At 32.3% G+C, this 72089-nt stretch overlaps 6 protein-coding genes across 6 annotated transcripts; 3 read left to right on the top strand and 3 right to left on the bottom strand.

Moving 5' to 3' along the window:
* The first annotated feature begins 4282 nt into the window (after positions 1 to 4282).
* LOC123921476 (fructose-bisphosphate aldolase, cytoplasmic isozyme) lies at positions 4283 to 7169 on the top strand. The gene is made up of 3 exons (XM_045974035.1): positions 4283 to 4564; positions 5223 to 5450; positions 6133 to 7169. The coding sequence occupies exons 1-3, from the start codon at positions 4537 to 4539 to the stop codon at positions 6951 to 6953; spliced, it is 1077 nt and encodes a 358-aa protein (XP_045829991.1). The 5' UTR covers positions 4283 to 4536; the 3' UTR covers positions 6954 to 7169.
* Positions 7170 to 11101: 3932 nt separating this feature from the next.
* Positions 11102 to 15684, bottom strand: LOC123921475 (protein NTM1-like 9). The gene is made up of 5 exons (XM_045974034.1): positions 15201 to 15684; positions 14301 to 14578; positions 13353 to 13661; positions 12901 to 13209; positions 11102 to 12026 (listed from the first exon to the last, which is right to left on the bottom strand). Exons 1-5 carry the CDS (start codon positions 15409 to 15411, stop codon positions 11364 to 11366), a joined length of 1770 nt encoding a protein of 589 aa, XP_045829990.1. The 5' UTR covers positions 15412 to 15684; the 3' UTR covers positions 11102 to 11363.
* Positions 15685 to 20266: 4582 nt separating this feature from the next.
* Positions 20267 to 21790, bottom strand: LOC123922423 (histone H3.v1-like). The gene is made up of 3 exons (XM_045975140.1): positions 21359 to 21790; positions 20999 to 21238; positions 20267 to 20407 (listed from the first exon to the last, which is right to left on the bottom strand). Exons 1-3 carry the CDS (start codon positions 21788 to 21790, stop codon positions 20267 to 20269), a joined length of 813 nt encoding a protein of 270 aa, XP_045831096.1.
* A 1905-nt stretch (positions 21791 to 23695) lies between these two features.
* LOC123921474 (transcription termination factor MTERF4, chloroplastic) lies at positions 23696 to 26118 on the top strand. Its single transcript, XM_045974033.1, has 2 exons — positions 23696 to 23850; positions 24141 to 26118. The coding sequence occupies exon 2, from the start codon at positions 24178 to 24180 to the stop codon at positions 25756 to 25758; it is 1581 nt and encodes a 526-aa protein (XP_045829989.1). The 5' UTR covers positions 23696 to 23850; positions 24141 to 24177; the 3' UTR covers positions 25759 to 26118.
* Positions 26119 to 34335: 8217 nt separating this feature from the next.
* LOC123921473 (dihydrofolate reductase-like) lies at positions 34336 to 38210 on the top strand. The gene is made up of 7 exons (XM_045974031.1): positions 34336 to 34794; positions 34879 to 34977; positions 35085 to 35126; positions 36720 to 36849; positions 37574 to 37675; positions 37779 to 37952; positions 38142 to 38210. The coding sequence occupies exons 1-6, from the start codon at positions 34552 to 34554 to the stop codon at positions 37838 to 37840; spliced, it is 678 nt and encodes a 225-aa protein (XP_045829987.1). The 5' UTR covers positions 34336 to 34551; the 3' UTR covers positions 37841 to 37952; positions 38142 to 38210.
* Positions 38211 to 38665: 455 nt separating this feature from the next.
* On the bottom strand, positions 38666 to 42616 carry LOC123921472 (uncharacterized calcium-binding protein At1g02270-like). The gene is made up of 10 exons (XM_045974030.1): positions 42331 to 42616; positions 42087 to 42191; positions 41601 to 41706; positions 40886 to 41106; positions 40684 to 40760; positions 40354 to 40462; positions 39995 to 40120; positions 39789 to 39896; positions 39597 to 39704; positions 38666 to 39272 (listed from the first exon to the last, which is right to left on the bottom strand). The coding sequence occupies exons 1-10, from the start codon at positions 42445 to 42447 to the stop codon at positions 39027 to 39029; spliced, it is 1323 nt and encodes a 440-aa protein (XP_045829986.1). The 5' UTR covers positions 42448 to 42616; the 3' UTR covers positions 38666 to 39026.
* Positions 42617 to 72089: the final 29473 nt, after the last annotated feature.

The raw sequence follows: 72089 nt of genomic DNA, 5'->3' as shown, positions 1-72089 counted from the left end.
AGCAAGAGAGCATTAAAGACTCGATAGATGAAAATTCGGAAGAAGGAATTGGTGGATTAATACAACAAATGGTGTCGGTGTCCGCTTTAAAGGTAGTATTGGTGGAGGGAGAGACAAATCAAATTCGTGATAGGGATAATGTCAACTATAGAATAGAAACGGGGATGTTGAATTTTAACAAACACATTCATTCATTCGTTCATTGATTCATTCAAGTTTGAGTTTCAAGTTTTAACAATACCATAACAAAATCAAAATTTTAACAACAACAGTAACGAAATCAGAATTTTAACAACATTCATTCATTCAACCAGGTTTCAAGTTTCCGGTTTTAACAACAACAACAACAAACACCACTCAAAATAGGGAGAGTAAACAAACCTCATTCACATTAACATACAAGTAGTCTCGATACAACTGAAATTTCTCTAAAGCAGACATTAGAGCTTCATCATCAACAGTCTAAAAAAGAAGGCGAAACATAATTATTTTCCGGCGAACGCGATGAGCTACATTTTAAGAAAAAAGAATGGTACTTGAGGAAATCGATTCTTAATCACTTTTTTCAAATCAGCCAGCTTGCTTTGGATATGGATACGATTAAGAACGGTGAAGTTTGCAACTATAGCTACACCAGCAAGATCACCAATAATAACTAGTTTACTTGATTTCATCCTTCATATTGATTCATTTATTCATTCAAGTTTGAGTTTCAAGTTTTAACAACAACAATACCATAACAAAATCAAAATTTTAACAACACATTCATTCAAGTTTCAGTTTCAAGTTTTAACAACAACAACCGTAACAAAATCAGAATTTTAACAAAATTCATTCATTTAATCAGGTTTCAAGTTTTAACAACAACAACAACAAACACCACTCAAAATAGGGAGAGTAAACAAACTTCATTCACATTAACATTCAAGTAATCTCGGTACAGCTGAAATTTCTTTAAAGCAGACTTTAGAGCTTCATCGTCAACCGTCTAAAAAATAAGGCGAAACATAATTATTTTCCGGCGAACACAATGAGTTACATTTTAAGAAAAAAAGAATGGTACCTGAGGAAATCGATTCGTAATCACTTTTTCCAAATCATCCAGCTTGCTTTGGATATGGATACTATTAAGAACGGTGAAGTTTGCAACTATAGCTACACCAGCAAGACCACCAATAATAACTAGTTTACTTGATTTCATCCTCCAGATTGATTCATTCAAGTTTGAGCTTCAAGTTTTAACAACAACAACAACAATACCATAACAAAATCATAATTTTAACAACACATTCATTCAAGTTTCAGTTTCAAGTTTTAACAACAATAACAGTAACGAAATCAGAATTTTAACAACATTTATTCATTCAATTAGGTTTCAAGTTTCAAGTTTTAACAACAACAACAAACACCACTAAAAATAGGGAGAGTAAACAAACCTCATTCACATTAACATCCAAGTAGTCTCGGTGCAGCTGGAATTTCTCTAAAGCAGACTTTAGAGCTTCATCATCAACACTCTAAAAAAGAAGCGAAACATAATTATTTTCCAGCGATCACAATGAGCTACATTTTAAGAAAAAAAAATGGTATCTGAGGAAATCGATTCGTAATCACTTTTTCAAATCAACCAGCTTGCTTTGGATACGATTAAGAACGGTGAAGTTTGCAACTATAGCTATACCAACAAGACCACCAATAATAACTAATTTACTTGATTCCATCATTCAGATTTATTTCTGGGTAAACAATGATGATGAAAAAATGGGTCGAAAAAATGGTATTTTTTGGTCTCGTTTTTAATGGAGAGTAGTGAAGATGAGCTGACTAAGGAGGAAGTTTTTGCATTTCACAAAAGTTAAAATTGATAAAGAGGTTCATAGTAATAGAAAACTACATGAACATTTCTTTTCATTATAATAAGACAAATTTGATACTAGTGAGGACGGACGTCGTACACTAGTCTAGTATAGTCAATGTTTTAAAAACCGGACCGGACCGGCCAGTTGGACTGGTCCGGCTGAGAACCGGCAGTGTACACGGTCTGGTCCAGGTACAGGACCGGTTTTGCATTTGGCCCGCTGAAAACCGGCATGAACCGGCCGGGTCTCTGGTTGAACCACGAACCGGATAAACCCATGCTGAACCGGACCAGACGGTTTAAGGTTGAATAATTATTTCAAAAAACTCAAAACGTGGCCAACAGGTGTTGAACACAAGACCTTTTGATAAAACAAAGAAACACTTACCACTTGCCCAATTGAGTTATTATAATTATGTTACTTCTAATTAATATATAATTACTATCGTATAGGGAACATAAAAAATCATCATCATAGTGATGAGACTTATGTTAACATTTTTTTACGAATACCTGTTAATTAATAAAAAAGACATTGTTAAGTTTTTTCATACTTATTATATATTTCATTTTGAAAAATAGTTAATTTAAAACTATATATATATATATATATATATATATATATATATATATATATATATATATATATATATATAAACCGTTAATCTTCATCGGTCTCAATAATATATCAAACGATTTTAGATTTTTGTAAAATTCAACATGGATGATCTATACGATATAAGCTTTCAATCCAACGGTGGATTTTGTAAAATTTGTATTCGTTAAAGCGTTATTGAGCGGTGTAACATTACTCAAATGTTACACCGGTGTAATTTGATCCCTCCCCTATATATATATATATATATATATATATATATATATATATTAGAAAGTATGATGCAATATATATGTTAGTCAAAATATAAATAATGATGGAATGAGAAGTTTTTGAGCATATGAATTTTTATATTTGATCAAATATTTTAGTATAATTATATTATTTTTTAAATAAATATCGGGTCAACAGTCATGCGGTCTGACCAGTGACCCACCGGTCCAACCAGTAACCCAGTGACCCAGAGCTTCGATCGGATCGATCACCGGTCCGAGTTTTAAAACTATGAGTGTAGTGGACGTTTTGAAGAAAAAATGGTTTCTTTGTTTGTCGTTTTCAAATTAATTAATTTCATTCAAACATATTACTAGTATAATTAACACTTCGTTTTTTTTTTTTGTAATAATCAACATTTTTAAGCAGGTGAGCAAGATTATGAAGGGACGAAATTTGGTCTCAAACTATAGTTTGACACCAAAAAATATCCGTTGATTTATTTTAATCCAAAGACTTGGATTTAATCACTTAAAGTATCACGTGGCAATCTCACCAACTTCATATTTCACATTACACTGTCTTCCTCTCTCAACCACCACCACCAAGGGTGCCTCCCTCTCAATTGTCCACCATTGAAACTTCTTAGTGTTTGTTGTCTTCCTGTCTCAACCACCATCACAACTAAGGTGTCAAACTTTTTATATGACACCTCCGATAATTCTTTACAAGATAATCATATTATAAAATTGACAGTTGGATTGAAATATACTATAACATATATCACATATATAAAATATAACATTAATCGGAAATTATTTGATACGTCAATAAGATACATCAAAATTAACGTCTTACGAACATTAAAAAAATTAGTTAATTTTAATGTATCTCATTGACGTATCAAATAATTCACTAATTTTATAGGAATGAAAAACATATTTAAACCTTATAAGATACAAGATAAACCATTTAAGCCAAACCATCATTTTCATAATTTAACCACATTTGATGTGCTACACTAATTTTTATAACCCCACCCTACTAATAAATAACATTTTCATGTGTTCTTATTATCATGTGTACATCAAAACATATTATAGGATAAATATTTAATATTTCACTATGGTGTCATGCATATCTTTATCCAACTTCATATGTATTTTTGGTCTCTATCCTATTATGCACATCAATTGGACTCTTCGTTAGATTGAAACAAAATATGTTAGTTTGTCTAGTCATGTTTCTCTTATCGTGTCCTATATATATATATATATATATATATATATATAAAATCTTTTAATCGGACACAATTAAGCAAATCATTAAGTTAACATTATTTAACAAACAATTTTTTACAATTGTCTGGTTTTTAATTTGTGCAAAGTTATGATTTCGAATGGTTTAGCATGAGAATTAAGTTGCCTCAGAAAGAATCGGTTATGCAATATTTTTTTTTTTTGGGAAGCAAATCAATAAAAAATATATATTATCAAAAAATAAATATTACTAACTAGAATAGACAAAGAAACGACTTTGAAAGTGGACATTGATGGGCTTTATTTATTTTGACTAAACAGTGACGAAACCATAAGCAGCCTTTTTAGCCCAACAAAACCGGCTTTGTATCTACCACCAATTCCAATCCAACGGCAATCCACCCATCGTAAGAAAGCACGCCTCTACCTGTTTTTTTTCTTGTCTTGTTTCCCAATCCATCATCATCACTATATAAATTCACCAAACCCCACTTTATTTTTCCACACTCACACCTTATTCTTAACCTACCCTTCTTTTCGTTCTCTTCCAAACAAAAAAAACTACTAACCCTTTTTCTTCTTCCTCGATTATGTCGAACTTCAAGAGCAAGTACCATGGTATATTCCTATTTTCCTTTTCTTAGATCTATTGTTTTTATGGTAGTAGCTTTTTGGATCTTGCTGATTTTTTTATTTTGTTTTGGTTACGATTAAGTTTTTATTTTCTATGGATCGGTAGTTATTCATTTTACTTTATTATGCTTATTGTTTTGTTAATTTCAGATCTAACTTTTCATGAATTTTAATTTATTTAGTAGTACTTGATTATTTGTTTGTATGTTGTGATGTGACATCAGATCCTTAAAGGATTTTGTATTTTTTCTTGTAGAATTTTGCATCATGATTTTTCTTTTTTTATTTTGTTCTTCAATTGTTTTATTTTGGTTTTTATTGAATTTAGTTCAATTGTTTTAGTTTCAAAACATATATACTATCAAATTTAAGTTTCAGTTTCGATATATATATATTTTTTAAATTTTGAAATTGAAAATAATGTAAATTTGTATAGAATATCTAAATCAGTAGTTAGTTTTGTAGATCTATTTAGGTTGTAAATTTTTTACTCTATAAATCTGAGATCACGGTTGGTGTTTTATGTAGTACATAATTTGGGTTTGTGTGTGTCTAATCATGTTTAGTTGTGGTTATTTATTCAATAAATTGTTGTGTGAGGTTTATATTTTGTGTTGGTACTAATTTGTGAGTAAATTTGCAGATGAGCTTATTGCCAATGCTGCCTACATCGGCACACCCGGAAAGGGTATTCTTGCTGCTGATGAGTCAACTGGAACTATCGGAAAGCGTCTATCCAGCATCAGTGTTGAGAACGTTGAATCCAACAGGCGTGCTCTTCGTGAACTCCTTTTCACTGCCCCTGGAGTCCTTCAGTACCTTAGTGGAGTGATCCTCTTTGAGGAAACCCTCTACCAAAGCACCGCTGCAGGTAGACACTGCCAAGTCCAAACAATATTTACATACCTTATTTTTTATCTTAAAAGTTTGATCCTTGAATTGTTCATAGATTGATTTTAACATGTTTTCTTATCATGTGAATTGCTTTTTAAATTACAGTACTATCATGTCTATTGTTGTATTGAAAATAAAAGTTTGGTACATGATATGTCATCAATTGCTTTCAACATGCTTTTTTTATCATGTCAATGGCTTTGAATATTCATCATTATTGTGTCTATTGCTTTGTATTATAAAAGATTGGTACATAATTGTTTAACATACTTTCTTATCATGTCAATGTCTTTGAACATGCATTGTTGTTAATATTTATGTAGCTTTGTATGCACTTATTTCCATTTGTATAGATTTGAACATGCATTGGTATATTATGCTTGATTAGTGTTGTCAATATGAGATTATGGATCATAGCAGTTAGTTCAAACTCTACCACCACGGGATGACCTTTTATACTGAATGGCGTATTGTGAACATTTTATTCTTTCATTTTGGTATGCAGTTTTTTTTTTGTTTAAATCTATATTTGAATGTGTTGGGTTTGTCGGTTTCCTTTTGGCGCGACTGTTCTAGTTTGCTTTTATGTGTGGTGTGTGAATAAAGATTGATGATATTGCTATTGTTCTTATACACTGACTTGAATGTATTTTCTTTAGGCAAGCCTTTTGTTGATGTCTTGAACGAAGCTGGTGTGCTTCCTGGTATCAAGGTTGACAAGGGTACCGTTGAGCTTGCTGGAACTGACGGAGAAACCACCACTCAGGGTCTTGATGGTCTTGGTGCTCGCTGTGCTAAGTACTACGAAGCTGGTGCACGTTTCGCTAAATGGCGTGCTGTTCTTAAAATCGGCCCCAATGAACCATCTGAGCACTCTATCCATGAGAATGCCTATGGTTTGGCCCGATATGCCGTCATATGCCAAGAGAATGGACTTGTACCAATTGTTGAACCTGAGATCCTTGTTGATGGACCTCATGACATTCAAAAGTGTGCTGCTGTTACCGAGCGTGTCCTTGCAGCATGCTACAAGGCCTTGAGCGATCACCATGTCCTCCTCGAAGGAACTCTCTTGAAGCCCAACATGGTCACCCCTGGATCTGATTCACCAAAGGTTGCACCCGAGGTAGTTGCTGAGCACACCGTTAGAGCTTTGCAGAGAACCGTACCAGCAGCAGTCCCTGCCGTTGTTTTCTTGTCTGGTGGACAGAGTGAGGAAGAGGCCTCTGTTAACCTCAATGCCATTAACCAAGTTAAGGGTAAGAAGCCATGGACTCTTTCTTTCTCCTTTGGAAGGGCACTTCAACAGAGTACCCTTAAGGCATGGTCTGGAAAAGAAGAGAATGTTAAGGCTGCCCAAGATGCTTTGTTGACAAGGGCCAAGGCTAACTCTGAGGCTACTCTTGGAACTTACAAGGGTACCTCTAAACTTGGTGATGGTGCCTCTGAGAGTCTCCATGTTAAGGACTACAAGTACTGATCAAATTTGGTGTTGTCTCCCTTTAAGCTTTAGAAAGAGGGTTGAATTTCTTGTTATTGAGTATTATGGTTTGACTTGCGACAGAATAATTGTTTGGAGTTTTGTTTTTCTTTTTGTTCCTTTGATAATTTCAGGTTCTGTTTATTTGGTCAAACCCGAGCAAATGGGTTATTATGAGACACTATTCTAAGTGAAGATCTTTGTTTACTTTTGCAATTATGTGGCTTTGTTACCGTAGATCATAGTTTATTTATATTCCTAATACGAAATAAATCCAAAGTCAAATGTTGTTTTAACATGTGCAAACAAGTGTATGGTTCAAACTAATGTTTTGGAAAATTTGCTTCATATGAGACTATTTTTTTAGTTTCCAAAATATTTCTTTTTACAGTAAGTGATTCTACTTTGGTTCCTTATGTTGTTGAGTGACTCAAACTTTTGTTGTTGGTTCTTATGAGACTATTTAAATGTGTTTCTTTGTTGTATTTTGCAATTATCTGGTTCTGTTTCCGTAGTTGGTTATTATGTTGTTTATACTTTAGAGTATGTCTTGCGGTTGATAGATGATTATGATCTGGTAATGAGAACTAATGAAATAAGGGACCACATTCTTTCTTTCTTTCTTTCATTGGGTCGCAGTCTTCGCATGATAGATTTGTGAAGCTTAATATGCATTGCATTGTGCTTGCAAAGAGAATGAGTTCTGGTTATGTTGTTTTTATTCAAGGGAGTAGGGGGATGTTACATGATGGTTTTGTCCAGCTTGTAGATTCAATTGATCTTGCAGGGTTTGAAGGTCTGTTTTGAGATTTTGACGGATGTTGGTTGAAGGACCAACTACATCAGAAAAATTAGAACTTGTGATGCTCTCTATGTTGAGATGTGGGACATGTAATGCGGGAATGGAAATGGTTTGGAGGTAGATTTTTTTACAACTTATTGTGGAGAGGTGATTTCAAGATGCTCGTTCACATGGTTTTAAGGAGATGCAAATTAGCCGAGCATCCCCTATTTTGATTTGTTGGATTTTTGGTCTTATGAATTTGCAAATGTGCAACTTTTCTAGGGAATCTCATCTCAAATCTTACGATGTGTACCATTCATGCTTATATTACAATGACTCCTCTTAGTGACATTCGATACTTGCATGCCTAGGAGTATTCATTTATATATGTAGTTTCTTTTTCCTTCAACTTTGCCCTCTTTTATTACAAAAAAAATATATATTCAATTGCGGTAATGAAAGTGGTTAATTTTATTATATTACATAGTCCAACTGGTCGTTCTATGATTAAGAAAATTTGTCGTTTGTTGGAGATGCATTTGATGCAGTTTTTTTTTTGTTACCGATATTTTGGTATGAAGTTTCCAGTGGTACCGATGATTAATCTTCGTCGGATAACTTGTGGGACATACAAAGTGAGTTCTTCTCTCCCAAACAAATTTGAAAGTGCAAATTTTTCATACTTATTGGAAAATAAACAAGTGTATAAATGCTTTGATAAATATTGGATGTTCTTTGAATTATCGGTTGACATTTTTGCAAGTTACAATTACAAATTGGGAATTACTACCTCTAAAATGATTCTAGTGTAATTTCTTTTTTTTACTTTGGCCCTCATCTTTATAAAAAGAATTGATCCAAAAATCAAAGTTTTTATCAGGTTTTTTGTGTTTTTCATTCTCATAATAATAAATATGTGAATGGATACATTTGAGAGGTTATATATTACTGGGAAATAATACCGAACTATCGTTTGATTGATTGATACATCTCAATTGTTCATATTCTGTTTCTACCTTTCGCCCATGGTTTTGTTGTGATGTTTTCTTTTAGTCCTTTTCATTAAATTGTCCATTTGTGATTATTTTCATAGTATTTGGTATGTGAATTGGACACGTTTTTTATTGAAGCAAATATCTCAGTGGAAAAGAAATAACACAAAACTTACAATGATACGTTTCTCTCACGCTTACCGTAAAAAACGTTTCTCATATTTGTCATGAAATTAATCTAAAACAAAAGCAATATCATAGATAAAGAAGAGAAGAAAAATAAAATATATGTTACATTAATGATACAGAAATTTTACACAAAGGGCAAACCGCAAATGTAATCAGCCAATTACATAGATTTTTTTTTTTTTACTAAAGCTAATTACATAGATCTATATAGATCTCTCCTAACAATATTTAATATTTATAATACTTGTCCATCAAATACATGTCTCGTTAAAATCGTATTAGAAAACTCAATCGTTAGTGGTGATTGGTGCTAAACTTGGTAGGAAGGACCACGGTTCAATTCCCTACAATTGCGACCGGGAGGGGGCTAGAACCACTTGATGCAAGAACCTCTGAACCAGATTAAACTGGTTATGAAAGCCAAAAAAAAAATTGTATTAGAAAAAATCAATCGAAAAAAATTCTAGTGAAGAAAAAAGAGAGTACAACATCATTTGTGTTTGAGCTATCTCATTAAAAACTTTACTAGGAAAATTCATCGGAATAAAACTATTGTGAAGGAAAAAAATGCAAGATACATTTGTTTTTCCGTCTCGTAAAAACAATTATATCTGAGAAGAAGGAGGTCAATTATTCTTCTATATTAGTTGATCGGAAGCTTTACTTGACAACAGTTTTGTAGAAATATCCGTTTTATCTCCTTTACTTTATCATTCTCTAAAATAGCCGTGAATGCAATATTCTCCAAATTTCTTGTATGTATAGAATCACAAACCTCAGCAAAAACACATTTTCAACTTCCTTGATGTAGTGCTAAAACTTTCACATAATTGAATGCCATTATGTTTTTGTAAGGTACAAATTATATGTTTTGCTTTGTTCCAATATCTTTGAGTTTATTGATATTGACAAAAATAAAATACCACGACTAACCTAATTAGTAAAATACAATAGTGTCCTCAATTGAACTAAAATATACTACTTCAAAACCAATTCAAGTAACTCATCTTTTTTTTAAGACATGGAATGATCTTTCACGTTAAGTGACATTACAATCATTCTAGTACACAACAAATTATATTTGTCCGTATCAAAATATTTTAGTACCTCATCGAAATACTAAGCTTACAATTTCAAACAAACTTTGGCTATCCAACATATTTAACCGTTCTTCAAGAGTTTTGATCAAATTTTTATTATCAATATCATCATAAAAATCAATTATAATAATGTAATGTCTTTTAGGTCTCTAGACTAGATGTATACCATTTGCATTTGAAACTTTTGGTTTTCTAGCACCAAAGATCCTACTTCGTTGACATCCTTTTAGAGAAATACCGACATGTCAAAAAGCGTGAAAGTGGAGAAATACGTTAACTTCCAATTGTTGGTATACCAAGGTCCATATGATTATTCGTCAAAAAAAAAGAAGGTCCATATGATTAGTCACAATACATTTCAAGTTTTTTAACCGTAAAAAAATAGATGTATATGTAAAGTAATTTTGACTACTTTAATTTTTAAATTAATTATATTTTAGATATTATATTTTATGAATTTACATCCGATAAAATTGTTCACATCTTCTTCACTTTATTTTACCACTTTCGTCGCCCTCTTTCTCAAACAACTTGATTCTTCTTTTCTTTAAAGTTTTCACCTCCAAGCTCATTAAAAGCTTCTGAAAATTCAATCTCCGTCGCAGTCTCTTTCTCAAACAACTTGGTTCTTCTTTTCTTTAAAGCTTTCACCTCCAAGCTCCATTAAAAGCTTCTGAAAATTCAATCTCCGCCGCAGTCCTGTAGCCTCCACCAAAGCTGCTTCACTTGTGATTGAAAGTATCATGTCATTCATATGATACCTAAAATATAATTAATTGAAAATAAAAATAGTCAAAATAACTTTGTGGTAAAAAATTGATTACATGTTTGACTTTAATTGACTCCATGTGAATGAATTTGATTGGTGACATGTCAACTATGGACAACTACTCTCAATTTATGTAAAGGAAGAAAAGTAGTCACCTTAACTTATACTTCTAAATAACAATGTATGCCATCATTGCAATTTTAAATAATTATGTAAAGGTGTTCCATATTAAAATTTAGCATGAATTAAATCCTATATTTTCAATTTAAGAATATCTATTATCCTATGAAATTCAAGAACCTCAACAAAGAACGGAACCAGTGAATATGTATATGTGAATCTGACCGTGGTGTACACTAAGTTAACTGATAACTAAAAATTTATACTCTGCAAGACTGCATATGATTGCACATATATGTTACATAATTGTTCTTTTTTTTTTTAACAAGGTTATATAATTGTTCTTATCGACAAATATAATAAAGCCAACTCAACATTCCTCCTTAACTGGCTGAAAAAAGCAATTGAGGTAAATTCTACACAAGGAATCATTGTGGCTAATAACCAGTTTCAAATCTAAGTATATCCCCAAATATTAACAAGCAATACAAGTGAGACCAGTACAGTGGCAGAAACTGCAAGAACAGAAAACCACATGGAACGATTGGAGGATCTCTTTGATGTGTAACGGACCCTTCTGCCCAATACTGTGGGAATTATGGTTTCTGAGTTAGGGTTTTCTGGTGCAGAACTCTCATTTTTTGTTGTCTCCTCGGAAACAATCGAACGCGTAACAAATCCTCCCAATCGTAATCTTCTCGGTGCACTACCTTGTGCTTGCATCACTGGGTTCATGTTTGGCTGTTCGTTTCTTCCTTGTCGAGTCCTTACCCTGATTCCAGTGCCACCCTGGACAACAGTATCCCTTGATTGCTCATATTCAGGTGCACAACTTTCATCTTTTATCGTCTCCTCAGAAGCAAGGGAATGTGTAACAAATCCTTCCAACTGTATTCTTCTCGGTGCACTACCTTGTGGGTTCATATTTGGCTGTTCACTCTGTCCATGTTGAGTCCTTGACATGATTCCAGTGTCACCTCGTGCTGTCAAATTCGTTGATTGCTCATATTCATTGACCACAGCGGGCGTTTGGCCGATATTAAAATCAGTTGAAAAAGTCATCTGGGAGTTGTTCTGGAACAATCCTACATCACTATTTCCTGAATCTGCTTGCAGATGCTGCAGCATACAAGCAGATTAACAATCAGCTTAAGAGATTATCAAAAAAAAAAATCAGCTTAAGAACATTAACAGAAAAAAGGGTTAGAACTACCACTTAGGTGTTTTTTAAAACTAACAAATGTCATTCTGATCATGGTTGTCAGGATCGAGATCCCACTAAAGATCGTTTGGGTAAAGAAAGATCGTAGATCGTAGGATCGTAAGATCCCACAAATTTTGTTAAACATAAAAACTTCATTAATATTAAACATAATCTTAAACATAAAAACTTCAATACTCTTTAACATAACCAAAATACTCTTTAACATAACTCTTTAAACAACATAACTTCAATACTCCTAGGGAATACGATTGAATAATTAGCAACCATTAATGAAATTAGTGATACGGTTGATGAATAGAGATAGGGATGCAAGGCTCGATGCAAAATTCCCAGTTCCATATGATATTTTTGATACGCAATCATGTTTATAGGTGAAACTGTTCCTTTTCCCCACATAATCAGGGTTAGATGCACAACGAGCAGCTTTTTAGGTGAAGCGGTTCGTTTTCGGGTCGGGTCGGTGTAATTTGAACCGGGTAAAAACATATCAAATGGGTCGGGGCGAAACAGGTTGAATTGAATCTTTATAAACCCATAACTAAAACAACGCGTGGAAGATCTCTGCTTTCACGATCTTACGATGTTTCTCTGCGCTTTCACGCGTTCCTCCATTCTTGCGATCTTCTCTGCGCTCCAGCACGGTGGCTCACCCTCAACACGTAAGATCGTGGGATCTCACGGTTTAACTATAGATCTTAACAACCATGATTCTGATGGTAGAAACATAGAGCGACCAGGAGAAAAAAAAAGGTCAGAAGTGTTACTAACCATCGTCGTTTTGGCCATTTCCGCATCTGAGCCACTGCACGAACCATTGTCCTTATGACTAAGGAAGCATGAACTAGACGCCTCATAGGAGAACTCATCCCAATTAACAGCCGAGTTGAAAAAGTGTGAAACATCTGTTTCATTTGTGCCATACTGAAATTCATTTGTACCATACTGAAATTCGAATTCGGTGTTGGGTTGATAATTAAACTCTCGTGGAAAATGTGCGTGGACCGGGGAGAATAATTTATCATCAAATGGCTCAAATTGTGGGTCCTCAAATATGTCCAAATTCAACAGTTGATCATCCTGAAGTAGTAAACATCAAGTATAGTTACTAAATCAACAAATTCAGTGTCTTCAAATCAATAGACGGATGGAGACAAATAAAAAAGTAAAGGAAATGGAAAAAAATAATTGACTAAAACCCAGTTACAGTAAACCCATCTAACCTCTGCAGCTGGTACTTCTACAATTTGATATTGTGCATCAGAAGCATTGCATGCATCGCTATAGCAATCAGCTGGGGTTATAACGTTGGATATTGCCTCCTCAGAATTCTCAGGAATAGCTGCTAGGTGCCTATAATCTTCTGTGGCTGGTGAGGAAGATACAGGAACCATATTTAGATCAGACTGTATATCTTCTGGAGAGTACTCTGCAGACGTAGGATTTGAAGTAGTCTGCTCCACTTCACCACAATTTGAACTTTCGAGACTCTCATCTAGCTTCTTAAACAAGCGACAAATGACATATGGGTTCTGGCATAAGTCAAATCAACCAAATTGAAAAGTTAGCAACATATAATTATCATCATTGACATCAAATTGCTTAGCTAGTCAAAAAACACAGTAGCTTTACGTTCGCCAGAACAATATAAAGGTTAAGAGGAGTTGCAGTAGATGTAATCCGGTGCATTGGGTTGAAAAAGATAATAGAATACAATAACATTTAGATTTAGAAATTCAAAGAGGCATAGATGCAAATACAAAAGTCAACATCATTGACTCAAAGTCAGCAGCAAATACTTCAAATTAGTCATCCCAGAGAAGAATCAAATTCAAAACTCTTTTTTTTGCTTTACCAAATGGGAGAAGTAGGCAAAAAATCCTCAAATTTGTTGAAACAAAACTAGAATAGTTAACTTTGTCAACTATACTTTGTTAGTTTGTAACAATATGAAAAAAGACCACTCTATGGCACTCGTGAACCGAGGACACAATTGAAAGAAAAATATCATCATTCATCAAACATGGAGATAAAAAGAACAGCTTAACAAACAGCTCAACATTTTAAATTCATCGATGAGAGAGAAAAAAAAAGCCAATTCATGTAAAATGCCATGGTTAAAAACAGTGAAAGCAAATACAAAAAATAAAAAAGAGGAGATGAGAGTAAACCTGTCCAGGGTTGGTACCATCGAGCTCCTTCAAGGTAGGCCTATACTCATGCATAACCCAATTGGTCCTCTTCCCTTTCGGAGCACGGCCAGCATAGAAAACAAGAGTCTTCTTCATTCCAATCAACGTGTTTCCAGACTTAATCCGCCGATCCTTGCCAGTTGCCTTCCAATACCCATGAGTTGTTGCTCGGTTCAACCTACTTCCATTTGGATACTTCCGATCCTGCGGACAGAAGAAGAACCACTCTGGATCCTTGTTTCTTACCACCGACAAATCTACAACAACAAAAACCATCAAAAACAAAATCATCAAATCTTCCGTAACAAAACAAACACAAACACAAAACCATCATCTAGAATAGCATAACCACATGATCTAACAAGTCAAAATTAATTTCCCACAATTTTCACCAAAATTAATGTTCACTACCACTAATAACTCTACAAGAAAACCCATCATCAACAAAATCATAAAATTTTCAGTCAACTGAAACAAAAAACCATCATATTCAAATACAATAACCACATTCAAAATTAATTCCCCCCAATTTTCACCAAAATTAATGTTCATTGCCATTAATAAATATACAACAAAACCCCCTACAAACACCATCATCAACAAAATCATCAAATCAAATTAACTTTCCCCAATTATTTTTCCATAAAACACCCATTCAGCATGCTCAATTACACAAAAAACAATGTTAAATTAAATTACAACCACTGATTAAAATTAAAACAACTTCATATGATCATAATCAAAATGCTGTTGACTATATTTGCTTATCCAAATTAGAACAAGTCAAAACACAAAAAAAAAATTATAGAAAAAACCTAAATTCAAGAAACAATTAAAGAACACTTGAAGAAGAAAAAAAAAAAATTAAATAAAATTTACCAGGTAAATCCCAAGGCTCCCATTTACAAACATCAACTTCACGAATAACCCAAACTTCATCACCGTTTCCATTGATCTTCTGTCGAAGATAGTAATCGATGACTTCCTCATCAGTAGGACGAAACCGAAAACCTAACGGCAGCTTGTTAAGAGACAGAACCGCCAGCTCCTCCGCGTGCGGCGGAGGTAAACACTCACCGACGGCACCCATTACACGGAGCGAGATGAAAAAAGAAAGAAAGAAAGAAAGAAAAACGAGTTTGATGAAGAAATTGAGCTTTGTGAATTGAGAAAGAGGTTTTAGGGATTATAAAATGTTTTTGATTTTTTGTTTTGTTATATAGATTAAAAAAATGAGTAGAAGTTACTGAGAAAGTGGGTGTGAAAATATAAAAATATAAAAATAGAAAAACGCGTTGGAGAAGATACAATAAGGTAAAGTGAGAGAGTGATTTTCTGATCGGAGTGTAGTAGGTATATTTTTTACTAAACTAGTACGTGTATAATATATATAAATGAAATTTGATGTGTGAATTTATTTGAAAAGGAAATTTTCTTTCTTTGGTAAAAATATACAAAAGGAAACTTATAGTTTTTATTGATTTAATACTACAAATGTATTTGTCAAAAAAACAAATACTACAAATGTATTAATGAGTAACTCTATTCATAAAAGACAGTTTTTTTTTTACTAATATAAGGTAAAAAGACTTTTTTTTTTGTTAAGTAGTTTGGTGGGCAGAAATTTCACTCTTTTTTGGTTAATTCTCTAAACACAATACATTTATTCAGTGAGCATCCCATTGAGTTTCATGATCCGCTCTTTGGAGGATGGGGTTTCCATCCTAAGGATAGCGTTACATTGGTTCTAGCCATCCTAAGGATAGCGTTACATTGGTTCTAGGGATGTCAACGGGACGGGCAATGTGCGGAGGAAGTTTCACTGTTTCCCACCCTGAAGTGTCTGCGGGTGAGTTTTTGTCTTCATCTTCGTCCCCACGGGGAAATATTTGTCTCAATTCCCATCCAAACAGATCCCATGGTACCCGTGGAGATCCACAGATATTGAATATTAACAAAATTTATATATTTTCCCGTCAAAAAAAATTTTTGACGGAAAATTTTTGCATCTTTCTTTTTAAAAAATAAAAATAACATATAATGCATTCATAACCAAAAAACATTGCAAAAGCCTTTGACTACTAATAATTATACAAAATTTAATAGTCAAAATATTTCATAATGTATAGCAAAATATGCCTAATCATACAAAAAAAATAACCAAAATATCTCAAAAGTGTTGGCAATTGGTAAATATCCAACCAAATTAGACAAATAAAGTTACTTTTGACAAAATATTAAGCAATTATCCAAAAAAATCATGTCTATCTTTCTGAGTTTCCTTGCAATTATAAAATAAAATCATGTTCATCTTTCTGAGTTACTTTTGACAAATTAGAAATTGACTCCTCAGTTACTTTTTTTATTTTTAATCTATACTTACTATATATAAATGGAAAATTTGATTTTTGGTGTAGCTTTTTTTTCTAATTCCCATAATATCCTTAATGGTTTTTTTTATAAAAAAACTCTTCTTAGCTTCTACATTTTTTTAAAACTATTCTTAACTTCTATCTTAATAATTTTTTCCCTAAAATAAAATAAAATAATATTTATACTTTTTTGTTTTCATCAAACCACTTACATTTTACACAGATGGCCGATAATAATAATAATAATAATAATAATAATAATAATAATAATAATAATAATAATAATAATAATAATATAGTTAAGTATATCTTGTTCAAAAAAAATATAGTTAAGTATATATGGACAGATTCGGGAAATCCATGGAGACGGATGCTTCGTCCCCGATTCCCATCCTGAAGTGTCTGCGGGGGAGTTTTTGCCTCCATCCCTACCGCCACGGGAAAACATCCCTGTTTCCGGAGCTCAGAACGGGGAAATCCCCGCGGGGATCCGTTCTGACGGATGCAAATTGACAACCCTAATTGGTTCGGGTTGGCTACGATCCCTCTCTTCGTATGTAGAGCCCTAATATTTCTCTATTTTGACATCAAAAGTGCATTTTTCTGGGTTAAGGCGCATATTGTATTTTCTTACGTTGAAGACAACATACAAGTGGGCTTCATGGTTAGGCTTCCTCTGAGGATTTCACTATCATATCGTTCATGGAGACTTTCGGCATATCCCTTATTTCTTTCTCGAAGATCTTGATCATCATTCTTTGGTATGTAGCACCTGCATTTTTCAAACCAACGGTGCACACCGATTTCTCAAGGTGTCTTTGGGGGGTGTGAAATCTTAAACGTTGGTGGATTTGAATATTTTATACACATTCACTATGTAGCGGATTTAGTTCGTTGTTTAAATAACTGATAGAGATATTTTGATAATTTATCGGCACATGCAAAAAAACTTGGGGTACCAAAAGTAATTCTCCAATGAAGCAGGTTCTACAACAATGAAGCTAGAAAAACTTTCAACCGAAGCTCTAAAATAACCAAACACGACCTCATTCACAAACCTCTCTATCAGTTCTAATAAAGAACAAATTTCATGTTCCACTTTATAAAAAGTATAAAAATATCCAGAAACCTCTCCCAAAAATCGTTTTTACAAAGAGAACTTTATCTTATTCACCGGTTGCTCAACATATACTCTTTTCACAAAAAATAGAATAATTTTAATCTTTTCAAATGCACCATACAAATTGTGTGTGAATTTGGTTTATGATATCTAAAAATATGTACTTTTTGAATTTTTGGTAATGGTTTGTATAATCTCACATGGATTGGCTTCTTGTACAAATGCTGAAAGTTCATTTCGACAATAAAAATTTGATTTAAACACATAATAGACCAATAGTACTGTTTATGGTAAAAGTGTGATAAAGCATGTGCAATAAGTGTGGTGCACATCTGACATCTTAATCTAATTTGTGCAGTGTTTTAATCAAAACTCAAAAATGCTAGCTATAGAGTGATATTTAACATTCAATTTTGGATGTCGATTTTATTTTATAAAAATGATTATTGAAAGATAAAAACGTTTCTAGCTTCTTTTAAAGACATAAAATATTAACACATAGTATTCATACATTTTCCTTAACTAGACTCTTACCCGTGCGATGCACGGGTGTTATTTGTTGTTTATAATATAACGTCAACTAAAAAATTTAAATAATTGAAGGAGGAATGACCTATAGTTGAAACTTGAAATAAAAAAAAAATCATGAACATACATTTTTTTTTAGGCAAGGACATACATAGTTTATAAGTTGTTTTTTTGGTACAAACATAATTCTTCAAGTTCTTCCAACTTTGTAACCAAAAATCAAACAAACAAATCAATTATTAAGCATAAACAGTGTCAATTACTCGGAGAAACACAATTATAATATAAATCATGTATACATATAGATCAAGTATATCAATCTCTAATTAAAAGCAAAATATATATAATGCAAACATAAAAAAGTATAAATAAATAAAAAACAATACACTATTTAATATATATATATATATATATATATATATATATATATATATATATATATATATATATATATACTCCCGTAATAGAAACTCAAAATAAATAGTAGCATATATAAAGACAATTGCATAATAGTAGTATTACATTATAAATATATAAGCAATCACACCAAGTCCTACTTTCATGATGATAGCAACATCTACCCGGACAAAAATTAAAATAAAGTATTTGTTAGATCAACCAATGTAAATTAATATATCTACAAAACAAAAGATTTTATAGATATTCAAAGCATATGAATTAAAACTACTGCTGCAAATATCTTGAATGCAAGTAATTAAGGGAGGAAACAAAAATAGTTAAAATGACGAACTATTGCCTAATATCATGAGCAAGCACATTAAAAAGGAACAAAATGAAAAAATAAGAAGGATGAGGAAGTGAATGTGAAAGGAAGATAAAAAAAAAACATAGGTAAAGAAGAAAATCAATTCTTTCCAAATGACTCAGGTGGTGGAAAGAATTGAAAAACAAACAAAGAAATTAAATTTGATTATAATGTCTACCGAAAAGATAGGTGCTTATATGAAATTAAATTTGTACAACTTTTCATTGCTTAATAAAAACTTTTCATTGCTTAAAAAAACTTTTCATTGGAAACCATTAGATTTCTTGGTAATTAAAATGGGCATATGAAAAGGATAATGGTGTATGAATATAAATGAAATGAAAAGGCCTATGAATGCTTCAAATTAAATGTGGCATATGACAAATCATTAGAAATAATGTGGCATGTGGCTAAATAAACAATTAATTACAATTTTTAATATTTTTATTATTTATTTTTTAAAGAAAATAATTTAAAAGCTATGATTGGTTAATACAATCAGGGTTAGGATTAGTGGTAGGAGAACTATTTAGGATTTATATATATAGATATAATTTTTACCGAATATAAAAGTTTACTTCAAAAGAATAATATAAAAATTTTGCTTCAAAAAATTAAGAAAAAGAATATGAAAATATAATCAACAATTGTTTCAGTGTTAATAGTGACTTTTCATATAAGAACGTCTAATTAATATGGACCTTGAGATAATAAAGATAACTTCAGAATTCAGTGACATACAAACAGTTTCTTCAGAGTGAAAAAAAAATCCATATATTAATAGAAGTTTACCCACAAAAGCAATTCCAAATATAAATTGCACCTCAATAATTGAAGTTTATGATAACCAATATCTTAGGCTTCACATTACATACAATTCTTTGATATAAAAACCTTCAGAAACTATACATGGATCATTGTAGATGGTACAAAATACTTTCATATTTCATTAATTTCTTTGAAAGAATATTTGAGATAGTACATAACAACTTATTTACTAAGCAAATGTAAGTGATATACAATTACACATTGATTCTAGTGAAACCAAATGCTACTTAGTACATTATGAAAACAGAGAAGACTATTAAAAATACAAATGAATAAAAACAAAATTGATCCCTAAATTAAGAAGAATCAATTAAGCATACTAATTTTTCTTCTACACCAACTTGTAGTAGCAATTGTTTTCACTTATTAGAACCTCATATCCCTTTCCACATGGACACTTAAAAGTAAGGCTTAAGCACTTTTCAACCCACTCTACACTAATAGCTTCTTCATAATCAGCTCCCATTTCATCCTACAAAAACAAAAAATAGATTCATTCAGTAACACTTTTTTGCAATATAAAGGTTCTAAGCCATCAATATTTTACAATAACTGCAATATATCATGAATCCTAACTGAAACTATAATCACAAAAGCAATTTATTATGCTTCTAAGTCATCAATTATTCTGATGGTTTTAAACTTGTGAACATGGTTTTAAATTACCCTTCGCAATATAAAGGATTTTGAGGTCTCGGCAATTGCAATTTCGACTATATTGGACACATTTTATTGCAATATATCATGAATTCTAACTGCAACTATAATCACAACAGCAATTTATTATGCTTCTAAGCCATCAACAGATGAATTTGTCGATCGGTATAATAACTTGTGAACGTGGTTTTAAATTACCCTCCGCAATATAAAGGATTTTGAGGTCTCGGCAATAGCAATTTCGACTATATTAGACTCATTTTATTGCAATATAAAGGTTCACATGGTAACCGCGAGTCTGAAACCATAATTTAAAGCAATTATTCTAAGTACTAATTAAAAGACAAATATATTGAAGATTATTACAATAGAAAAACCAATCAGAATCCATGATCCAAAGACATACCTGAGACTGAGGTGAAACTTTGTCATCTTCAGCAACAAGAGACTGTTCTTCTTCTTCTTCTTCATTAGAGTGTTCTTCTTCTTCTTCTTGTTCTTTTTCCTCTTCTTGTTCTTTTTCTTGTTCTTGTTCTTTTTCCTCTTCTTTTTCTTGTTCTTTTTCATCATCTTCATCATCATCTTTCATAATTTCATCCCACCATTGTTTCATTTCTGTTAACCGTTCCTTCATCCTTTTAAGCCTCTGAAATCACACAGCCCACAAAATAAAAAACAAAAACAATGAAAACCCATTATTCCAAATCAAAAAAAGATTACTTTTTCATCAAGAAACACAACTTCCATAACAATCCCACATACATACCTTTGAATCAGGAGAAGGAGTGTTTTCTTCAGATTTCAAACAATGCGAAACTGCAGCTTTAACAGTTGCAGGATCAATAACTTCAGAGTTACATCTACTGATAGCCTGTGGCTTAGGTGGCAAACCAGATGACCCTTTTACCGGCATTGTTTGTTCCTGCAAAGTGTATGATGGATCCGAGACAGATCCGCGAAGAACATTACCGCAGAGACTGATAGGAAGAGTAATGGCGGAGAAGCCATTACGAGCGAGTTTCTCTTGGTCGAAAGAATGCTTCTTGGATGAGCGTTGTTGATCGGAGGAAGATGATGGACGTGAACGGCGGCGTTTGACAGAAGTGTTGTGAGTGTGAATGTGATGATCAAGATGATCAGCCATTGATGATTGTTGTTGTTGTTGTTGTTGTTGATTTTGAATATGTAAATCAGCCATTGTTGTGTTGTGATGAATTCTTTTTGGTTTTTGGTTTTTTGGATTTTGAATATTTGATTGTAAAGTGTGAGTGTGAGTGGCAAAGAGGATTGAAAAAAAGAGGGGAAGGTTTGGTTTAAATAAGGGAATGTGATGTGATGATTTGTTGAGAATTTCAAAGGAAAGTGTGTAACTGAATTTGGCGGGTTAGTTGGGAAAGTTTGTTTACGGTTAAACATTTTTTTTGGTTGACCTTGTAGGAATTTCTAGTCAATAGCCAATAGTCATCATCATATAGGATCATAAGTTATTATTTTATTATTATTTACAAGATTTAATTTAAATACACCGACGGTTGGTATTGATTGACGGTATAAAACTATTTTACACCGTTGATGCATCTCAATTAAACTCTTATTTACGACTCTAAAGTATGTGTTCATTGCAACAGAAACATGATGAAATGGTAGTTAAAAGATGGAGAAACTCTTCCATGATCTCGTGACCAAAAAATGATGATGCAATTTTGGAAAAGATGGAAATAATTTATTTTGTATTTTCATTATTTTAAAAATATGGATACAATTATCTACCTTCAAAATTTTAATATATTTTTAGTAGTAAATAAAATTAACATAAATTTTAGAAAATGAAAACATAAAATGTTTTCACAAAGTAAACGGAACTTAAGTTTCATCATTTGTATTAAACTGGTTTCTCACCGATAAACATAAAGGATGAGGAGCGCGATCGGATCAAGTATTCTCTACATTCTCTTTTAAACATACACTCAAATTAATTGCAATTTGGATGTTTTTGAAAATACAGTTTTTCTAACTTGTTTTTTTTTTTTTTTTTTTTTATCTTGTCTCTATCACAATTATTTACCGCACAAATCCTTCATTTTATCTTGTTAGCAAATTTAAATGAAAAAAAAAACAGAAAAGTTTTCCAACTCAATGAATATTGCAATACAATCAGAAATTAATACATGTGAAATTTTGAGATCTAAAGACAAGGGAATGAGCAATATTTTTAACCATGATTCCTTTTAAATCGTCTGTAGCCTGTAGGTACATATATTGGTCATCAAATCTAATAAGGAGTGTACAGACAATTAACTTTTAGTTACAAACTTCGCCTGTTACTAATAGTCAATTTTCTTTGAAGAATCGATATTCGGCCAAAGACTTGACTAATTCGAGGGAATAAAAGCTTTGTATGACTGACCCAACACATAAAGTGATATGAAAAAAGTTTAAACATAAGATCTTTAGAGGACCATACTCCGAAGTGTCACAAACTATGATGCACGTGTACTTCATTTGAGGGAGAGTACCAGTATCGGGTACGTACCCGTACCGGTACCCGTATGGTGTACCGGTACTGTACCCTCACCTAGACAACGTAAGCCTTCATCATCAGGTCAACCGACCATGTGGATTTTAAAAATATGTTATTTTAAGTCGAAAATGTATTTTTATAAGCTATTTTTTTCATAAATTACCTTGACAAACTTATAATAATAGGTAAAAACTTATTTATTTGATCACTAAAAACTATAGGAAATAAAAAAGTTTATGATTACCTTAATTTTTTTTAGGCAATGATTACCTTAATTTATTTATTTAGTTTTTGTTTAATTGGCCAAATAGTATGACAAAATATTTTAATTTATATAGATGCTAATATTTTTTTTATTGAAAAGGTAAAATATAAATATTAAATAGTAATATTATAAAGTATAATTTTTTAAGACTATAAAAAAATCTATTTAAACGAAAATAATTTCCGAAAAATAAGCCATTAGATGAGTAAAAAAAAATATTGGTTTAATGGTGAAAGATTTGAATATTATGTTAGGGGTGCCATGTTGGTGTTTCATCCTCCTGTCCAATGTAAAAAAAAATAAAAAAATTGAGAAAAATAAAAAGAATAATCATTTCATTTCCAAACGAAATAGACATAGATCGATCCTCTCCAACCCTCTTCCAGTTTCTGTTATCCCTTATCAGTGTTACTGTTCAAGGGAGAAGAACACCCAAAGGACTTCAACACAACCTCGTCACTTTCCCTTCACTGTGAGTCTCTCTCTCCACTCTCTCTCTCTCTCTCTCTCTCTCTCTCTCTCTCTCTCTCTCTCTCTCTCTCTCACACACACACACACACACACACACACACAATGATTTTTAATTTCCCAGAATTTTAAAAGGGTTCAATGATTCTATCCAATGCAATGAAATTTTGGGTTTCTTTCTTTTGAGTATTTACTTTCCTTGTTTATTCAAAGTTTATATTTTTCTGCTAGTTTCATTTCAATTATCTTCAACAACGGCTCAGTGTGTGACATGATACCCTTTTGTTTATGCAGATTCAATGGTACCCAACTCTTAAAAAACATCAAAGTTATGAACTTTTCTTGTGCCATAACAAAACCCAATTTTCCATTTTGCCAAACAGAAATGCCAATTCTAACATTTGGTCATTCTAAGTTAAGTGCTACCCTAGCTCTTCAATTGCCATGTAGTTGTGTTAGGAAGATAAGGTTGATTACAAAGTTTCAATGTTCTGTTGCTGGTAGGACATATACTTCTAGGACAGGTGATTCGCGGGGACCCAAACGGGGTTCTGGCGAAATTCAAAAAAGGAAGGGAGGACCCTCGTCATCATATCTTGGTTACATTCGTCCTAGTTTATCTGAAATGAAGAACGATAAGGTGGCGTTACGTGAAAATGTTTATCAGTTCTTGCGAGGAATTGGCATTGTTCCTGATGAGCTTGATGGTCTTGAACTTCCTGTTACGGTTGATGTTATGAAGGAGCGGGTTGATTTTCTTCATAACTTGGGGCTTACAATTGAAGATATTAATAATTATCCTCTTGTTCTTGGTTGTAGCGTCAAGAAGAATATGGTTCCTGTGCTTGACTACCTTGGTAAATTGGGAGTTAGGAGATCCACGTTAACACAGTTTTTGCGGAGATACCCGCAAGTGCTTCATGCTAGTGTGGTTGTGGATCTTGTACCGGTGGTAAAGTATCTTCAAGGGATGGATATCAAGCTCAATGATATTCCTCGTGTTCTTGAGAGGTATCCTGAACTAATGGGATTCAAACTTGAGGGTACCATGAGCACATCAGTTGCTTATTTGGTTGGAATTGGTGTTGATAGAAGAGAACTCGGAGGTGTCTTAACTAGATACCCGGAGATTTTGGGGATGCGGGTTGGTAGAATCATCAAGCCTTTTGTGGAGTATTTGGAAAGCTTGGGTATTCCACGGCTAGCCATTGCTAGATTGATAGAGAAACAACCTTATATTCTTGGATTCGATCTGGACGAGAAGGTGAAGCCAAATGTCAAATCCCTTGAAGAGTTTAATGTTAGGAAAACATCACTTGCATCTATAATTGCTCAGTATCCTGAAATCATTGGAACTGACCTAGAGCCGAAGCTTGCCAATAAGAGAAATGTGCTTAATTCTGTGCTTGATTTGGATCATGAGGATTTCGGCTTAATTGTTGAGAAGATGCCGCAGGTAGTTAGCCTCGGTAGTACACCTATGCTGAAGCACGTTGATTTTCTTAAGGATTGCGGGATTTCCGTGGATCAAATGAGGAAGATGATTGTTGGATGCCCTCAACTACTTGCTTTAAACATTGATATCATGAAACTTAGCTTTGATTACTTCCAAAGTGCGATGGAAAGGCCTTTGGAAGACTTGGTTGAATTTCCAGCATTCTTCACATATGGTTTGGAGTCAACAATAAAACCTAGGAATAACATGGTTACCAAGAAAGGATTGAAGTGTTCTCTGGCATGGATGCTTAATTGTTCTAATGAGAAATTTGAGCAACGAATGGACTATGATACTATTGACATGGAAGAGATGGAAATGGAACCGTCATTTGACATGAATTCATTGATGCGACCAAGGAATGATGACTCAGATTCTGATTATGAAGACAGTGATTTTGAAGATGACGATGAATAAAATGATTACCATACTTTAGTAACTAGTCTGCCTAAGAGAATTTTGATCTTCTCTTGGATGATGTTTATACTGATAGTTTCAATGCTGTAATGTACCACTGAAAAGGTATGTATATGATTCACGAGTACAAGTGAAGCATTTCAAAGTTTTGCAGCCTAATTATTCTATTGTTTTAAGGTTTTACCTCTTACATGTTGTTACATGTTGTTTAGTTTTTGACAAGTAGAGCTACTGATGTCATATTCAACTAAAATATTTGTTGTAGTGAAACTCTGGGATTGTGATGAGAAGTTAGTTGACCAACCAATATGAGAGAGTGATTATGTTCCTTTTAGCAAATACATGTTTGGTTTATCTCTATCAATGTCTTGTCTGAATCATCATTATTTTGATTTTAATCTAATGGTTATGAATTGCAACTTGTAGCACCGACACTTCAGATTAAAGACATGTTCATTTTCTGACATGTGTCATTGCTACATTCTATAATTTTATTTTCTCAAATTATTACTGGTATCGACGAGTGAATGCTGTGTTCAATGTCTGTGTCCATGTCATTGCTTCATAGATTGCAGGTACAATAAGTTTATTACTTCTAGTTAACAGAAATGGCCCTGCTTTAAGGTTAGTATTCTGTCGTTTTAAGATTTTACCTCTTACATGTTGTTTGTTATTCATTTTTATCCTCATCATTATTTTGATTTTAAGTTGATGGTTATAAATTGCTAGTTATATGTAACACCGACACTTTAGATCTAAGGCGTGTTTGGTGTTTAACATATATCGATGTCTGCCACCAACAAAAGTGGTTGCATTCAATAATTTCATTTTCTCAAATTGTTACTAGTATCGGCGAGTTGGTGTCATGTCTAGTGTTTGTATTTATGTCACTATTTCATTGATTGCGTGTACCATTGTTTTATCCTCATCTCTTGGTGCTTGCTCTTAGGTTGTTCCATCTGTTTCGAGGTTAGTGTTATCTATTTATCTTTAAAGAAACATGTCTTGTTATTGTGTCTTATCCTTGTTATTACAAATAAGTGATTCTGATCCTTGATTCCCCTTTTGAATTTGGTGAAAAGAATGCCTATTTAATTCCATTTGTATGTTCCAATTTGCACATTATGAACATGATAGCCTAAAAGCCAATGCAAAGTTAGGGAGACAAATAATGAAAAGAAAGTAGGAAAGTCACTTGTTAAAAGTGTGGAAAGTTAAAGTTAAACCTAATCTATATGACTATATACACATGGCAATGGGGCGGGTCGGGGACGGATTTTGACCTCCCCAAAACCCATAAAGTTCGGGTTTCCCCAAACCCATCCCAAATCCGAGCGGGGATAAAAAGTATAACCCCAAACCCATATCCAACGGGGATCGGGTATCCCCAACGGGTTTCGGGTATCCCCGTTACGCCTCTTTTCACATGAATTTAGATTGTATTTTAGTATTTTTTTATTAAAAAAAATAAAATTAAATGTCCAAAATTATTTTCTCTCACCAATATTTTTTTAAATGAAGAAAAGAAATAGAAAAAATGATTTGTTTAATACTCAAATTTAAAATAAAAAATAAACATATGAATATAATTTAAGATATTGTTTAAGTGTTTCTATTTTAAAAGAGATGAAATCTAATTTTTAGTATAAGCGGGGCGGGTTCGGGGTGGGTCACTAAATTATTGATTGATATAAAGTTTAGACGTAAGAAACTCCCATTCCATCCAATCTGCATAATCTTGTATCACTCACCTTAGCCATCATCAGCTTTATGTTACCTTTTTCTTAGAGGATAACTGATATACTCAAACTTATAAAGGATATTATATTCTCCCCCGGCATTGCTCAAAATCAGAAAAAACTTCACCGAAAATGAGGAGATTTTGAACAATGCAGGAGATGAGCCGCGTTCAACTAGTAAAGTAATGCTAATAAAATACTTCATTTGTTCTCAATTTTTGGTCCTTTTAATCTAACATGTTAAAAATAATAACTCTAGACAAGTTAAGTTATTTTTACCTAGTCAATAGTAAAAAGATAGAAAGTCATTTAATTAAATTATGTGGAGTTTTGATATCAATGTTTAGACTCAAGACTACGTCTTGATGGAGCAGAGAGAGGAGTCATGCTGACAAATCCAGATCACAAAATTTACTGGAAATATGGGTTGATGACAGATTGATTAGCTAGAGTGAGTGTAATGACATTTGTGGACTTTGGCTCTCCAATATTCAACTTCTTTATTTTTACCTTTCCTATGGAACAACGGATGATGAAACTTCCTGGATCTTCTAGTTTGGGTGGAAGTTTCCTTTGTATGAGAGCACTACACTCCTCGACAAAGTTTCATCTTCTTGCGTTCTCTCCTTTTGTGAAAGAAGCTCCTCATGAATTCTTCATAAGCTTTTTTTTTCCACTGGTTTTTCTGAGGGTATAGTTACTTCTAACTTCATGTATAGTAATTTTAGGAGTTTTGCAAACTTCTTTTCTTCACAAGTTGGCATATGCGCAATAATTTCCTTGATAGATACTTTGAAAGTTCATAAGCCACTTGAAAGTCTATATTTTCTTTTCAAATTCTCCCTCTATAATCTTACAAGCTTCCTTCTTTGGATTATTGACGGTGTTACCAGCAAAACCTTGTGAAATATGAGTAGTAACAAGTTTAGATAACTAACCTATTTGAGTTTCAAGGTTCTTGATCGAAGCGCCTTGATCAGTTACCGTAGCTTGGATGGTTTCAAATTGTTGGATTGACTCATTCATGAACGGGTTCAGTGTCTCTTCCAATGGTGGTGGCTTCCATGGTCGGCGGTCTCTCTTTTCAACAACTCAATTTTCACTTTGTAGGCGACGGTCTCCTAGTCTATGTCAATCATTCCAGCCGTCTTTATACTTCGCTCGTTGTTTGTGTTGTATTCATTCTGGCACATTTGCTCAATGAGTTCCTTCACCTCTTCGTCGGTCTTGTTCTTGATAGATCCTCCAGTTGAGGCGTCGCGAAGCATCCTATGTTGCATTTTCATGCCACCGGTGAATATTTGCATTTGTTTTATGGCATCAATGTTGTGGTTTGGACACTTCCTATTGAGTAGTTTGAACCTTTCATAAGCTTCGTACAAAAATTCTTGATCATGTTGTTGGAAGTTCATTATATTGGACCTTCACTACAAGAAAACATGTCTTTACTGGCGGCCAAAAGCCCTCAATAATGCACAATTTTCGTCAAAAATACATGCATTGAAGAACACAAATTCTTGAAAAATTGACTGATTTCAATAAGCGGATTCAATACATGTTGGGGTAAAGAACTAAATGCAATCGGAAGTAAAGTCTGGAAAAAAACATGACAATCATGACTTTTCATCCCACGCATCCTTCCGTGGTCAACATCAGCGCATCTCGCCAAATTCGACGAATAACCGTCTGATATCTTCACTTCTTTTACCCATCGACAAACAGATTTTGCTTCGTCAGGAGATAAAGTATAGTTTGCACGAGGTTTAAGAAGTTTGCCGTTAGATGTCTCCAACAACAACAGTTCGTTACGTTTGCAATACAACCCTATGTCTCTCCTCGCGTTGTCATTATCTTTCATTTTTCCTTTGACATTCATGACAGTGTTAAATATATTTTCAAACACATTTTTCTCAATATGCATAACATCAAGGTTGTGACGTAAAAGGTTGTCTTTCCAATACGGCAGATCCCAAAAGATACTTCTTTTTGTCCAGTTGTGCGTTTGTCCATAACCACGCGGTTTAGAGGCAACACCACCTACAACCTCAACCTTTGGAATATCTTTCACTTTGTTCCAGACTTGTCGGGATGTCAAATAATCTGGTGGATCACGAGTCTCGGTCTCACCATGAACAAAAGCATTTTTATTTCTTCTAAACGGATGATCAGTAGGCAAGAACCGACGATGACACTCAAACCAAGTAGCCTTCCCACCGTTGTGTAACCAAAACGCTTTGGTGTCCATCATGCAAATAGGACATCCTAGTTTACCATGTGTCCCCCATCCAGACAACATCCCATATGCAGAAAAATCATTAATGGTCAACATCAAAGCTCCTCTCATATTGAAATTTCGTTTTTGATTGATATCATACGTCGCAACACCGTTCCACAATCTCTTCAAATCATCAATCAAAGGTTGTAAATAGATATCAATAACAACAGTTGGACTAGATGGGCCTGGTATTACAGCGGCTAAAAACATGTAAGGTTTTGACATGCACATGTCAGGAGGAAGATTGTACGGGGTAACCAGAACAGGCCAACATGAATATGGAGTGGCTGATACTTGAGTATATGGTGTAAATCCATCTGAGCATAACCCAAGGCGGACATTCCGTGGCTCCGAAGCAAATTCGGGATAAACTTGATCAAAATGCTTCCAAGCCATTCCATCAGAAGGATGTCGCAACTCACCTGACATTTTTCTCCTTTCATAGTTTTCACGATGCCATGTCATTTTACTGGAAGTTTGCATCGATGCATACTATCTTTGTAACCTTGGTATTATGGGTAAATAGAACATCGCCTTTCTTGGGATTGGCTTCCTTCTGACTGACCGTGAATTTCTTGTTACACGATATCTTGGTTCTTGACAAAATTTACATTCAAGTAATGCACCGTCAGCTACACCAAATTCGTTGTTATAGTACAACATACACCCGTTAACACAACAGTCAATTCTCTTCGCTCCGAGTCCTAACTTTGCAACCAATTGTCTTGCTTCATAATAATTTTTTTGGCAAATCAAGAGGGCGGTCTATTGTTATATCCAACATCAGTTTCGTTATCAAGTCCATGGTGTATTCTGAAACAAGACATTCGGACTTGATACCCAAAAGTCTAATACACACCGTTAACTTTGAGTCTCGAGAGCCTTCACACAACGGTGTATTTGTCTCTTTCAAAAGATCAAAAAATCGCTGGGCTTCCTCATTTGGTCGCTCGACGTTAACATCAGCGTCATATTCATCATCAGCAGGGTCGTCGACATCATTTGGCACATAAATCGGCGTATTAAACCCAAGGGCATTAGTTATCATTTTGTCAATCTCATTAAACGGATCATAATGCTGATGATAATATTCGGGAACAACAACGGGCTGAAAAACACTGCTTGAAGCACGATTTTGATTCACGGGAACACTCGTGGAACATCCCTCGCCATGACTTGACCAAACCCAATAATTAGGTTGGAATCCCTTTTTATATAAATGAGACCTAATTTCATCTTCGCTACGTATTCTTGTACATCGACAAAGTACACACGGACATCTAATTCCCCCTTCATGTATCACAATGTCATTATATTTTACTGTATTGATAAACATTTCGACCCCTATTTTAAATTCCTCTTTAACCCGTCCCCTCTTTCCAGGATTATGTCTATCGTACATCCAATTACGATTGGTAAAATCCATATCTGCGTAGTTTAATTAATATATAATTAGATCAATGTATTAAATTTATTACTTTATTTTTCAAAAGTATTTTGGACATATATATGTCTACTCAACAATAACATATTACATATTTATCGTTGTATTGTTTATTATTTCAAAGAATACTAACTTTTTATTTTTATTTTTTGACGCAAATATAAACTTTTAACATTTTATTTTTAAAGTTTATGGTTTATTAAATCTAAAAAATACTAAGTTTTTTAGTTGACAAAACTACCGACTTTTAACATATATATTATCTTTTTTTAAATTTAATATTTTTCTTTTATGGATTATTATTTCACAAAATACTATTTTTTTGAAAAAAATAAATAATTTTTTTTTAAAAAAAAAATATTTACTGTTTTCGAAATTTTCAAATTTAAATATACTTTTTTTTTTTTACAAAAACAATAATTTTTATACATAGTAATAATAAAATGTTAGTAACAAATTACAAATTACTAATTAATAACTATTACTAAGTATACGGTAAAAAAAAACTATCACTAAGTATTATAAATTAAAATTACATTACTTACTTGGGTGCCGGGTAGAGTCTTACTTGGCGCGCTCCTAACCACAAACTCCGCTCCTAACCCACGACCTCCGATGACCACAAGAATTTGCTAATAAAAATGGTAAACAACAAATATTAGAACATATACATTTAAATAACAAAGCAAAAATTTTAACTTTTTCTTTTTAAAAATACACAAACTGTTAAAATTTATCTTTTTAAAAAAGAATTTTTTAAAAATTTCGGTTTTAAAAAAAAGAATATAAATATACTGTTTTTTTTTAAAAAAAAAACTTTTTTTAATTTTTTTTTACTTTTTTCAAAATAATCAAATTTAAATATATTTGTTTTATTTTTTTTTTCAAAAACAATAATTTTTATACATAGTGATAAGAAAATATTAGTAACAAATTACAAAATACTAATTAATAACTATTACTAAGCATACGGTAAAAAAAAACTATCACTAAGTATTATAAATTAAAATTACGTTACTTACTTGGGTGCCGAGTAGATTCTTACTTGGCGCGCTCCTAGCCCACAAACTCCGCTCCTAACCCACAACCTCCGGCGACCACGATAATAAGACTTGCTAATAAAAATGGTAAACAACAAATATTAGAACATATACATTAAATAACAAAACAAAAATTTTAACTTTGGAAAAGTAAAACACAACACTTACCACTTTTTGGATGAAAATATGAAAGTTGAAAGTATGAAATTTAAGAGAGAAGTTAGAGAAAATTTAGAGAGAGAATGAAAATGTAAAAATGAAGTGAAAGTGGAATGAATTTGTTGAGGAGTTATATATAGGAGAAGTGAATTAATTATTAAGTGTTAAGTGTAAGTGACCGTTGCTTTCTTTTTCAAATTTCGAACATGCATTACTGGCGGCCAGCAGGCGCCACTAATGTACAACGGTCAACCATTACTGACGGCCTGTAGCTGTCATAAATTACCATGCATTACTGACGGCCATGGTTCGCCATAAAAGCACAACGTTTACCTGAAATACTGACGGCCTGTAGCCGTCACTAATGCCTACGCGCTTTCTTGCAATATTGACGGCCTGTAGCCGCCACTAATGACCAGTCAAAATTTTTTCGTTCTTCAAGAAAGGAAAAATGCATTACTGACGGATTAAAGCCTTCACTAACGTAAAAATACATTACTGAGGGCTTTTAGCCCTCAATAAATTTGGTCAACAATATCATGTTTTCTTGTAGTGCTTCTTTTCTGGAATTGGTTGTGGGCGAAAAACCTCTCTAAGAATTTATCATTTAGCTCCTTCCACGTTTGGATGGTTCCACTAGGCAAGCAGGGCCGGTCCCGAGTATTTGGAGGTCCTGTTTGAAAATTTAAAATGGATCTTTAATAAAAATATAATTTTTTTTAAAAGTCATTCTCTATTTAAATTGTAAATAACATAAAAAATAGTCATCATAGTAAATAACATCTAAAAGTGACATATTTTAATCAATGACATTAAAATACATCTTCAATCTAATATCATTATCAACCTTACATTTTCTTGGGAAAAAAAACTTTCTTGTAATGTTGTTTTTTTTTTTTACAATCAACCACAAGTTATTTATAAAATTAAGAGTGTGTTTATTAAATATTTTATTTTTTGAGTTATAAAATATTTTTAGTAGTAACAAAGTCATTAACTTTTTTTACTTATATAATTTTTTTAATAGATCGATATAAATAATTTGAGGCCTTGTGCGGTGGCTCACCTTGCACACCCACAAGGCCGGCCCTGTAGGCAAGCATTGTAGCAAATCCTTTGCATGACCGTTAAGTGAAAAAGCGAACAAGCGTAGCTTTTTCTAGTCTTTCGTGATATAGTCGAGCACCTTTTAGATTTGACAGGTTTCAGATAATCTGGAAAGATGATTCGATGGATCCTTGTTTGCTCTTCCATCGAACTGATTCTCTCTTAAACCTGCAAGAACTGTACTTTTGATATTGAAATTAACTGGGTTAGCTGGCCTAAACCCTAGAGATACCTGATGAGTGTCAAATCTCTTGCAATATTTTCCCATCATTCGGCTTGGTTTTAAATTTGTCCTTTATGTTTAAAAAAAAAATAAAATTTAACAAGTAAATGAGTCAGAATTTAAACCAGGATCAACGTTCAACTTAATAATTTCAATCTTTTTTATAACTGAGCTAGAATTTGTGGACAAAATTATTTATTTTTTGTTTTGTTTGAAACATGGACAAAATTATCTTATTATTATTATTATTATTTTTGTTTTCACCACTAGGTTAATCTGGTTCGGGGGTTAGTTCTGGCATCAAGTGGTTCCAGCCTTCTCCCGGTCGCAGTTGTGGGGGATCGAATCGCGATCCTCCCTACTAAGTTCAGCGTCAATCACCACTGAACTAACTAACGATTGATAATTATCTTATTATTTAATGAATGAAAAAATAGGCTTTAAATTTCAATTTATTTTTTTTGAATGTCATTAAATTTCAATTTAATTTAAAACAAACCATATACGCATACAAGTACACACACACGGAATTAGGAAGTCCACTCGTTAATATATTCCATTCAATTTTGAGGACTTATGCACTCAAGCCAAAAAGTTGAAAAGAAAAATAAAATAAAATAAAAAATGAAAACCCTTTAAATTGGATTCAATTCAGTGCCAGTGCCATCACAGACCTTATTCTAATTTCCATTCACAATTCTTCTGTCAAACCCTTCTTTGTATTGTAAGCACCGTCCTCATCAATATTTATTTAATAATAATAATAATAATAGTAATTGATTTTCGTAATTGAACAACGTCGGAAAATGGAAAACAAAGAACAGAAGAACAACACGATGAACACGGTTGTTAGAAAACCAAGATTTCTTTGTCTTCATGGATTTCGAACAAGTGGAGAGATAATGAAAAAACAGATTCATAAGTGGCCACAAAATGTTTTAGACAAACTCGATCTTGTTTTCGTGGATGCCCCTTTTCCTTGCAACGGTAAATCTGATGTTGAAGGAATTTTCGATCCTCCTTATTACGAATGGTTCCAATTCAACAAGGTTCGTTCTTTTTTGATGATTTGGGTACAATACAATCTGTTTGTTTGTAACATGTTTTTGTTTTTTTACTATGGTAAACAACAGGAATTTACAGAGTACACCAACTTTGATGAGTGTTTGGAATATATTGAAGATTACATGATCAAACATGGACCGTTCGATGGTCTTCTTGGATTCTCACAGGTTAGTTAATTAGCTTCTTCATTGTTCCTTCCAATGTTTGATTTGATTAAAACAAACAGGTAATTTTAAGGATCTGAATCTGTGTTTGAATTTTATTTATAAACTAGGGGGCTATACTATCAGGTGCGCTGCCAGGTCTTCAAGAAAAGGTACCAACAAATTTAAACCTTTCGGTTTAACTTTGAATTTTTTTTTCCACGTTGCTGATGAATTTATATTTATATTTTAATTATTATAATATATATAATATAATTTTAAGTTTAATTTTTGTGACTCAATTTTTTGTTTTGTTTTGGGAATAAGAGGGGCCGAAGCCCCCTAAAGAAAACAACTATACAACAATTAAAAATGAGGGGTAGCCACTCCCAATAGCTAATAATAATAAAGAATAAATAGAAGTAGAATATTGCTCATAAAAGTTCAATTCCGGCGCATGGTCTCGTTCTAAATTGGCAAGGCCACCCGCACACATATTTACTTCACGATATGTATGACACACATTAACTTTGCAATCCAACTTAAATAAACTCCTAATTTTTCCAATCAGTTGCCACTTTGCCACACACCAACATTCTCACATCGTAGCATATTTACAACCACTTTAAAGTCCACTTGAAGCTCCACTTTCTTATAGCCACACTCCCATGCCAAATGTAGCGGACTGGGTTGTCTCCGGTGCATATTCCAATGGAAGGCATCCGGTGACAATATCTGCCCTTCATATTTTTTTTTTTTTTGTTATGATTGAATTGTTTGAAGAAAAAAATTGAATGGCTTAATTTGATGAGAGAGTAATGTGACATGAGAGGATCTGGTCTCAACCCTTCTAAAACGCCCCAAAGCTCAGCCACATAAGCATTACATCTTCCTAAATTTTTCGAGAAACCACCCTTCCATATGCCTACCTCGTCCCTAATTAAACCGCCACAACTAGTTTATTGGCGCCGTCTGTGTTCAAGGCAAGCTAACCCATCCTGGTTTAGGAACCTTCCACGCAATCAAAGCTTGTAATTTTTGGACAAGATTTCTCATAATACTAGTTGTCCTTGCTTGTTCATAATAACGTACCAACTTCATGACCTCATTCCATGGTTGATATGGCCTCATATGTAACCATCCACATGTTCTTCCATATTTCTCCACTTCAACAAGTGACAGCAAGTAGCCCCATATGACAGCAAGTGACCATTCAACCTCTTCTTGTTTCCCAGCGATTTAGCGATATTTAACCTCAACCAATCACTTAAACCAATATGATAAAATTTGGTGACCCAATTTAGTTCTCATAAATAATAATAATAATACTTTCTTTTTTGGAGTAAAGAAAAGAAATAATACTTACATTAACTCGGTCACTATATAACAAGGTAGGTAGACGAACTAATTTTGGCGAGAGATAAGTAAATTCCGATCAATTTTTATTATTTCTTTTAAAGATCAAAGTCGAGTACTACCTTGTTTCAAAAAAAAAAAAGCCGAGTAATACCCGAATAGTATGCTACTAGGGGTGTTTATTATTCTAACTCAACCTCATCTAAGAGACAATTCTCACCTTATAGGATTGAGTTGGGTCTAACTCTCCATGAGATTGCATAATCTTTCCTTTAGATTCTATTTAATCTAAATTTACTATTACTCAAAATCCTATCAAAGGGTTGGTCTCCCGACCTCACTAGTATTGTTAATTCTATATTTTATTTAGAAATTAAACTAAAATAGTAATTTTTATATATATTATGTAGGGTGTGGCACTAACCAAAGTTCCCAAAGTGAAATTCCTTGTAATAATAGGAGGGGCCAAGTTTAAGGCACCTTCAATTGTGGAGAAAGCATATTCTTCAACAATTGGTTGCCCGTCTCTTCACTTTATAGGTACGTCTCTCTTTCCTTTCATATTAGAATGCATTTGGATAAATATCTTAATTAAGTGATCAATTAATATTGGGCTAAGCAGATTTTTAAGGTCTATAAATATTCTCCTATCATTTGATTTGCCCTCTCCCTCACATGGTCAAATTTTTCATTGTATGGGACTTTTTTCGAAATTTCTATATGGGACTTTTTTATTTTATTTTATAAAACTAAATGGGACATTAAGCTTAAGCATATATGAAAAATGAAAATATTTATTTCATAAAATATTCTTAGAAATCTAATTTAATTATATAACAATAGCTATTTTTATATAATATATATTATATATTATCACTTTATCCATGTTCACTACTAGTCATGAAATCATTCTATATTCTAAAAGTAACGGAGCTAGAACTTTTGAGTAATTGAGGCATTATTTACATATAAGTTTATAATTATTTTTGTGATTCTCTTATTTCCAAAGTTAAGAAAAGATTCTGAAAAGTTATTTTTTGCTTAAATAAAGAAGAGAAATAATAACCAAATGATTGGACTCACATTATAGAATTATACTAGAATTTATGACATCACATGATTATTTACCTTTTCAAGTGACTCGTAGTGTAGGTGTCAAAAATATATCTTGAAAGAAGTTTGGATAATGCATATTTTCCGGTAAAGTTAAAATAAACTCTTTAATGAAATAGATATTTTCCTTCAAAAAATCTACTTAATGCAGGGGAGAATGATTTTTTGAAGCAGTATGGAAAAGAACTAATAGAATCTTGTGTTGAACCTATGGTAATTCATCACCCGAAAGGACACACAGTACCAAGATTAGGTGAGTTACTAAGTTTTTCTATTTATCTTGTTTATACATGACAGAAATGAGTTAGTCTTCAAAAAATTGTTGTGTAATTAATATTTTTCTCTTTTATTTTCAGATGATAAAAGTTTGATTACCATGAATGGTTTTATCGAAAGAATTCAAAGAGATATATCTTGAAAATTAGAAGAATTCAAAGAGATATATCTGAAAAATCAGGAATGGGTCCACCCGAGGAGCTAATACTTCAAATAATTTGGATTAAATTTTTATTTTAGTACTAGGTTTAAAGGAGGAATGCTAGCAACACACTCTTTAACAAACACACTCTCTTCTATTGGTTAAAATTTATATGGGTCCCATAAAAGTTATATGGATCCACATTTTTTTATGGGACCCATGTGAATTTCAACCAATAAAAGAGAGTGTGTTGGAGTGTGTTTGTTAAAGAGTGTGTTGCTAACATTATTCAAGTTTAAAGATCAGTACATTTGTACAATTTTATTAATTTTTATTTGATATTTAATTTTGTCATTATATTAAAGTAAAATAAATAAATAAATAAAATATTTAAAAATTTGTTATAAAATCTCTATAATATACATTACGAGATTCACACGGAGCTCTTTTGGCATTCTCGATAGAAATTGTTTAGGTGCATTTAATTAGAGCTTTTCTATTATAATTTTTTTAGAAACTCTAATAATATTTTTTTTTATATAAACTCTAATATTATATTTTTTTTTGTAAACTATAATAATATTTTTTTTATTGTATAAACTCTAATGTTTTGGTATTTTAGATCATTTGTACTTGATACAAAGTTGTCACGTGGCTTAGTGAGGGACGAAAATTTCAATTTTTACCCGGTCATTTGCACCCTGTTTATCTAGTCTTGAAACAAAATCAAACACATTAGAACTAAAATTGTATCTCTGAGAATTTGAGTAATATATACAATGAGCATACTATAGTCACATAATTCGTATAAGACAGGATGAAATTCGTCACTGAATTCATTAAAAACAGCAAACCGGCGAACCATGACCAACAAACAATATAAATAAAAAATATTTAGACTAATTTTGAACTGTACGCTGCCTTGAGAAGTAAATATAAATTACTTTAAGAAAAATACTCCCTCCGGGTCTTATATATATACAAAAATAATTAGTTTTTAGATTCATTGTAAAGTTGATGTATCTAAACAACATTTTAGTCTAGAAACAAAATTTTAAGACAGGAGGAAGTAATAATCACTGGATATGTATGAGAATTTGAGTTGTATAACTTCAAATTAATGAGACCAAACCAAAGTCTATCATTTTGAACATTAAAACTTAATCTAGAGTAATCTCAAGCTTTGTTAAGAAATCATGTGAGAGCATGAAATTCTGATAGGTGAGAAGACTACGGTTAGTCTTGCATGATCAGATAGGGAATAGTCCTCTGGCCATCTACCTTTCTCCACCTCTGAAGGGAACATCACTGCATTTTTTACACTGAAACCAATTGTTTCCTCCTCCTCCTCACTGTCATTTGGTACATCATCTTGTTTATCATTGTTGTTTTCATCTCTTTGATCTGATTCTGTTGGATTCCATAAATGATGCTGCAACCACACAATAATATAGTTAGAACTTAGAATAGCAACTCGATGTTCTAGGACTTCTAGCTCAACTGGCAAAAATGCCGAAATTATTAGGCCGGACGTCATGACCGGAGACCAGGGTTTGAACCCCGACTACCTCACTTTGTGTGTGTGAGTTTATAATGGCTTTGACATTTCGTTTATCTACCAAAAAAAAAAAAAAAAAGAATAGACTAATTTCTTGTCATATATCATATAAGTCTACAATATTTGGTAAATTTAATTAGTCAAGGCATTATAAACTTATATAAATGGTAAGTTCATCTGAATTCTGTAATGCTTTACCAGAAATTGTTTATATTCAATTACACCATTTCCATCAATATCTACTTGAAACCACAATTCCTTTGTCTCTTCATCACTTAATCCATAGCAATTACCAACTAAATTAAGCTGCACAAAATGAGGAAAAAATTTAACATGAGATTATCTGAAAGAAGTGATCACATTATCTGAAACATTCAAGCACACACTTACCTGTTGAAGTGCTTTACAAAAACCAGAATATGTAACACAATCTTCATCTTCAGCCTTTAGAAAAGAAAATGCATCACTATCTGTTGGTGAAGCTCGTCGCAATAGACACTGAAAAATGAAAAATAGAGAATATAAGTTTTCAGTGACACAATTCTTTTCCACAACAGTAATGAAATCCATATTACAAGTTATTGTAAAGAGAGTACCTTGAACATATCGAAAACGGCTTCACTCCAACTTGCTTTTACTAGTTTTCGATATTTGTCAGGATTCAGAAGCCATATAAAATCAACAGCACATGTATTTCCCAGATGGTTTCGGTGGCTAATCCACTGCATTGAACATTATAGTTATCAAAACCATTCTTGAAAAGTTATTTAACAACAGAAATTTTTATGTCGAAAAGCAGGGCTAGTAATATATTATTTGTTCATAAGGTTTCTGCTTAGGGTTAAGCAGTTAAGGAATAGTGCTTGTAAGTTGTAACCTCAAGGAACAAAGTTCAAGTCCTCTCGAATACGGTTGTAAAATGACTACTAATGATACTTTAATAAAAAAGTATTACCTTGTGAGCATCTGCATCGGTGTACTGATGTGCTGTATCATATGACGATACAAACCCTTGAGTCCTTAGGAACTTGTAAACATGTCCGCGTTTGCTTCCGTTCCAGTCACTGCACATACAAAATTACAAATAAAAGCACGGAGACAGACACGCCACTTGTAATAAGAAAATGGAATAACTGAATGTAACCACATGAGAGTCAGTGCAAGATACCATCGCATATCAGACAACAGACTCGTCTTCAATCTGAAGTGTCAGTGCTAAATAGCATATAAGTGCATTTCGTGTCCCTAAAATAACACATTAAATATAATTTTATTCGAAGTTTACCCGCATAGTATAATTGGCAATGGTTTAAGTTGGTATTCATTCTGATAAGATTCCACATATTGAAGTATCTTGTAGACCTATATAGAAACCAAATTTACTGTATATCAGTCTAGAAAGCTTATGTGGTTTGTGCTTTGATACCAAAAGAGTAAGTAACAAAAATGCAATTTACATACCAAAACAAAAGTACTTAATTACCTACCTGGTGCAGCCTCACAAGGCATAGACTTGAATCATGAGGAAATATTAGGTGAGTATTGACAATAAGAACTTCTTGCTTAATACCACTGTTTTGACATTGTGAAGGTGGAAATGCTAACTCAACATGTAACAATTGAGCTACTCGATCACCACAATCATTAAAATGCAACTCCTTATAATTAACAACTTTGAAATATTCCTTTTGCACTGCTAACAGAAGACCTGAAGAGTGAAAAGATTTCATTAGTAGCATTTTTTTTGCATCATTGAATAAAAATTCAACTAGTGTTGCCTATATGTGATCATCATATGGAAAATAAATGTGTGAGGACAGAACACATTTTAAAGATGGTTTTTCTTCCTTAACATTATTTGAACCATTGGATCAAGATTTGATAAAATTAAGCTAAAGTGGTTAATGAGTTTCCCTTAGGACAAATCGTTCGAAAAAAACTAACTAAGTTCGATTCCTGGTGGAAACAATTTTTGACCAGACATTACTTACCTCGCTACCGAACTTTGGATTACTGGAACCCCTTCTCATGGGAACCGGAGAATTAATAAAAAAAAAAAAAGACAGTTAGTGTTTGAAATCTGATTTGGTGAATTTGGAATATGGTTTATCCGATTTTGATTCTACAACCGAAATATATGTGCATATTGACTAATTTACACTGACATAAGTACTTGTGAAAAAATATGTGTAGCATGCGTACCATCACCACGATTGTTAGTCCTTGCAAGCTTAAAATGAATATAACCAGCATCACCAAGTCTTTTCTCATATAGATTAACTAGCTCCTCATTTCCAACCCAAAATTCCTGCACAATTCCAACTTATCAAAAACATATTTAATTTCATCACAACAAGAAAAACCAAAAGTTTTTCATAGAATAAAGTAAACATAAAAATCAGTACGCGACCACAATCCACACAAAGACATCAAGGTTTTTGATGTCTCAGCAATCGTGATTGAGGTCACATCAACTCCATTTATTTAACTATTATTTTCTGAGATACGAAATAAATTTCACTATAACATGCTATTAGTTTTGACTGCCAAGTTATGAAAGTTCGACCAAGAATTGTCCCACCAGGAATCAGACTCGGCTACTATTAGCTTTTAGCTTAGTCCATTAATTAAAAGAACTTTGCTCCAATATATTTCATTAAAACTCAGGAAAATAATAAAAAATCCAACCTGAAGACAAATAATGGAAGATTTCTCAAACAACAACCAATCCAATATCCTTTGATTCCTAGCCAACCAACATCCTCTGTTCTCACTTTCACGGAAACTCTGATCCTGCTTCAACACAACCAAAACATAAAAACAAAAATACATAACATAACTCTGATCCTGCTATACCGAAAGGTTTAGCAGTGCAGTTTGTTGCTCGTTTATCTTTGTTCATGTGTAATAATGATGTAAAAGAAAAGAGAACCTCGTTGTTAAGACGCTTGTATATTGGAGCAAGAATGTTAAAAGTGGTGCAGCTAATGCTAGGTAGTAGTTGTTGTTGCATTGCGTAAATTTGAGTCCTTAAAATTCTTCTTCCCATATTCTTACAACTATATGTTTTTTCAATTCTTCATTCTACGTACAAATATATCAATCAAAGAATCAAAGTATATATATATATATATTTGCAGAATCGGTCATATGCTTTTCCTACAAATTAATGTAGTACCACCAACTAGGATGAGAAGGAATGGAATTAGATTCCCTGCAGTCAGTCCATTTGATCCGACTATCTAAATTTTAAATTTGAATTTTAGTTATATTTTAATATAAAATTCAAATTTAAAACCTAGATAAATCGGACCGACCTAATGAACTTACTCCGATATAATGTAGTCAAAGGGTTGTCACCGCATCCAATCTAGTCCAAAAAGTAATGGAACATTTTTTTTTTGACACACCGAAAAGTAATGGAACATTATAAAGTATAAACACCGGCCATCAACAAAAAGTGTCACACTCACTTTTTTTTGTCCGGGTTTAATTTGTGTTTACTCAAATCAATTTTTACTTTTCATAAGATAATAATATTCAACATGTTTTTTGTGTAGTCTATAAACTATAAAGTAAATAATGACTTTACTGAAAGAAAAAAAAATAGTAAATGAAAAATGGAGGTACCAATATGGTAATGTAAAACCATGAATCTTGTTACGCCACTAGGTTTGATCTAGTGGTGAGGGATTTGGGTAGTACGCTATAGGTCCTGGCTCGATCCACAGCTCATTGTAAATAAAATAAAAAAAACTATGAATCTGCTTCACGAGAATCGTTAGATCTAAGCACAAATGAATTTTGTGGTTAGATTTATGGCATATTTGTTATAGATTTTTTTAAAATAGATTCTTGTAGTGTTACATAATTTTGTGTAAAAAAATTTACAAAGAAACTTTTTATAAAGGCTTCAAATGAAAATTTGGTTTGAATAGTTATTCTTAAAATGTGATATTAGGTATTTGATCATTTTATTAAAACTTTTTTTGGATATCAAAATTTCGAAAAATCACTTAATTTTGAAGCTATTTCAAATAAATTTCCATAAAAATCAATTTTGAAATACAACTTTTTGAAAAAATTGTAATTGTGACTATGTTTTGATCTTCAATAATGTGTCTTTATGTTATATGATGTCAAAATTAGTGTTTCAATTTAGAAAAAACGAATATAAAAAAACTTGTAATATTTTAAAAATCAGTTTTAGAAAACTTATTTTCAAAAATACAAAGAAAAAATCCATTTTTCTAAAGCTGAAACAAAATAAATGCTATGTTTGACCACATATACGTTAGTCAATGTACAATTTGGATCATTAATATATTTTGTTATTTATTATTAAAAATTATAAAAATTGTATATTTTAAAAATATTCTTCAAGACAAATCAAACAACATCTCATATGCTAATATTAAAATGTAAATATTGTGGAAAAATATTGTTAAAATAGATTATATGAATAGTACACTAAATTTAAATTAGTTCATTTATTTTGAGACGGAGGAAGTAAGAAAATAAGATATATCATGAGTAAAGTCGGGCTATTTTATATCATGATTTTTATAATCATGGTTTGAGTATTATTTCGGAATTTAAGGAAGTTTTTTAATCATGGTTTGAGTATTATTTTAAGTATGAAAAATTGTGTTTGGTCATTGTTTTTTTGGGGTACATTTTATTGATATTGTGTTTGATCATTTATTGATATTGTGTTTGATCATTATTTAAAAATTGTGTAATTATTTTGGGAATTATATTTTCTTTTTTATTTCTTTCCATTTAATATTTTATTTTTATTGGGTGGGGTGAGTAGTTCAACTGATTTGAAGTAATCGTGAAAGGAGCTAAGGAGTAAAGATCCTGAATTCAAATTTTGGTGAGGTGGAAAAAAAAACTAACACTAACAATTACTCTACTAACTTCGACTATTTCAAAAAAAATATTATTATTTTTATTTATGGGTTTGTAGACTAATTAATTTAACTATGTGGTGCGAAAGCAAGTTTAAATGAAATAGACAATTATATAACTATTTCCCATTCCAATAATAAATTAATTTAAATGTTAAGGATCTTGAATTGTTTGGGTTGATTCTCAAGTCCCATATCACCTAGTTTCTTAAAATAAAGAAGAATGTTAAAAAATAGCTATCGAAAGTCTCACATCGCTTAGAATGGTGAAGCAAAGAGGAAATCAAGGCTATATAATGGACCTAATTTCTTTGTTTATAATTGCACCAGTCAGTAGCACTTTAAGCTTATATCTAACTCTTAGATTAAATATTTACTTTGTGAAAGTGTGGTTGTATTGGGGCATTGGGGTGAGAGTCAGAAAAGTCTATGTGTTGTAATAATTTTCACATAGTGATTATTCTCTAGTTGTCGGTTTAGACAACTGTTGTGGTTTTTTTCTTCGGTTTGGAGTTTCCACATTATATTCTAGTGTTTTGATTGTGTTTATTTTCTTCTTTGGTGTTGTTATTTCCTAACAGTGGTATCAGAGCTTCGGTTTGATATTCTGAAGGTGCTAAAGAAGGGGTTTTGCTATGTCTTATTCAAGTGCTATGAAGTTTGACATTGAGAAGTTTGATGGAAGAATCAACTTTGACTTGTGGAAAGTACAAGTCAATGATGTGTTGATACAATCAGGTTTACACAAGGCGCTGAAAGGAAACACTTCCAAGATGGAGGCTGACAAGTGGGAGGAACTAGATTTGAGAGCTGCAAGTGCAATTCGCTTGTGTTTGGCAAAGAATGTTCTTGCGAATGTGTATAATCTGTCATCAGCCAAGGAACTCTGGGAAAGGCTTGAACGGTTGTATCAGGCAAAGGACATCTCAAATCGGTTGCTGTTGAAGGAGCAATTTCACAATTTGCGCATGGATGAGGGTACGAAAATCTCTGATCATCTTAGTACTTTAAATAATATTGTTTCTGAGTTAGAATCTATTAAAGTTGAGATTGATGACGAAGATAAGGAGTTAAGGCTCATTTGGTCCCTTCCATCTTCTTATGTTCATCTCAAACCTGTTTTGAAGTATGGGAAGGAAAAATTGAATTTTGAAGAAGTTGCAACTAAAATTATTTCTGAAGAAAGGAGGATGAAAAGTGATGAAAGCACTTCATCAAGCTCGATGTTGCTAACAAGAAGTGGGGCTAATGGGAAGAAGATCCATGCAAAGAATCTGTCGTGTTGGAAGTTTGGAAGATCTTGGCATTTAAAGAGAAATTGTCCAGGTGGAGTAGTATCTAAAAAGGACTCTGAGACAAGTGCTATAATAATGTCTCCCTTGTTTTGGGAGATGATGGTGATCTTATGTAGAAGATAAAGTATGTTCTTATGGTATTTCCGCTATACCACGAGAGATGACAAGTTATTGCTAGCAGATTCATAAGAACACACGGGCATTGGTTTGCATTGATGCAAGGTGTGTGGTGAGATGTGTCGATGGCAGAAAAACTTCCTGAAATCCAACATGAGAGTTGCACCATAACCTTTCAGCAGGTTTCGACATAAAATTCTTGGGATGGTTTAGTTCCAAGTGAAGAAAAATCTTGGGATGGTTTAATTCCAAGTGAAGTATACTTTTTTATGGTGGAGTATGATTGTCGGTATAGATAATGGAAGCGGAGGATGAAACTCTTGCAATCAAGGTGGAGATTGTTGGGATTGATTGTCAAGTCCCACATCGCCTAGTTTCTTAAATAAAGAAGGACGTTAAAAAATAGTGAATCAAGGCTATATAATGGACCTAAGTTCTTTAATAATTGCACCAGTCAGTAGCACTTTAAGCTTATATCTGACTCTTAGTTTAAATATTTGCTTTGTGAGAGTGTGGTTGTATTGGGGCATTGAGGTGAGAGAGTGAGAAAAGTCTATCTGTTGTAATAATTTTCACATAGTGATTATTCTCTAGTTGTCGGTTTAGACAACTGTTGTGGTTTTTTTTCTCTGGTTTGGAGTTTCCACATTATATTCTTGTGTTTTGGTTATGTTTATTTTCTTCTTTAGGGTCCGTTTGGTTCGAGGTAGATGAAGGGGAGGTGAGGGGGTAATCTTGACAAAAAAAAAATTCTTTTTATTAAATATTTTTTTTATTCTTGAAAAAAAAATAAAAACAAAAACAAATATTCTCTTTGCCAATTTAAAAATTTTGTTTTAAAATCTTTTTTTTAATAATAAAAAACGTTTTAAAAAAAAATTTAATAAAAAAAAAACATTTTTTTGTCAAGATTACCCCATCATCTCCCCTCTCCTCCATCTACCTCGAACAAAACGGGAATATTGTTCCTAACACGAATCCCTTAAACAAGTAATTAGATATTCGATTTCTGGCTTGTATCTATAAATATAAAAATATTAATTGGAAAGGGCACTTAAGTTGCGATATAGTGTGAAGCACACTTAAATTGTCATGTTAATTCATATACTCAACTCTAGTCTTAGTCTTGGTAAAAAAAAACTCTAGTCTTTGCGTGGGATTTCTATAAATATTACGGAACTCTTCATTTATTTGACACATAGGCCACTTCTAACATGAAAGAGTGGTGCACCACTTGTCAATATCTCGATAACAAAAATAAATTTTATAAAATTCACCGTTGGATTGAAAGTTTATATCATATAGATCATTCATATAAAATTTTAAAAAAATTGAACATCATTTGATGTGTTATTGATTCAGACTAAAATTCACGGTATTCAGTAAAAATTCATAAACCGTTAATCTTGATGAGTCTCAATAACATATCAAATGATGTTCAATTTTTCTAAAAATTTATATGAATGATCTATATGATATAAACTTTCAATCAAACGGTAGATTTTATAAAATTTATTTTCGTTATCGAGATATTGACAAGTGGTGTACCATGCACCACTTGTCTCACTCTTTCATTTTAGCTAAAGCCTGAAATATATAGTATATTTTAGTCGATAGCAAACAATTTTGATTTATGTAAAATTTTATAGTGTGTATAAAATTTTGTTGTCTTTGTCCCAATGAGCTTAGTTCAATTCGTAGGGACATCGCGTTATATACGCAGGAGTCGGGGTTCGAATCTCAGACACTCCAGTTATCCACCTAATAAAAAAAAAAAATTTGTTGTCTTTCGGCCGATGCTTCCATGGGCGGGTTAAGCAAATTGTGCATGATGGACCATTAGTTTTCAAAATTTCTTTTAACAATTTGATAAAGCAAGGGCATATATAGATTATCATAGACTTCAAACACACAATAAAATCTATTTTCACTCTATTTCTCCTTAGACACTCTCTCCCATTAATCTCGCTTCAACCCCTCACTGGAAAAATACAAACGTATTGTTTTTTTATAATTTTTGTTATAAACTATTTCTAAGCATGAACAATAATATGGAAGAATAGAGAAGAAGAAGAGAAAATGATAAGAGAAAGGAATAGACTTATTCACAAGTGTGTGTTTACATGGAAATAAGAGTGTCATTTATAGGACACACTAGGGGACAAGAAAACCTACCACATAATGGGCATTCATTACATATTATTCATAACACTTCCCCTTGAATGTCCATGAAGGATATTCTTTCTCTAAAAAAAATTCAAGTGAAGGAAAAGAGTACATCATCATTTATGTGTGAACTGCCTCATTAAAAACCTTACCAGAAAAACCCAGTGGGATAAAACCATGGTGAAGGGAAAAAGAGTGCAGTAAATATTTGTGTCTCCCTCTCATAAAGACAATTATACAGGAGATGAAAAACCAAATAATCTCCAGTACTAGTTGATCAAAAGCTTTACTTGAAGTTGACTTTGTAGATAGATCTGTCATATCTTATTTATTATGTTCTTCTCCAAATTAGCAGTGAGTCTGATATTATCTTCATATTGAATTGTTGCATGAACCATCCTTTTGTAATAAAAACATCAAGTTTCTTGTATGTGTTGAATTACAGATCTCGACAAAAACGTCTTCTCAACTTGCTTGATGTAGTGCTGAAATCTTCACACGATTGGATGATATTGGTGTTTCTTTAAGGTATATATTATGCTTGACTTTGTTCCAATATCTGTGTTAGCTGAATAAAATATCACGACATGTATAACTATAACTATATATAGTAAAATATATCAGTGTCCTTAATTGAATTAAAATATGGTACTTCAGGACCAATTCAAATTGTTCATCATTTTCTAGATGCATTACACGATCTTTGCTCAGATCAAATGACATCGCAACCATTTTAGTACACAACAGATTTGTCCATGTCAAACTGTCCTAATACTTTTGCTATATAATTTTATTATAAATTTGCGATTCCAAATAAACTTTGCGCATCCAACATATTTCTTTAATCTACGAATTTCAGAAGCTCTTCAGGAGTTTTGATAATATTTATAGTAAATGATATTTCTCAACAAATATATTAGCATTTGATATATGGTACTTCAGGACCAATTAGTAATTCACTATTGATGAACTTACAACAATTTCATATAGAATCATGTTTTATATAAGGTTCATGATTCACGAAGCATTCTTCAAATACTTATTTTGTAAGAAATGACAATATCTCAAGCTCTTCATGAGTCTCTTGATCATATTTTTATCATCGACATAAATCTTAAATATATCAAATTTATTGCCAAATATTTTCTTAAAATGAACAAATTGTCATTTTCATATTTCTCACTTGGAAATATTCAACAAGAATATTATACAACATGCATATAGATGTTGCTCGAGTATATAAGGAGAGTTATTCATGTTTATTAAGTCATCTCTCCAATATATATGTGTCTTACGAAAATTAAATCCTTTTAGGATTTTCATATAATCATCATTATCAAGTGAGCCAATCAAATACGTTAAAACACATATTTCACATAAATTGAGTATTTCATATGCTACTCAACTTAATTAATTACAAAGAAGTTTTGGAATTCACTTTAGGTGAATATGCTTCTTGAAAATCAATGATAGACATTTATCGATATACTTGAATAATCATTCAAACTCTAAATATTTTATTTTCATTATTTTCTTTTTTCTTGAAAACTTATTCATATCGAATTGTTTCCATCTGCAGATGAAATGAACTACTAGTCCAAAAACATTTCGCTTTGCAAAGCTACTTTAATATTGTATCAATCACGTCTATCTATTTAGTCAATAATTTCATTGCCTATAATCCTTAATAGACTTTAATTCATGATCCTCATTATTTCTTGTAATATATAGCGCTATATTATATAAATAATCATCGTCAACGTTGATTTTCTTTCGGTTCCATCGTATTCCATTAATGACATAATTCGTCGAGATCTCTTTATTTTCATAAATTTCAGGTACCTGATAAGTTCTTCTGGAACTGCAAAATCAATTATGTCGAATGTTCTTTTGGAATTTTCATATCCTCACTTGGGTCATCTTTGTTTTTAGCTCCATATCTTATTTGAGGAATTTATCCTTGAAACCGATTTGCTTACCATGCTTCAAGCGTGGTTAAGAATCATTTGCAATATTAGATTGTCCAACAAGGACATTCATTTTTATTGGAGCTTTAGCAGCTGTTGATTGATTTCATAAACTTTGCAAATGAGTTATCTTTTTGAACTTCTGGTTCATATTGATTTCTAAGAGGATCAAAATAACAATTAATAATTTATTTCAAACATTTCAATTGAACTTCTAGTTCATATTTTTAGCTGCTTATTATCTCCCCCTAATATTGGGAAAACTAATTCACCAATTGATAACCAGCCTACAGGGCTGTAAAAATATCTCCAATTATTGGCTCAATTTGGAGATTCATATAAAAATTATTTTCCCAATATTCTTTTACTACCCATTTAAATGCATTATATTGGAGCAATTGCACATACACAACACATCCAAAAATGCTTATATGGGAATCATGTTTATAAACCAAAGTTCAAATTGTAAACCAGGGGAGAACTCGTAATAACTTGTTGGCTTGATGCGAATCATTATCTCACATACCATGTTTGAATGTTCCCAAAATATAAAATTAGAAGTCATCATCTAAGAATTTAGAAAATTATATCTTAGCAACACTATTTGAGAAAACATTTTCACAAACTTCTGGTTGTGAGTTAACAACATACATCTGACCAATTTAGTTGATGCATCAATTTAAGTCACAAAATGTCTAAATGGTCTAATTTCTCAAATTATCAATTTCTTTTTGGGAACTGGTAACACAAAAATTATTAGAATGAAGAAACTTGAGGTCCTTCAATACATAACTATAGTTTTTTTTTTTTTTGCATCATAATAAATCCGGGATGACCCAACCGGTCTTGCCAACGATAAATTTAATATGATTTGTAAACTTCTGGTTTACAATAATTTGTACTTCAATTGCACTATCATGCATTCTTAATATTTACTTGAGTTCCTCTAAATAACAATATTTTAGCTCTTCTGGAGCTTTCAATAATTCTTGCATCACTATTCGGCATCTTTCCATTTCTTGTTTCAATATGATATTCATTTAGACGAATATATCTTTGAAACTTAATAAATTTCTACGGGACTTACTGTATTAGCATTGTGCTTTGTTCTTTAATGTAACAATACATTATCTCTTCTGAAGCTTTCGATCATTTTTACAGTACCAGATATGGTGCTCACATTTGATTCTTTCATTGCCAAGGATGCGAATTATAATCTATTGTGCGTTGTTGCACAATCAGCGAGATAAACATTTTCTATATGAAAATCAATAGTCATAGCTTAACAAATATGATATTTCAAGCATCAAATTTTCTAGTGCATTTCAATGCTTACACTCTTTTTTTTTTTTTGGAACTATTAATGAATCTTCTTGATTCATAGCTCTATTATATCATACTATGGTTTTTCATGACTCATAGTTTACTTGTATTATATATAATAAATCTTCCGGATTCGTAATTTATGTTTATTTTACTACAATTACTAGGGATAAACCCGTGCGTTGCACGGGTTTGATTAAAATATAAAATTAAAATATTTTTATAAATAAAAAATAAAAATTGCGATAACTATAATCACATATAGTTAAATAATAGATATTATTTTAAAATATGATTATATTTAATATTAGTATATGAGTAAAAAAAAAGTTGTTTAGAAATATTAGATTTTTTATTAATTTATATCGTAGTTTGTTTACATTTTAATGTAATAGATCTCTTATAATATTTCATAAGTTTGAAAGGATGTATCATTTTTTATTTTATTAGTGTAATAATATAAGATTTTAGTTTTCTTTATATGAGTTGCAATTTTATAGTCAAATGTCACTTTGTTTTTTATTTTTGATGTATCCCTTATTTTATTATTTTCAATAAGAGTTGGAGGCATACCTAATTATACTTGAAGACAATATTGCTCATGAGAAATGTTAAAAAAAGTTTTGATTATAGAATATGATTCATATATGGTGAATTTGACTATTTGTTCCATGTGTTCTCATTTTTTGAAAATTATGTATCAAATAGCATATTTTGCTTACTACGTTCTATGCAATTTAAGGTTCCAAATAGCTTATCTACTTACTCATCTCTCGTTTTCTTGGAGTTTATTCTCACTTATTCACTTGGTGAAATTTTATTCCAACTTTATTAGTCCCAATTTTTTAGTCTATTGTTTGGTTCACTTTTTTTTTTTTGCTTAGTCCTTTTGTTTTTGGTTTGTTTTTCTTTTTCTTGGTGAGGTTTGTGTCTCTTCAAAATTATTGTTAGTTTTTGTCCCTCTTATTTAATATTTTCTTGAACATTTATTTTCTTATTATATTATATAAACTTGAATATTTATTGTTGTCAATATATAAGTTTGGACGAAGATTTTATAAATTTGAATTTTGGTTAAGGTAAAGAAAGTCTTATAGATGAATTTAAGATTTAACATGTGTCATCTTCTTATTTGCTTAAAAAAATGTCATCTTATTCTTATAAATATTCCACTATTTTATTTTCAGCCGTAACGTAAACATTCTTTTAGAATATGTACTTAATTTATCCAAAAAGTTATATTATTATGTAAATTAAATTAATAATTTTTGAATTATTGGTGAATTTTAGTTGTGTGTAAATATGTTTAAATATATGTGTGATTATATTTTCTAAATATCTGTAAATATATTTTAACATCTACGGTTTTAATAATTTCTAAAATTTATTTTGACAAATGAGCATCAACAATTTTTATTTAATAATTTTTGTCTTTTTTTAATTTAATTTAGAAAGTTTTTAGTACAATTCTAAGTGGGAGGAAAAAGTATTTAGCACAATTTCTAAACTAACATGTTTTTAGCACAATTTGAAGGTGTGAAAACACAAGAAGGGGGGGTTGAATTGTGTTTTAGTCAAGTTTAAAACTTTTTCAAGTTCTTAACTTAACTACAACGGCAGCGGATAAATAACACAATAAACAAGTTAAGAGAGAGAGAGAGATCACACAAGCAATTTATACTGGTTCCTCTCACAAAACGAGAGTAGTCCAGTCCCCTTGCACTTCCAAGGGATTTCACTATAATCACACAAGATTACACCTGCTCAAGCACACAAGCAAGAGACTTCTCAACAATGCTCAAGCACACAAGCTTAAGACTTCACACTTAAGCACACAAGCTTAAGTTTCCTCAAGTAATAGTAAAGTATATGAAAATATACAAAATGCTCTTAGATGAACCTAAAGAGAGCAAATACAAATAGTACAGAGTATTTGACTAAAGTGCAAAAACACTTGATAAGAGGTTCAGAGCTTGTATACACAGAATTCAGAGTTTGTTCAGCGCACGTTCAATCCTTAATGATTCTTGTTAATAATGCAGCTGATCCTTCTAGTATATATACCACCAGAAAAGAGTCGTTGCAAAAAGAACCGTTGGAGTTGATAATCTTTTGTCTTCAAGTAGTCTGTCTTGATGCAGTTTGTTTGTATCTAAACTGAGTAAGAGTTTCAGATACTTTGACTACTGCAGAGTGGACTTTCCTTATTCAGCTAACAAGTCTGAAGACCCACGTTCTCAAGTTAGGACAGACAAAACGAGAGTAGCTGAACTGATCAGGCTTGAAAGGTCCTTTTCTTCATTGGTAGAAGAGTTGACTTGCAAAAGGGAATCTTTACAGCTTTCAAAAAGATCTTCAGAGGTTGATGAAACTTTAGTCACTCAAGAGGTTCTGAAGACTTCATCATCTGAAGGTTGTAACTTCTGAAGTCCAACATCTTCTGAACACTTGTGAACTTCTGAATTCACATCCTCTGAGCTTCACTCAGAGCTTATCTGATGCTTATATCTGCGCACTTAAAATAAATTTTTAGTCCTTCCAATTGTTTATTAATACTTTGTTATCATCAAAACCTTTATAGATTTAGGGGCAAACATTTTTAAATCAATTTTGTTCCAACAATCTCCCCCTTTTTGATGATGACAAACATAAGTATTAATTGACAATTGTTGTTAAATTAACTTATCATGTTTCTCTTAGGTTTGTGAGGTTTGCAAGATCCCCCTAAGATTGATACTCCTTAAAGCCAAGGCTTTAAGTTTTATCCATGATATTTTAATTTAGTATAAGATTAAGATAATTTGAAATAAAACAAATTTCATATCTTTCTTCAGAGTGAGAGGTTTGCAAGCTCTCCCCCTAAGTCTCATAAGGCTAAGTTAAAATTGCACTCTTAACTTATCCTTACTTATGAAATTTATTTCAGTTTCAACTAACTTAGTCTCCGCATTGAAATACGTAAAACAACTTAAAAGTAACAACTTTTAACTTAACGGATAATAGCGAGATAAAAGGCGTGGTTTCAGTTTGGAAACTTATCACTTATCAATTAATGCGTAACTACTCCCCCTTTTGTCATTATCAAAAAGTAAAAGAAAATTTATATAACCAAGACAGTCAAAGAAGAAGAGTGGTTGTTACAAAGGTGAATTTATTTCAAAGACAAAAAAAAACAACGCGCTTAAAAGTTTATAAAAAGGTGAACGAGTTAACATGCCTTCTTCACGTAAAACTAAGAATAAACGAGTAAAGCAAGAGAGATTAGGAAGAATGAGAAGGTTTAGTTCACGCATTGCAGAGTTTCGGAGAAAGAAAGAAGACGAAAAACGCGAAGAAGATGAGAAAAATAAAGAAGACAACAAGAAACCACAAGAAGCTGAGATTATAATCATCTCATCAGATTCTGAAGCTGAAGAGAATGAAGATGATGCTGACTATGTGGAGTTCTTGGCTAGCTATGTTCCAGAAGAAGAACAAGAAGAAGAAGAAGAAGAACAGAACCCAGATCCCATAGAAATTTCATCAGAGGATGCTGAGGAGAAATCTGAGATTTCTTCTGAGTATTATCCATCTGATTAGGATTAGGTTGTCTTTTTCTTTTTCTTTTTACCAATGTACTCAACATGGTTAGATCATTAATAAAAATTTTCGTTTTAAAAACATCTTGTGTTCTTATGGTCTTATTTATCAAAGAAAGTTTGCACAAACAAAAATAATAACAAACCACATAACTAAGTGAAAATCCAAAAAGAAATTGTTTAGACAAAAAATATGAATAACAAGTTCAGAAGAAAAAAAATAATCAAGCAAAACATAAACAAAACATAAAGAAAATGTGCATAGAATCCTAGGGTTTCTTAAGGAAAGCTAAGAGTTGGTCAAATTTGTCATTCAGCGATCCCACATTGGAAACTAGACCATCCACTTTGGATTCCAGGTTGAGGTGAGCTGTCCTTTGCCTTTCTAAACCTTCTTGTTGCTCCCTCAGAGCTTCTTGAAAGATCTGGAACTGATCAACAACCACAGGAGCTTGATCTTCAATCAAAGTTGCTTGTTCTTCAACCAAAGGTGCCTTGCCTTTATCAGATGATTCACCTTCCTCTGGATAATCGATCATCAGAACATCATCCTGATTCAGTACATCCAGTACATCCTCTTCTGGGGCATCCTCTTGATGTAGCTCATTTGCCAACTGGGCAACTCTAGCAACAGCTTCTTCCAGACGTTCCGTCTCAACCCTGTGAGCTTCAAGACTCTGAAAGAGCTTGGAATCAATCCAGCAAACCTTGAAAGCAGATAAACGCTGTTCAGCAGCAGCAAGGGCTTCAAGCTTAGCACGCTCAGATTCTTCATGATTGAAAGACGTTAACCTCTTCAACTCAGCCCTAGCCAGACTGACCTTCATGAAGCTTATAACATCCAGATCTCTTCTTCCAACGACAGCCTTAATCTCTTCAGCAGCATCATCCAAAGCATTGCAAATCCTTGCCTTAATGCTTGACACTTCTAGGTCCACATCAGAAGGACATACTAAAAACCTGTCCTTTAACAGAGATAATCTAACCAAGTCATCATGAAACTGAGTGGATAGATTACTAAAAAGGTTAGATGATGAGGGTGAAGGATTGGGAATGGTAGAGAGGTTTGGTGTTTCAGTAGCAGGGTTGTCAATAATAACAACTTCTGCCTCTGAAGGCTTGGGGGCACAAGTATGAATACGCTCAGGAGAAATATATTCAGCACTTGGTTGAGGTTGAGGTTCAGGAATTGGTTCAGAAGTTGGTTCAGGGTTAGATTGTTCAGGAGATTTAAATTGGGATGATGGTTCAGCAGGTTTAATTGGAGATGGTTGTTTTGTGGTTGAAGCTTGTTCAGGGTTAGGAATAAGTGATTCAGGTTCAGATGGTGAGATGATAGGTGTTTCTTTTTGGGGTTTAGGTTGAGGTGATTTAGGTTTAGGGGGTGATGGAGGTTTCTGGGTGAAGGTTTGATTATTTAGAGGATCTGGACTAAGATGTTTCTCTAGTTCAGACAAAGGGTTGTCAGAGGTTGGAATATCAGAGGTTGGAAGTACAGTTCTGAGTGGTTTGGTGTAACCTATTCCAATCTCAGTTTCATTAAAGATGTACTTAGAAGACTTATCTTTACCTTTAGGAACAGGAACAGGTCTTCTACGAAGTCTTTCAGCTAGTGTCTCTTCATCAGACTCAGTCTCATCTTCAGATTCAGACTCTTCAGATGAGCTGTCAACTTCAACGACTATAGGCTCTTTGGAAGCTCCTTCAGCAGCCTTGGTTGCAGTTTCTTCATGCTTTTTCTTGGTTCTCTTTTCAGCATCAGCTTGCTCCACCTTAATCCTCTTCTGAGCCAAGAGATCTGGCTTAGGTTGATCAGCTTGAGAAACAGCCTTTCTCTTAGGTCTCCTTGTAGGATTATACAAATTTGCAGGAGCAGGAGGAATCATACTCCTATCAACAATGAATCCTTCTTTTCTGAGCACTTCCAAATAGTCCTGAATGATGTGCTCAGCATCAGCTTCTGAAATAATCGGATATCCATCCACATATAAACAATCTTCAAGACGAGCAGATAATTCTTGTGGAGGTGGAACTAGCTTTGTAGAAATAAGACGCATCTTGGTAAGGAAACTGGCATGTAGAATTTCAGGCGAGAACTTCTTCTCCACAAGTTCTGGATGAAATTTCTTTAAGTTCTGAACAACATGACCTTGATGCAGAAGGTCTGAAAGCAGCCTAGGATAAACAATAGTTGTTTTCCTCTGAGATTTGCTAGCAAAGATTGCTTCACATATCCTTTCAAAAAAGTAGTCTCCAAGATTCACCTTCTTTCCCGTCAGAAGGAAATACAACAGATGACGATGAGTCCAGGAGATTGTATCAGTCCCTCCAACTCTTGGACTGATAGCAGCTAAGATGATTTTGAAGAGAACTCTACATTCATCAGTCAATCCTTTTACTTTCCCTTTCAAGGAGAAGTCTGTGCAGATGAGATGCAGAAGATCATCTCTGTATCTTGTATCCTTTTCAAAAACATCTAACTCTATCCCAGAGTTAGGCAGACCAAGCAGAGCATTAAAATGAATAGGCGAGAATGCCATGTTCATCCCACAGATATTAGACCTAATCTGTATACCAGTGAATTCCAACAGACCCATTTCCTTCCTAGTTTTTCCTTTCAGACTAGGATTCCTCTCAATTGCAGCAAGTTCTTCCTTCTTAGCTTCATGCTTGTCAAAAACCTTAGCTTTCATCCAGAATTTCTTCAGCAAATCTGGATAAATAGGACCATTAAGCATGTCGAAGTACTTATCCCATCCCTGAGTGATAAAGTACTTTTTAACGTCGAAACCATTAGCTTGTAGACCGTCGAAATCAACCATCTTTTCTGACAGAAACGTGAGTTCAGATTCTGGAAATTCCATCTCGTTCCCAACAATCTGAAGGTTCTTGAACATAAATGGTGGAATCTTAGTTGACGAAGAAGACGAAGGTCCGGCCATTGTTGGAGATTAGGGTAGGGTTTGGAAACTAATGAGAGAGAAAGAAAGTTTGTTGGAGGTTTAGAGAGAAAAATGAAAGTGTAGGTTGTGAGAGTGAGAAGTGTGCAAGTGTATTGTGTAAGTTTTATTTAAATGCACACAGTTAACATGAAAATAGCAAATTTGGGAAGTTACGCTAATTGACAGAAAGTTGAATACCAAAAATCATCATTAACCACCCACTACCTGACACACGTAGACCACGTGCAGAAATTTACTCGGTAACTGCTATTTTAATGGACAACTGTTCAGCAGTGAATACTAAACGTTTCCCACTTAAATAGTTCAGAGCCTCTGAGATATTTAAAATTCTCTATCAGAGTTAAGTACTTCAGAGCTTGTGTTTCAGATGTTCTGAGACATAAGTTCTGATATACATAACCTCTTACACTTTAATTGCCAAAAAAAATTTTCATTCAGAGATTGAAAACATGTTCAGATGTTTCTTTATAAAATCAAATCTTTCAACAGGTAAGGCTTTAGTAAATATGTCAGCCCATTGATTTTCAGTATCAACAAACTTAATATCTATAATGCCTCTCTGAACATAATCTCTAATAAAATGGTGTTTGATTTCAATATGTTTGGCTCTAGAGTGTAGGATAGGATTTTTAGATAAATGAATGGCTGCAGTATTGTCACAATATAAAGGAATATTGTTACTGCTTACCTGATAATCTTCTAACTGATATTTTAACCAGAGTAGTTGTGTGCAACACTTAGCTGCTGAAATGTATTCTGCTTCTGCTGTAGACAATGCTATAGTAGTTTGTCTTTTACTAGCCCAGGAGATAAGGTTTTTACCAACAAATTGACAATTGCCACTTGTGGATTTTCTTTCAATTTTATCTCCAGCATAGTCAGCATCACAGAATCCATTTAGCACATAATCATTGGATTTCTTATAGAGAAGTCCAAGATTGGTTGTTCCTTTCAGATACCTAAAGATTCTCTTTACAGCTGTAAGATGAGACTCTCTAGGATCTGACTGGAATCTTGCACATAAGCAAACACTGAATAAAATATCTGGTCTAGAGGCTGTCAGATAGAGTAAGGAACCAATCATACCTCTGTAGATCTTTTGATCTACTTTTCCTTCATCATCTGACTTGCTCATGTTGGTAGTTGAATGCATAGGAGTGTTCATTATCTTGCAGTCATCTAGATTGAACTTCTTCAGAAGTTCCTTGGTATATTTTGATTGATGAACATAAGTTCCTTCCTTCTTCTGATTGATTTGAATTCCAAGAAAGAATTTCAATTCTCCCATCATGCTCATTTCAAATTCATCCTGCATTATCTTAGAAAAATTCTTGCACAAGGAAGCATTAGTTGAACCAAAGATAATATCATCAACATAAATTTGAATGATTAAAATGTCTTCTTTGGTTGTTTTTCTAAAGAGTGTGCAGTCAACCTTCCCTTTCTCAAAACCCTTTTCAAGAAGAAAATTACTGAGTCTATCATACCAAGCTCTTGGAGCTTGTTTCAGACCATACAGTGATTTCTTCAATTTAAAAACATGTTCTGGGTTTGAGACATCTTCAAAACCAGGAGGTTGCTTAACATACACTTCTTCAGAAATAAAACCATTTAAGAAGGCACTTTTAACATCCATCTGATACAAGGTTATTCCATGATTAACAGCATAGGATAGAAGTAACCTGATTGCTTCAAGTCTAGCAACTGGTGCAAAGGTTTCAGTATAGTCAATCCCCTCTTGTTGACTATAACCTTGTGCAACCAATCTAGCCTTGTTTCTTACCACTTCACCTTGTTCATTCAACTTGTTTCTGAATACCCATTTTGTTCCAATAATGTTCTTGTGTGAAGGTTTGGGCACTAAAGTCCATACATCATTCCTTTGAAATTGATTCAGCTCTTCTTGCATTGCTACAATCCAAGCATCATCCTTCAGAGCTTCATCAATCTTTGAAGGTTCCATCATTGAGATAAGACCAACTAAAGATTCCTCATTTCTTAGTTGAGATCTTGTCTTCCTTGGACTATCCTTGTTGCCTAAGATCAGTTCCTCTGGATGTGATGATTTGTATTTGAAAGTATTTCTTGGGGACTCATCATCTTCAGACTCATCAACAGCAGGTTCAGCAGTTGCTTCAGTTCTTTGTTGTTCAGAGTCTGTAGGAACTGTTATGTTCAGAGGTTCTTCAGAGAATGGATGTTCTGAGTAGTTTGGAATATCTGAATATTGATCCTCTGATACCTGAAATCTAGACAAACCTTCCACAAGCTCTGACACTTGGTCAGGCTCTTTGTCATCAAATTTGACATGCATAGTTTCTTCCACAGTATGTGTTTCAGAAATATACAGTCTGTATGCTTTTGAGCGTTCAGAGTATCCTATAAAAATACCCTTATAACCTCTAGCATCAAATTTCTTTAGATGGACTTTGTTATTTAAGATGTAACACGTACATCCAAACTGATGAAAATAAGAAATATCAGGTTTTCTTCCTTTGAACAATTCATAAGCAGTTTTGTTCAACTTAGATCTGATATAGATTCTATTTTGAACATAACATGCTGTGTTTACAGCTTCTGCCCATAAAAACTTTGCTACATTTGTTTCATGCATCATGGTTCTGGCCATTTCTTGCAGAGTTCTATTCTTCCTTTCTACAACCCCATTTTGTTGAGGAGTTCTAGGAGAAGAGAATTCATGCAAGATGCCATATTTTTCACAAAAGTTTTCAAAAGGTTCATTTTCAAATTCTCCACCATGATCACTTCTAACTTTTAAAATAGTGTAGCCTTTTTCATTTTGAATTTGTTTGCAGAAGATGCTAAACTCATCATAAGCTTCATCTTTTGTTCTTAAGAATTTTACCCAAGTCCATCTACTGTAATCATCAACAATTACTAATCCATACTTCTTTCCATTGATAGAGGCAGTGTGAACTGGCCCAAAAAGATCAATGTGAAGAAGTTCCAATGGTCTTGAGGTAGAGACAATGTTCTTAGGTTTAAAAGATGATTTTGTAATCTTTCCTTTTTGACATGAACCACAAAGTGTGTTTGAGTGATATTTGATTTTTGGTAAACCTCTGACAAGGTCAAGCTTACTAAGCTTAGAGATTAACCTCCAGTTAGCATGGCCTAACCTCTTATGCCAGATCCATTTTTCTTCACTCAAGGTCAAAAGACACAACACTTTTTGTTCATTCAAATCAGAAAGATTAATTTTATAAACATTGTTCTTTCTCAGACCTTTGAATATAATGGAGTTATCAGATTGTTTAGATACAGTACATGATTCCTTATTAAAGACAACTACATAACCATTGTCGCAAAATTGACTTATGCTCAATAAGTTATGTTTGAGTCCATCTACTAACCAAACATCATTAATAGATAGGGAAGAATTACCTACTGTACCTGTACCTATTATCTTTCCTTTTTGATTGCCTCCAAAGCCAACAGATCCTCCTTCTTTCATAGTCAGCTTAGAAAATAGTTGTTTGTCACCAGTCATATGCCTTGAACATCCACTATCCAGATACCATGAGTGTTTCATGATACTTCTTTGAGTGGCAGGCAGTATGAGAAACAACTTTAATCATTGCGATCTTCATCAAGGTTAATGATAAAGTCATCCCAGTATTCTTCCTCTTCATTTATCAAGTTCTGATTGTTAACTTGAGAACTTGTCAGCCATTTGTCTAGGACATAAGCCCTTCTTCCTTTGCATAGGACTTGTTTCCACACTCTAGGTAGGACATATCCTTTCCTAGTTGGTAAATCTGAATGATACATTATTTCAGCTCTTGGTACCCATCTTCTGGGTCCACGCTTGTTAGTCCACAAATGCTTACTATGTTGTTTAGTGTTAGAGAAAGATCTTGGTTTGGAATAATAACCTTTTTGAAATTTTTTCTTTGTTTGAAATATGTTATTGTTCCAAGATTTGGATTGTTTATGATTCCAGGGTTTGTATTTATCATCAATCCCATGTTCTGATTGATTATATCTACTGACTCTAGAATCATAAATAATCTGAGTCTTGTACTTCATCTGAGATTTGGAGTTTGAATTTTTTCTTTTAAAAACTTCTGATCTTTTAGATTGACTAGCTTCAGGTACTGAAGTTCCTTTGGATCCAGAATTTGAAGTCTCAGATGTTGAAGCTTTCAGAACTTCTGAACTGATGTTCTCGGGTTCTGAACAACTTCTATCTTCTGAACTTTTCTTTCCAGATCCTGAGGAACTAGGTTCCTCTGAGCTGCCAGCTTCTAAATCACTCAGATCATCATTGTCATTTTCAACAATACCAGGATTCTTTCCCTCTTCACTTGGTGGAACAACATAATAAACCCAAGATTTTCCAACCTTTTTGGCAAAGGTCTTCAGCTTTGAATATGTTCTACCATATTCATAGCCGAGTCCTTCTCCTCTATGTCTCAAAACATTATAAATTCTATTAGCAGCTTTGCTCTTCCCAAGGTTGAGATGCACAAACTGTTGAAGAGCTATTTCCTGCTCATCAATAGGTTTGTGACAAACAGCACAACCCTTTTCAAAGTCATTTACTCTATTCAGAGTTTCTTGATATAGACCTTGAAAATGTTCTGCTTGTTCAGTCAGAGTGTTAAGCTTTTCTTGTAAAACTTTTTGTTTACTTAACACTCTGAGATGTTTCTCAATAACCTTGTTAAGTGCAGTTATAAGTTGAGATTTAGAGCAGTCAGAAAATACCTCATCAGTTACTTCTGAATCTGATTATGATTCATCGTCTGAGTCTGCATCTGAGTCAGTTGAAGCCATCAGGGCTAGATTTGCCTCTTCTTCTTCCTCAACTTCTTCCTCAGATGATAGCTCTTCAAAGGTAGCCATCAGACTCTTTCTCAATTTACTCTTGAATTGTTGCTTCTTTGAGTTGTATCTTTTGCTTTTGTCTTTAGCAGACATTTCTGGACAATCAGCAATAAAGTGTCCTGGCTTCTTACAGTTGAAGCAGTTCTTCTGATCATCCTTTTTGCTGACAAAATTTCTGGAGCTGTTACCTCTGAAATTTCTTTTGTTAAATCTGTTCCATTGCTGAAACTTGGTGAATAAAGCAAACTCATCCTCATTCAACTCATCCTCTTGACCATCAGCAGAAGATTCTTCTTCAATATCAAGAAGCTGAGTCTTAAGAGCCTTAGAAGTAGTCCTAGTTGACTGTAAAGCCACTGACTTGGACTTCTTCTTAGTTTCTGAGTCAGCATCCAGAACCATCTCATGGCTTCTGAGATTGCTTATCAGAGCTTCAAGACTCAGAGTCTTGAGATTTTGAGCTTCCTCTATTGCAGTGACCTTGGGTCTCCAAGCAATAGGAAGACTTCTCAGAATCTTCTGAACATGGTCATAGGTGGAATAACTTCTCTTAAGAGCTTTAAGACCAGATACAAGGATTTGAAATCTTGTAAACATAGTCTCAATGTTTTCATCTTGTTGCATAGTGAATAGTTCATATTGCCTTATCAAAAGACTAGCTTTAGCCTCTTGAACCTTTTCATTACCATCATAGGTAGCACACATAGAATCAAAGATAGATTTAGCAGTAGACTTGTTCTCTATTCTGACATAATCCTCATGTCTAATAGCACCAACAACAATGTCCTTTACTCTATGATGCTTAGTGTAGGTTTTTAAGTTAGCTGGTGTGAGTAACTTTCTATGCTCAATGGACAACCTTCCATGTTCATTTAAGTTTTCAAAAGTTACTCCCAGCTCAACCAAATCCCACAACTCATGATCAATAGCAGTAATATTGCTATACAGTCTTTCCTTCCACCACTCAAATAATGATGCATCACCATTGAATATAGGGGCTTTTCTATTGCCACTATGTTCATGTGATTCATTACTTAAGTAGTCAAAACCAAAAGCATTTCTAGGACCACCACCAGCACCACTGGCCTCACCGGCTTCACCGGTAGTTCTAGTACTACTATCGTCTCCTCCAGACATAGTGTTCTCACAAGATCTTTACTGTCTCACTGTTAAGTGAAAGTAACAGACCAGAGCTCTGATACCAATTGAAGGTGTGAAAACACAAGAAGGGGGGGTTGAATTGTGTTTTAGTCAAGTTTAAAACTTTTTCAAGTTCTTAACTTAACTACAACGGCAGCGGATAAATAACACAATAAACAAGTTAAGAGAGAGAGAGATCACACAAGCAATTTATACTGGTTCCTCTCACAAAACGAGAGTAGTCCAGTCCCCTTGCACTTCCAAGGAATTTCACTATAATCACACAAGATTACACCTGCTCAAGCACACAAGCAAGAGACTTCTCAACAATGCTCAAGCACACAAGCTTAAGACTTCACACTTAAGCACACAAGCTTAAGTTTCCTCAAGTAATAGTAAAGTATATGAAAATATACAAAATGCTCTTAGATGAACCTAAAGAGAGCAAATACAAATAGTACAGAGTATTTGACTAAAGTGCAAAAACACTTGATAAGAGGTTCAGAGCTTGTATACACAGAATTCAGAGTTTGTTCAGCGCACGTTCAATCCTTAATGATTCTTGTTAATAATGCAGCTGATCCTTCTAGTATATATACCACCAGAAAAGAGTCGTTGCAAAAAGAACCGTTGGAGTTGATAATCTTTTGTCTTCAAGCAGTCTGTCTTGATGCAGTTTGTTTGTATCTAAACTGAGTAAGAGTTTCAGATACTTTGACTACTGCAGAGTGGACTTTCCTTATTCAGCTAACAAGTCTGAAGACCCACGTTCTCAAGTTAGGACAGACAAAACGAGAGTAGCTGAACTGATCAGGCTTGAAAGGTCCTTTTCTTCATTGGTAGAAGAGTTGACTTGCAAAAGGGAATCTTTACAGCTTTCAAAAAGATCTTCAGAGGTTGATGAAACTTTAGTCACTCAAGAGGTTCTGAAGACTTCATCATCTGAAGGTTGTAACTTCTGAAGTCCAACATCTTCTGAACGCTTGTGAACTTCTGAATTCACATCCTCTGAGCTTCACTCAGAGCTTATCTGATGCTTATATCTGCGCACTTAAAATAAATTTTTAGTCCTTCCAATTGTTTATTAATACTTTGTTATCATCAAAACCTTTATAGATTTAGGGGCAAACATTTTTAAATCAATTTTGTTCCAACAATCTCCCCCTTTTTGATGATGACAAACATAAGTATTAATTGACAATTGTTGTTAAATTAACTTATCATGTTTCTCCTGTAATCGTAAAGTGTGATGTATTAGAATCAAAGAAATATTCTAAAACAATATTATAAAAAATTAAAAGGAGATAAGATCAAAACTATGTACACCCGTAATTATATATTTTTTTGTTTTGAATCAGCATAAAAAATAGGAAACATGGCTTAATGTACCAAAATAAATAGGAAACGTGGCATATAAAATTTACTGGTTTAGAAGATATGGATATATATATATACACATAAGCAACAAAACAGTACCTTAATATTACGTGATTTTGTTTTAGGATACCACAATATTAGGAAATTTAGATTGATATTAACACGGTCTAGTTAACCCGAGTTAATTATTCCAAGTGTCTCAGGAGACTTCCCTACAACAATTGTAGGCAATCTTTTACTAGTAAAAGGAAGGTTGAATTGCTCATAGGCCTTCATTGTGATGATGTGGCACCTCTAAAAAAACTCCATATTTTTATTGAAAATTTACCAACTTCTCTTAATTATTAAAAATATCTAAAATAAAATTTATCCTCCACAAATTAAATTTCATGTCTAATGATTAATACATGAATAGAAAAAGAAACCCCCATAATTCCAAAAGACTATATTTTGGCATATATAAAATGATAAATATGGATTAATAGAAAACGTAAATGACTAAATAATTAAGAGTAACCTAAATATCCATATACTTGCCCAAATAAAAAACTTAATTCGTATATATGGATCAATAAAACATTCATACGTAAAAACCAAAAAAATATATCCATAAGTCACTAAAATATGTACATATAAATTATATGTATATATAATTTTTAGTATTGTTATTAAATATATATAATCTAATTTTCTAAAAAAACCAAGATAAATCATATTAATATATTATTACACATTGCAAGAGGTTAAATCAACAATCAAACGATTAGCTTATCAAAAAAAAAAAAAACAATCAAACGATTAATTACAAGGAATAAAAACAATTATGATTGACCCTTAGGTATTCATATGATGCAACTATAACTGCAAAATTATTATTATTATATTATACAATTAACCCTCATGATTGTTGGAGTTCCTTTCAATAATTATATATAAAAAAAAACTGTATGTTTTACCACAATGGTCTTTATAAATATTGATACTCACACATCACTACTTGCCCATGGTCTCATATTTTGTAATCTTATTTTTTTCTTTTTTGTGTTTTCTAACCTTCTTTGTAGTAATTTCATCAAGTCATGTCTACTCTTGAGTAAATCAACTACACTATCTTATTGTTTCAAGGAAAAATGTAATTCTATTTTCAAATGTATTTTCCTCATTGTTTTTGGGATAGGTTCTTTTTTTTCTTTCAAATATAGCAATGAAATGTATATTAAAGAATAACATTGCGACAATGGAAAATATATATAACTGCAATTTCTTAACTTTTTTTTAGTGGTACTTGGTTTTAATAGAGAAGATTTGGAAATGTAATACAAGTTGGTCGTATGAAGCAAATTTGGAAGAATTTAATCTCTACTTGGTTAGAGGTGTTTTCATATGCTTAATCATCTTGGTTAGGATTCAAATTAGTGGATTGGGCTGGTACGAAGGTTTTCAAGTTTGCAATTGAGCTAAGTTGTATTTTAATTTATTTATTACTTTTAGAATAAACTCATTTAAGTCACTAAGAAAAATCGTAAGATTTCATTTAGTTTCTAAGACAAATATTAAAAGTATCTCACTATCTACCTTAAATTTTGTTTGATTGATGAATGAAAAGTGGCGTAGCAATTTAGTCACTACTTTACAATTTATACTTTTTTATTACACCAACATTTTAACTACTAATTTTGATATTCCATTGCTTAAAAAGACACATAAAATTAAAGATGCAAACAAATTAAAGAGAGGATAGTGGCATAAACCTCACTAAGAAAAATAAAATTAAACCAAAATAGAAAAGAAAAAGAATTAAGCATATGGTGAAAATGATAAACGAAACCACTAGCTAAATAATTCTGACAAATAAAAGGCAAAGAAATCTTAATAAGTAATATAAAATGTTATATTATATTTATCTATTTTATTATTTAAATTACTCTCTAAGCATAATAGTATTTAGGAGATAAGATATTATAGTTATGAGTGAGTACATAGTGAGATAGTCTTAAGAATAAGATGACATGTTGAATGTTAAATTCTTATAATATCATGCAAACTAAAAAAAGAAGAATAGTATTTCTTAATCTTTGTACTATCGAACAGGTGGAGGGTGTTGAAAAAACTGTTATACTAAAAAAATGACCAACCAAAAAAAATGTAAAAAAACAATAGACTTAAAAAATTGGGAATAGTAAAGTCTGGATAAAATTCCACCGAGTCAATATGTGAAAAGAAACTTCAAAAGAACGAGAGGAAAGTTTGTAGAAAAGCTACTTGATACCTTGAATTGCATAGAAGGAAATAAACAGTTACGCTATTCGATATGTAATTTTCAAAAAACGAGATCACGCGGTAAATAAAAGTATTTATATATGCATGCCTCCAACTCTATTGAAATAAATAAGGGTTACATCAAAAATAAAAAGCAAGGCCACATTTTACTATACAATTGCAACTCATATAAAGAAAGCTACGATTACACTATTAAAATAAAATATAATGCATCTTTTCAAACTTATAAAATATTATAAGAGATCTATTACATTAAAATATTAAAAAAAACTACGATATAAATCAATGAAAAATATCATTTCTAAACAACTTTTTTATTTATTTGTAGACACGGGCCGGCCCAAGGGTAAAGCGGCCCAAGCCCTAGATTTAGACCCCCAAAAATAATTTTTTTGGTAAAGGATTTAGGCCCCAAATTTTTTTTTATCACCTTTATACTATAAGAAAAGTTTACAATCTCTATTAAAAAACATTTTCATCATCTCCTTTAAATTAAATTAAATCATTTTAATTTTAATTATCAATATATCAAATTATCACTATATAACTTCTTACACAAGGGACCAACTAACTAAAATGAAAAATTAAATTAAAAGGGACCAACTAATATATAAGATTTATATAACCACAAAATATTCATGACTATTGAAATTCTTTCAATACTAATAAAAAAAAACGTGTGTCTCTCTTCATTGCATAGTTAATTGGTTCCTAAATGAAAAATTTAATTAAAAGGACCAATATAACCACAAAATATATTCTTTCAATACTAAGAAAGAAAAAAAAAAGTGTCTAGGACTATTGGAATTCTCTTCATTTCATAGTTAATTGGTCCCTAAATGACAAATGAAAAATTTAATTAAAAGGGACCAACTATCGATATCGATTTATACATATCCATTAGAATTATCAAAAATTGGATGGATTTTCAAAAGAAATTGGATGTGGCACTCTATAAAAAAAGTTTCGATCTCTATTAAAACCTTTTCATATTTCATATAATAGAGTTACTCTAATAATAAATAATAAGTAATAATAATATATTAAAAAAAAACTAACACAATTTATTGTTGTTTAATTGAGACAAAAATGAATTGCAAGCAATGAAAGGTGGAACGATGCATCATGTTATTGTTTTATTAATTGCATTGCAATATATTATTAAAATATATATTGTATGTTACAATTCCCTATTAATGCAATTGAAAACAAAGAATTCTTGGAGACACTAATATTGAATATGTAAATTTAGCTAATTATCAAACACAAGCTCTATATAAAGTTAACCCAAAAGCTAATTATCACCACCATATTGAATATGTAAATTTACATTGAAGTCTAGCTTCTATGTTTTAACAAAATTTTAATTTATCTATCTCATGGCAAAAACTCTATGGTTTCTTTGTCTAACATCTCCATGAGAAAAAGTTATGCATCTTCACCTTCCATATGTTAAAGTTACACATTATAGTGTCTTGAATTGATTTAAAAGCTATCGTGTGCATATATATAGTTACATCATAAGTATATTGGTTTTTGTCCTTGGTAGGTGATAGTGTCTAACCTCTTAGAATATCAGGTATGTCTACATGTGATTGATTAAGAAATTGATATACATATATGTGATAGTTGCCTATTAATATGTTTGTAAATTGGAATTTTTCTACTACTCTGAGTTTAGAACATCTCTAATCATTTTTTATATTTCTCTTTTAGGTTGGATATTTTTTTAAATATCAACCGGTGTTTTGTTCGATGATTAATTAAACTTTGAGTTGAATCGATTAATATGAATATGACTATTTTTTCATGTGAAGGAGGAGAACAGGATAAAACATACTTCTATTTTTGCTTACGTTGCATCCTTGCTCCTTATAAAGCCTATGAAATGACACATCATGTAAGGATGTGTATTTAACTCTAATGGGAATTTGTAAACCATCACTTTTTTTAATTGATATCATGTTTGTAATTAGACAACTTTTCTTTTTCATTTATTATTTTATTAGTCTAATGTTTTAGCTTATTTGTTTCTTATTTTCTTTTTCATTTATTATTTTATATAAGGTAGAAGATTTGTATAAAAAATTGTTGATTAATAGGAATATAATTAATTTTTTTCATGTGAATAAGTTGAAGAGGATAAAAGAGACTCCTATTTATTGATTTTGAAGTGCCTTAAAATTTATATAGATCGAGGGTATATTGATGTTGGAGACATTCAATTAAAAGAGGACAATCCAAATAATTTAGAAATATAAATATGTGTCTCATTTTTAAATATTATATTGTCTACAATGTGTAGGTGATCTACTTGATCTCGATCAAGAGAAATATAGAAACAAAAACAAAGTAGAAATTAAAATAATTTTTTTTTTGTAGTTGACACTCAAGTCATGCGGTTCTTATAATTGTAATACATGCAAGAAGTATATTGATTCAACTTGACTTAGAGGTTGTCCAAATATATAATCTTCATGAATTTATCGTATAACATTTGCCTAATTCTGGATGGTTCAATATGAATATATATGAATTTTAATAGACGGACCTATTTTAATCTACGCATGTCATCTTATTCTTACAACCATAAAATGAATCGATGAAAAAAATTGTGCTAAATACTTTTTCCTCTGATTATCTCTCGTCAAATGTAGTTTTTAGAGTCTTTTTAATTAAGTTTTAGTCTATTTTTATTAGTTTAATTTTTATTTTAGTTTCAATTTGAATAAATTGTGATTTTTAAATTTTAAGAGTCAATTATATGCTTATGCTTTTAATTTCTTCACTAATAAAATATATTTGTGTAGTGTTTGTTTCATTTCATTGCTTCAGTTAATCAGGTTATCATTTAAGTGGAACACTACTACTAAAGTTGTGAAGTTATTGCTATTATGCCAAATATTACAAAGAATTGAGGATTATATTATGAGCATGTGCCAAAAGGAAGATATGAAAGCAACTCAGCCTTGGCAATACGTGGGCTGAATAAAGAGAAGGTTTTACTAGCCCATGTGACTTAAAGAGCAAACCCGATAGCAACAATATAAATAGAAGGGATAGCTCTTCTAAAAAATCACGCAGGCACGGAGAAAAGAGCAAAAACGCAGTCACGCACCGACGGCTTGCACAGCAGAGAGAATTGGTGATTCAAGTCATTCGACGGTAATTTTATGTGTAATTCTGAATACTCTTTTTATTTCTAATTAATATTATGAGTAGCTAATTTCTCAATTGTTAGGGATGAGTAAACCTAGATGACTATTCTTATTTTATGATTTGATTTATGACTATTGAAGAATTCTATTGATTATTTTTCTTATATCTGTGGTTAATGCTTTTATCGATTGATCACCGTTAAATTGATTTACGATTCATATTGTGATACGGGAGTTGAATTTATGAATGCTTTGATATAAGAAATTCTTGCCTTTGTAATTTAGGAATAGATGCAAACCCTTGAAACCAATTTAGAATTCTTGTTCATTCATGCTTAATTCTAATCTTAAATTCACTAAGAAATTAGGAATTATTTTAGAATTAACGACTCTGTCACTAAGGAATTAGGGCACGAATACTTTAGGGAATTCGGTAATAATTTGATAAATAGCTTCAATAGTCATAATCAAGTCACTACATTAAAATAGTAGTCTAGTAAAATAGTAGTCATAATCGCCATCATCCTCCCACTTAGAATTGTACTAAAAACTTTCTAAATTAAATTAAAAAAAGACAAAAATTATTAAATAAAAATTGTTGATGCTCATTTGTCAAAATAAATTTTAGAAATTATTAAAACCGTAGATGTTAAAATATATTTACATATATTTAGAAAATATAATCACACATATATTTAAACATATTTACACACAACTAAAATTCATCAATAATTCAAAAATTATTAATTTAATTTACATAAGAATATAATTTTTTGGATAAATTAAGTACATATTCTAAAATATTATTTACGTTACGGCTGAAAATAAAATAGTGGAATATTTATAAGAATAAGATGACATTTCTTTAAGCAAATAAGAAGATGACACATGTTAAATCTTAAATTCATCTATAAGACTTTCTTTACCTTAACCAAATAACTAAACCTAAATTCAAATATATAAAATCTTCGTCCAAACTTATATATTAACAACAACAAATATTCGAGTTTATATAATATAATAAGAAAAAATAAAATAAATGTTCAAGAAAATATTAAATAAGAGGGACAAAAACTAACAATAATTTTGAAGAGACACAAACTTCGCCAAGTAAAAGAAAAACAAACCAAAAACAAAAGGACCAAGCAAAAATAAATGTGAACCAAACAATAGACTAAAAAATTGGGACTAATAAAGTTGGAATAAAATTTCACCAAGTGAATAAGTGAGAATAAACTCCAAGAGAACGAGAGATGAGTAAGTAGATAAGCTATTTGGAACCTTAAATTGCATAGAACGTAGTAAGCAAATACACTATTTGATACATAATTTTCAAAAAATGAGATCACGTGGAACAAATAGGCAAAGCCACCATATATGAATCATATTCTATAATCAAAACTTATTTTAACATTTCTGATGAGCAATATTGTCTACAAGTATAATTAGGTATGCCTCCAACTCTTATTGAAAATAATAAAATAAGGAATACATCAAAAATAAAAAACAAAGTGACATTTGACTATAAAATTGCAACTCATATAAAGAAAACTAAAATCTTAT

Source organism: Trifolium pratense, linkage group LG4, assembly GCF_020283565.1.
Source record: "Trifolium pratense cultivar HEN17-A07 linkage group LG4, ARS_RC_1.1, whole genome shotgun sequence".
In the NCBI taxonomy this organism is placed as follows: domain Eukaryota; kingdom Viridiplantae; phylum Streptophyta; class Magnoliopsida; order Fabales; family Fabaceae; genus Trifolium; species Trifolium pratense.
Note: the sequence above shows the minus strand (reverse complement) of the source record. Positions and strands in the feature narration are given on the sequence as shown.

Excerpts from the sequence above, each read along its gene's own strand:
- LOC123921475 (XM_045974034.1), bottom strand. The coding sequence starts at position 15,411 with ATGGGTGCCGTCGGTGAGTGTTTACCTCCGCCGCACGCGGAGGAGCTG. Across the intron at positions 14,579-15,200 it reads GGAGCCTTGGGATTTACCTG|ATTTGTCGGTGGTAAGAAAC; the intron begins GTAAATTTTATT and ends TTGTTGTTGTAG. Across the intron at positions 13,210-13,352 it reads TAGAAGTACCAGCTGCAGAG|GATGATCAACTGTTGAATTT; the intron begins GTTAGATGGGTT and ends TTACTACTTCAG.
- LOC123922423 (XM_045975140.1), bottom strand. The coding sequence starts at position 21,790 with ATGGCTGATTTACATATTCAAAATCAACAACAACAACAACAACAACAA. Across the intron at positions 21,239-21,358 it reads CTCCTTCTCCTGATTCAAAG|AGGCTTAAAAGGATGAAGGA; the intron begins GTATGTATGTGG and ends GTGTGATTTCAG. Across the intron at positions 20,408-20,998 it reads AAGTTTCACCTCAGTCTCAG|GATGAAATGGGAGCTGATTA; the intron begins GTATGTCTTTGG and ends TTGTTTTTGTAG.
- LOC123921476 (XM_045974035.1), top strand. The coding sequence starts at position 4,537 with ATGTCGAACTTCAAGAGCAAGTACCATG. Across the intron at positions 4,565-5,222 it reads CTTCAAGAGCAAGTACCATG|ATGAGCTTATTGCCAATGCT; the intron begins GTATATTCCTAT and ends GTAAATTTGCAG. Across the intron at positions 5,451-6,132 it reads CTACCAAAGCACCGCTGCAG|GCAAGCCTTTTGTTGATGTC; the intron begins GTAGACACTGCC and ends TATTTTCTTTAG.
- LOC123921474 (XM_045974033.1), top strand. The coding sequence starts at position 24,178 with ATGAACTTTTCTTGTGCCATAACAAAACCCAATTTTCCATTTTGCCAA.
- LOC123921473 (XM_045974031.1), top strand. The coding sequence starts at position 34,552 with ATGGAAAACAAAGAACAGAAGAACAACACGATGAACACGGTTGTTAGA. Across the intron at positions 34,795-34,878 it reads AATGGTTCCAATTCAACAAG|GAATTTACAGAGTACACCAA; the intron begins GTTCGTTCTTTT and ends GGTAAACAACAG. Across the intron at positions 35,127-36,719 it reads TGCCAGGTCTTCAAGAAAAG|GGTGTGGCACTAACCAAAGT; the intron begins GTACCAACAAAT and ends TATATTATGTAG.
- LOC123921472 (XM_045974030.1), bottom strand. The coding sequence starts at position 42,447 with ATGGGAAGAAGAATTTTAAGGACTCAAATTTACGCAATGCAACAACAA. Across the intron at positions 41,707-42,086 it reads CTTCCATTATTTGTCTTCAG|GAATTTTGGGTTGGAAATGA; the intron begins GTTGGATTTTTT and ends GGAATTGTGCAG. Across the intron at positions 39,705-39,788 it reads TTTGTAAAGCACTTCAACAG|CTTAATTTAGTTGGTAATTG; the intron begins GTAAGTGTGTGC and ends CATTTTGTGCAG.